The sequence below is a fragment of the Solanum lycopersicum genome, chromosome 9, assembly GCF_036512215.1.
Source record: "Solanum lycopersicum chromosome 9, SLM_r2.1".
NCBI lineage: Eukaryota > Viridiplantae > Streptophyta > Magnoliopsida > Solanales > Solanaceae > Solanum > Solanum lycopersicum.
The window spans coordinates 2,431,750-2,503,838 of record NC_090808.1 but is presented as its reverse complement, the minus strand read 5'-3'; the positions used below and the strand labels follow the sequence as shown (position 1 = coordinate 2,503,838).

At 33.9% G+C, this 72,089-nt stretch overlaps 4 protein-coding genes across 6 annotated transcripts; 2 read left to right on the top strand and 2 right to left on the bottom strand.

The window, feature by feature from the left end:
• The first annotated feature begins 1,736 nt into the window (after positions 1-1,736).
• On the top strand, positions 1,737-10,463 carry LOC101254125 (uncharacterized). The gene is made up of 21 exons (XM_004246551.5): positions 1,737-2,524; positions 3,446-3,517; positions 3,641-3,845; positions 3,936-4,044; positions 5,261-5,353; positions 5,468-5,560; positions 5,693-5,785; positions 5,880-5,972; positions 6,055-6,136; positions 6,254-6,313; positions 6,427-6,479; positions 6,599-6,765; positions 7,628-7,841; positions 7,923-7,980; positions 8,061-8,117; positions 8,285-8,530; positions 9,086-9,150; positions 9,242-9,298; positions 9,386-9,479; positions 9,837-9,977; positions 10,058-10,463. The coding sequence occupies exons 1-21, from the start codon at positions 1,925-1,927 to the stop codon at positions 10,208-10,210; spliced, it is 2,805 nt and encodes a 934-aa protein (XP_004246599.1). The 5' UTR covers positions 1,737-1,924; the 3' UTR covers positions 10,211-10,463.
• Positions 10,464-12,801: 2,338 nt separating this feature from the next.
• LOC101254417 (UDP-glycosyltransferase 73C3-like) lies at positions 12,802-18,303 on the top strand. The gene has a single exon (XM_004246552.5). It carries the CDS (start codon positions 16,595-16,597, stop codon positions 18,086-18,088), a length of 1,494 nt encoding a protein of 497 aa, XP_004246600.1. The 5' UTR covers positions 12,802-16,594; the 3' UTR covers positions 18,089-18,303.
• A 6,550-nt stretch (positions 18,304-24,853) lies between these two features.
• LOC138338257 (uncharacterized) lies at positions 24,854-25,948 on the bottom strand. The gene is made up of 3 exons (XM_069289046.1): positions 25,934-25,948; positions 25,804-25,813; positions 24,854-25,725 (listed from the first exon to the last, which is right to left on the bottom strand). The coding sequence occupies exons 1-3, from the start codon at positions 25,946-25,948 to the stop codon at positions 24,854-24,856; spliced, it is 897 nt and encodes a 298-aa protein (XP_069145147.1).
• A 4,930-nt stretch (positions 25,949-30,878) lies between these two features.
• Positions 30,879-68,343, bottom strand: LOC101255025 (protein SHOOT GRAVITROPISM 6). Of its 3 annotated transcripts, none has more exons than XM_010327654.4 (51): positions 68,169-68,343; positions 67,032-67,122; positions 66,895-66,949; positions 66,674-66,805; positions 65,547-65,618; positions 63,405-63,495; positions 63,215-63,310; positions 59,362-59,440; positions 59,202-59,265; positions 56,279-56,382; positions 55,951-56,059; positions 52,901-52,990; positions 51,663-51,740; positions 51,343-51,410; positions 51,163-51,262; positions 50,892-51,068; positions 49,038-49,127; positions 47,733-47,798; positions 47,463-47,561; positions 47,294-47,368; positions 45,801-45,860; positions 44,804-44,893; positions 44,241-44,362; positions 43,142-43,271; positions 42,932-43,011; positions 41,990-42,125; positions 41,386-41,467; positions 40,384-40,529; positions 40,194-40,274; positions 40,015-40,115; positions 39,165-39,403; positions 38,980-39,089; positions 38,733-38,861; positions 38,428-38,502; positions 38,219-38,352; positions 38,029-38,101; positions 37,715-37,846; positions 36,124-36,305; positions 35,922-36,044; positions 35,752-35,812; positions 35,562-35,657; positions 35,084-35,184; positions 34,866-34,971; positions 34,445-34,558; positions 34,291-34,365; positions 33,487-33,585; positions 32,619-32,690; positions 32,457-32,542; positions 32,288-32,381; positions 31,591-31,698; positions 30,879-31,359 (listed from the first exon to the last, which is right to left on the bottom strand). In XM_010327654.4, the coding sequence occupies exons 1-51, from the start codon at positions 68,206-68,208 to the stop codon at positions 31,177-31,179; spliced, it is 5,196 nt and encodes a 1,731-aa protein (XP_010325956.1). In that variant the 5' UTR covers positions 68,209-68,343; the 3' UTR covers positions 30,879-31,176. The 3 variants fall into 3 exon arrangements, with proteins under 3 accessions (XP_010325956.1, XP_019071242.1, XP_025888815.1); XM_019215697.3 differs by having other exon boundaries at positions 63,215-63,302; positions 68,169-68,312; XM_026033030.2 differs by lacking the exon at positions 49,038-49,127.
• Positions 68,344-72,089: the final 3,746 nt, after the last annotated feature.

The window sequence follows — 72,089 nt, the reverse complement described above, 5'->3', positions numbered from 1 at the left end:
CATTTGTGATTTGAGATTTTATGTATGAACGGTTGGCTGTTTGTTTGATTTTTCATTTGGTGTTCGATATCTCTTTGAGATTTGACTAGTATGAATTCACGATCAGAATTCTCATCAATTTGAGGTCTGATTAGTCTACATCCACATAAAAAGTCCACTTTGAAGTTAAAAACATGTCTTCTACTAAATGCGATTTCATTACCAACGCTCAAATTCAGTTCTTCTAATTAATGATTAAAAAATATTTATTATTTTGTCACAATCGTTCATGATGAAATGACCTATTTTATTAGAATATATAGTCCTTTTCTAATACACAAACATAAGAGTACTAACTCATCAAAAATGGTTGCACATATCTTATGCTAATTAAGCATGGTAGAGTACATAGTTTTTAAAGAAATAATTACAAATTCACTAATCACTATATTAAGAGCAAGGATCTTACAAAGTTTATTTCCTTAATCACAAGGCTACAAGTGGCAATATACTATACATAATAGGAAAAAAAAAATGATATCTACTTAGACTTAAAAATAAATTAAATTTCAAGCTAGTGCCAAAAAACATCTTTGCACATTCAAATTTTTCAAAGAATAAATATAATACTAATAATGAATAAGATAATACAATGTGGTCATTATTAAGCGATAAAGTATTAATTATTACTTCATGCCTTTTGGAACAATTGATTTGATGTTAATTACTTCAATAAACTAAATACCTACTTCATTAATCATTACTTTGAAAAGTAATTGTCTCACTTAATAACCAAATAACAATAAAATGTAACATAAGAAATGCCAAAAAGTTGAGTGAAAGTGAAAAATTAGTAAATCAAAATTTGACCATATTTTTTATAAAAAATAAAATTAAACTTGAGGTTATATTTCAGATTTGGTTATTTTTTAGCTCATTTCTCACTTTTGAAATTGTATTTAAATTCATTCAAGCATGAATATTATTGTAAATATTCTTTTTTATATTTCAACATGTCTATTTCTTTAATACTAACTTCATAACTTTCAAGTAAAGTAAAAAAATTATTTAAAATTTATTGTCAAATTCCTATTTACATAAATATCAAATGGGCTTACAAATTCACTTCTACATAAAAAATCAACCCCAAAATTGTTAAAAAAGAAAGAGGAGTGAGTATATAAGATTACTTTTGTGTAAACTAAAAATCTTCTAAAATTAAATAATTACGATATAAAATTTATAAATTATAGCAAATATTAGACGAGATTTTAATATTTTCTAAAATGACAATTTTTAAAAAACTATATACACATAATTTAAAATAATAAGTGACAAAACTTCAAATATAGAGTCACATTTTGTAAGCTCTTTAGGTAATGATGATTGATGAATCATATGAAATTTAATTAGAGAAAAAGATTAATATTGAGTGAGTAAGAGGGTAAAATTCCGGCGAATATGAAGCGCATTAATATAAATTATGCCCTGAAATAAAAGATAATTTATAATCTGTTTTATCTATGAACAAGGAAACTAAAAGTAAATGCTATCATGAAACTCACAGAAAGTTCAATCTTAGCTCACAATAGCATGCTTAACACATGCAAGTTAAACGAGAAACATGAGAAATGGTGACGCGTGAATAAGCGTAATAACTAGTCAATAATAATAATAATAATAATAAAATAAAAAAAATAAAATAACACGATAAAATATTTTCTTCAGCTTATTATTTTTTTTATTTGCCCATATATATATTTTTTCAGATTCTTAAATATGAATTTTCACATTTTTCACGCTCTCTGCCTCCTTTACCCCACCCCCCCTAATAACACCCCACCCAATGCTCCGTCTTCTTCTCACAAATTCCTCTGAAGGGTTTCAGTTTCACTCAAATTCTCCCTTTTTCTCAGATCCATAGCTAACTTTCTCTTGTTTTCCGATGACGGCACCGATGGCTGAGTCTCCGGTTATCAAAGCCGGAGCCGGAATTGGTACCGGTACTGGTGATCCGTGTTGCATTGAACAGGAATCGAACGGTTCGGTTCATGGCGTTAGGTGCAACGAAGTTGCTTCAATTAAGGATCGTTATAGGAATGGAGTTGTTGTGTATAGGAGGAACAAGAGGTTGAAGAGAGCGGCTAATGTTGATGGCGGTGAATCGACTGATTCCAAGTGTAATTCAGGTGTGATTAAGGATGATATCAAGGGTATTTCTGGCAATGTGGAGAGTGTGAAGGAAATGGTGGAGGTTGAAGTCAAAGAGGAGTCAACGTTGACAGTGAACTGTGCTACTGTTGCTGGGAGGAGGCTTACAAGGTCGGTTTTGAAGCTGAATGTGGAGCCTCTTGATATGTCGAATGAGAATTTGGAAGTGTTGGACGGGAAATTGATCACATGTAATGGTGCATCTCCTGCAGAAGAATCAGAGATGGAAATATCGAAGAAGATTTCGATTATAGGAAGGCCTACTACCGTTAAGGAGCTTTTTGAGACTGGTTTGCTCGAGGGCTATCCAGTTTTCTATAATGGTGGCAAGAGGGTAATGATTTTTTTTCCTTACACATCAACTCTTTCATGAAAATACCATTATACATTATTACGTAATTAACTATGCTATACTTCTGTTTGGAATGATATGATTTAGGTTCGATAGACCAGACTGGTTACATATAATTTTGACAGAGGTTTAATAGTAGATACATATTCATTGGCGGAAGAAAGGACTGGTAACCCGCCAATTCACAGCCGAGGAAATAACACTTCAGTTATTTCATCCTATTTTTGTCCAAGCCTAGATAGAATTACCTGGTCCCTGGACTGGTGGGAGGTAGCAGGTACCCCATGGAATTAGTCGAGTGAATACGTGTAAGCGAGCCAATACACTACTGTTATTAATGGCGGATCCACATTATAACTTGCGAATTCACTGACCGAGTAGCTTTTATTCAGACCATGTATATATATTAAGAAATTTACTAAATATTTAATTGTGAACCCAGTTTATATTGTAGGGTCCCTATATTGTATATTAACTTAAGTTATGGCCTATGACAATTATAAAACAAATAGGTCGGAAAACACTGTGTAGAAAGAAATTTTTGGCCAGTGGTCGGCCTGTTTTCTTGCTGGATAGTTATGGGAGAACCATTGAGCCAGTTTATAATATGCGATATGAATGTAGAAAACTATGTGTGTTGAGCATGCTCTGCTTATAGAGTTATAGCTTGAACATGACTGGGAGTCAAGCGAGTTGAAAACAGTGAAGACTATGGGCATGTTTCCTGGATTTATTATTGCACTTAGCTATATCATTTAGCTTGCTGTGCCGTTTCTCTTGTCAAAAAGCTTATCTAGCTTTTCTGATCAATTGTTCCTCATGTAGTTTGGACTGAAATCTAAATATGGTCATGAAATTGAGTATTTTTGTTTTATTCTGAAGGTTAAAGTTGTCTTAATTTAGGGAATTCCACTGAGAGGAACAGTCAAAGATATTGGAATTCTATGTTCTTGTGATCTGTGCAAGAGTATCAGGGTGAGTATATGTTATTTATGTTTCTCTTTTTTACTCTTTGTTGACACTGTTAGTTGTTTGGTACTTGACATTCCATTAACTCGCTGATGACTTTAAGTTTTACACCGTATCTGGTTCTTTTAGGTTGTTCCTCCTGGCAAATTTGAGATCCATGCATGTAAAACTTATAGACGTGCATCACAATATATCTGCCTGGAAAATGGAAAGAGTCTCCTTGATGTGGTCAAAGAATGTAGGAAAGGTTCTTTGAAGAACTTGGAAACAACAGTTCGAAGCTTCATTGGCCCGATTCCTGTGAAGGAAAATATCATATGTCTGAATTGCAATGGTGAGTTTTCTTATGTGAACTTGAATATGGTGACACATTTTCGCTTAAGTACAAGAAATGATCTTTTTCTTGATTTTTCATGGTGGCCAGGGTCTTTTGCTGCGACTTCAGTTGGAAAAATTGACCAAATTTGTGATTCTTGCATAATCTCTTTAAGATCAGAAGCTACTCCCTCTCAGTCAATAAAAGTTGAAGCTGGGTATGTATGATTATTTTTATACTTTTGGGTGCTTCGCTGGACTCTAATCTTCAAAATACTCCATCTGATTTATTTTTATGTGTCTTAAGTCTCTTAGTTTGACTGGCGTGAAGTGTTAAGAATGTAAAGGAACTTTCAAATCTTGTGGCCTTAAACTAAATAGCTTTGGCCCAGACACTGTATATGTATCAAGAAACTAAATAAATATATATGAATATTTGACGGTGAATAGGGATGGCAATGGGGTGGGTGCAGGACAATTTTTAAGCTATGGGGGCGAGGCGGGTTTAAGGCTATGTGGGGGCGGGGCGGGTTGATATATGAACAAGTCCTTAGTCAACTAAAAATTAATGATTTAATTCTTCCAGCTTGCATGCTTTGTTTTCTGTAAATATTTAAATATGGGATGTGGTTGTTTATCAGTAGTAACATTAAATTAAAGAGGTTAACTAAATGGTAAATGTCTAATTTTGTCAATCTTAACGTCTACATGTGTGCATAAGCACGTGTGGATTAATTGTTTTTAGCAATTAACAGTAGATGAAGACAGTGGCAGATCTTGTTAACCTTGGTTTAAGAGAAGAGTGAAGTTATTTTGTCTATGTGTAAGTATGGATTAGTATATGATCAATTTACAAATATTTAAATAGTTAAGCAAATAAAAAGACAAAAAAACTTATGCGGGGTGGGTTAAGCTCAATCCCTGCCCCATTTCCTTCCCTAACAGTGAACTAGTTATAATTGTATATTAACTTGAAGACGTCGTAGGAATCCATAAACCTCAAACCCATGTCTAAGCAAAAGGCTAAATTGTATAGGAAGAGCATGGTCTATAAAATCTATTTGGCATGACTGCTCTCAGTTGGCTTTTAGTATGTAATGCAACAATGCTTCTGATAAATGGAATCAAACTGGTGCTTGTCATGAACTTAAAACTATTTATCATTCTCTTGGAAAAGTGTCATGGATTTAATACTTTTAGTTGCATCAACTAAAGGACTCTTTGTCACAATTCATGTGTCCTTGTTATTGATATCTTTTTGAGAGTTGAACTTATGGTTTTTCCCTGTAAGCATTTAGTTGATTTCCTTTAAGGAATGGTCATGCGGCAATTTATATTTCTTTTTTGTTTGTATAGATGTGTTTGCATACTCAGAAGCTCTCAGTAGTCTCTGCTTTTGTTATGACATTGCTGATCTTGTTTTTGCAAAATTAGGATATCTAATCCTGTCCTGAACATAAATTCCTCTGAAGCTTCAACTGCATCAGATACTTCTCTAAAAAGGCGTAGAGGAAGAAAAAAGAAAAAGTTGGTATTTTTTCGATTGACTATTTCTGCTTGATTTTGCAAGCAATGAACTTTTTCAACATGGCTAAATGGTTTTGGAAACATGTAATAATGATGTTCTATTATTGCTTTAAGGCCTGTCGAAATATGTTCAAGGAAAAAGTCCCTTAGAATATCTTCAGCACATACAATCTCAGGAAGGAAGGATCAACTGAAGACACCAAACAAGTATGTTATGATACTCAATATTTCTCTGTTTGATATTTTCACTTTTGCTTTGTCTGCAACATCAAATTTTCTGTGTAAAAATGCTAAACTTTGCAATCTTTCTCTTACATGCTTTTATTTGGAACCATCAAGGTCATCCAATCCTGTTCTTTCTCCACACTCAAATGAAGCTGCCCCGATTTGCAACTCTTACAGAGATAAAATGCAGAGCAAGATCTCAAAAAAGTTGGTGAATATTTTGGCTAGTCAATTGCCACTAATTTTCTTTTATATGAAATATTACCTCTCACTTGTATGGTGCCTGTATTCTTTAATTCAGATTGTCAAAATCCATTGCAGCTTCAAATTCCTCAACAATTGGTTCTCTTGGTGTTTCAGTACACTCTAGGACCCAATGGAAAATTACAAAGAAGTTGGTACCATTCCTCTGACATTTGCTTATTCTGGATTTCATCTGTCAGCACATTTCTTATAGTCACTGTCATTGCATTTAGGGATCAGAAAATGCATTGGTTGGTTTTTGAGGAAGGTGGACTGCCCGATGGGACTGAAGTTGCTTATTATTCTCGTGGAAAGGTGCCGAGCATTCCCTTTTGTACCCTTTTCCTTAGTAGTTGAGACATATTATAAGTACTAGATGCTAAATATGGTTTGTTGTGACATATTTGTTATTTGGTCATTTATCATTGGCAGAAATTGCTTGTCGGTTATAAGCAGGGATCTGGTATAGTTTGTTCTTGCTGCAACTCTGAGGTACAATTCTTGTAGCTTGCATAATTCTTCCAAAAAATGAAACCCTTGGTTCTTTGTGTAGGGTTTCGTAACCGTAATGTAAGACATAATGATTGCTTTCCTGTCATGGTTAGGTTAGTCCATCACAATTTGAAGCTCATGCAGGTTGGGCGTCGCGCAAAAAACCGTCAGTGTCATTCTTCTGTTAGCTGTCTTTCAAGGGATCTTTATCCTCTTTAGCTAGCTTACCTAGTTCTTCTGACATATACCCATTTAGATGTTTAACATTGTCTCATGTCTCTGCAGCTATGGATACATTTACACTTCAAATGGAGTGTCTCTACATGAATTTGCTATGTCCCTATTGAGAGGTCGCAAGTCTTCTGTCAGAGACAGTGATGATCTGTGCATCATATGCGCAGATGGTGGAATACTGGTGCTTTGTGATGGATGTCCAAGGGCCTTCCATAAAGGTTAGAGTTGCAGGGCCTTCCTTGATATATCCACCCAATTTGTGCATGTTATTTTTCCTGTATGATGATTAAGACCATCAAATTCTATGTCATCACCCCATGCATTAGTTAGCTTTTTTTTTTTTTAATGGTTTAGAGGGGTGTGGGGATGGAGGAGGTCTGTAGTGCCAGTTTATGACAATTGCTCACAAATTTATGGTCTGGCATTAGAGCACCAAGTTAGACATTGGGACACAACCCTCTTACTCCCCCCACTATCCCCCCCACCCCTCACACAAAGGAGGATGGGGAGAGGAACTGGAAAGGCGTGAGTAAGATAGGCAAAGGAGATAAAGAAACGACATTATCATCTCTAGTTGTGGTGTTGGGAAGGTTTCATGACATCTCCTCACTAATTTGTGGTGTGGCATTAGAGCACCCAGATAGACAAATGGGACACAGACCCCCCAACCCCCACATTAGCAAAGGAGATAAATAAAATCTATTATTACAAGTATCTCAATTTTTTATAATGATGGTATCCGGGTAGCTGCTCCCCTCTCCACACTCAGCACATTGTAATTCTGCCCCTCAAGGCTTCGGTACACAACTGTCTGTTCATCTATAAAAATAAAAGAAACAAAAAAAAATAAGGCACCTATAGTTTTCTTATCCTATATATTTGCCTGTAATGACAAATAAACTGCATCTCCATTTAGGTGAGCAGCCATAGCTATTGATCAGTTCTGAGAAAATTTCAGACTTGCCTCTGTTTTTTTTTTCTTTCTTTCTTTCACCACTTAGAAATTCTGGTTGCTTTGTTATTAAAATTTCAAAATTCCATTTAGGTGGCATTAATGTGTGTTTTCAATTATCTATGCAGAGTGTGCATCATTATTGGCTGTTCCCCGTGGTAAATGGTATTGTAAGTATTGTGAAAACAAGTTTCAGAGGGAGAAGTTTGTGGAGCACAATGCTAATGCCATTGCTGCTGGGAGGATTTCTGGTATTGACCCAATAGAGCAAATAAGTAAGCGTTGCATGCGTACTGTGAAGAACCCAGAAGAGGCAGAAGTTATAGCATGTGCTTTATGCAGGTAGTTGTTCTGCTTTGTGAAGTTGTTCAAAGCCTAATGTCTTAGTTTTTGTAGTATGATGTGTATATTTTTTGTATACAGGTGTTATGATTTTAGCAAGTCTGGATTTGGTCCACGCACGGTTATCCTCTGTGACCAGGTATTTCCTCTACATTTTTTATAAAACCCTTATTCGACCAAGTTCTATTCTTAAAATGCTTTCCTACCTTTCATATCCAGTGTGAGAAGGAATATCATGTTGGCTGCTTGAAGAAACGAAAGATAGCAGATTTAAAGGTTAGTCCATTTGCTTATTTTAGGATTATTTCATGGAAGGTCTCCTTTTTTTTTGTCCAGACTTCCTGCTCCTTTATTTTGTTTAATTCCCTTTTTTCTCTTTCTTTTCCTTTTTAAAATTATTTACTTATGGATTCTCAAGTTAAAATTAATGCAACTTGCAACAGGAGTTGCCTAAAGGAAGATGGTTCTGCTGTGCGGATTGCAAGAGGATATATTCTGCACTGCAAAATTCACTGCACTCAGGAGAAGAGAGACTGTCAGAATCTTGCCTGGGTGCAGTAAGGATGAAGCTAAAGGAAAAACATATGGATTTTGTTGGTGATCTAGATGTGAGATGGAGACTTATCAGTGGCAAAGTTACTTCTCGTGAAACCAGAGTGTTATTAGCAGAAGCTGTTTCAATCTTCCATGTAAGCATTAGCCCTGAATTTATGTTGTCCAAACTTACGGTGAGCAGACTAAGGATATGATAACCACATTGACTGTGTGATGTTGCTTAAGACGGTTTAGTTACTTATCTAGATGGGATGGGTTTGTTATTGAGTAGTCAGTTTTATGCTCGTGCATCAGTTCTTTGAACTTTGGTATTGTGATTTTGTTGATGCTGCCTAATTAAGCTTAATTTTAAGAAATGAAAATCGGTGCTTCAAACAATTTGCTAATCATGCGAGACAGACTTGTCATGTCTATTTTTCATGGTAGCTTTTTTTCGTGGAATTTTACCTGTCATTTCCTTTTGTAGTCCGAGTTAATTTAATGTTCTCTTGATGTTATTTCATCATATTCTTTTCTTGTATGTTCCACTAGATGTTTGTGATTTTCTTATTCTGCGATGTTTAGGTGAATAGTTCGTTTTGGATTTTCTCTGTTTACTTGAAGGGTTCTAAAACTATTTCTAGATTGTATCTTTTATTTTCCAATGAAAAATGTGTGGAAAAGTTAGAATCATCATCACGACTTTTCAGGATTGCTTTGATCCTATTGTTGATTCGGCAACTGGACGTGATTTCATTCCATCTATGGTCTATGGGTAACTTTCTTTGTTATTATAGAGCTAACTGGATTTTTCATTTATCTTGCCATTGCATTGTTATCTATGATATTTGTTCTTCTCCTTGCAGAAGGAATATCAGGGGCCAAGACTTTGGGGGCATGTACTGTGCTATATTGACAGTAAAGTAAGAACTGCGTTGCTGTTTCATTTGAAACTTCTCATTTTAAAGCACATTTTCCATCACTTACGAGGTTATTTGGTTAACATGCAGTTCAATAGTAGTATCAGCAGGGATCCTCCGTATTTTTGGTCAGGATATGGCAGAGCTTCCTCTCGTGGCAACACGTATTGGTAGCCAGGGCCAGGTAAAGCTGTGTATAACTGTTCAGGAAATTGACCCCATTTGTTTTCTGTCAGATGACTTTCTCTCAGTTATTGCTGCTTCAAATACTAAGATTCATTTTAGATCTAAACTTGATGTCCCTTAACATCCACTCTAATCGTAATTCATATTTTGCCATGGCGGAAGCATTGATTGACAGCATAATGCATTTAACGTTTTCACGTTGGCCAGATGATTGTGAATTCTGATGATTCTTTAATGGGAAATCATTGTTCTTGCTTATTAGAAATCGTGAAATACATCTTATGAGTGATATATCTTGTTCTATCATTCTTGAAATGTACAAAAGTTGAGAATTGTATGCTTTGAATGTTAATAGGGTTACTTTCAGTTGCTCCTCTCCTGCATAGAGAAGTTGCTTGCATTTTTGAATGTTAGAAGATTTATACTTCCTTCTGCTGTTGAAGCAATGTCAATATGGACCGAGAAATTTGGATTCAAAGAGATACCACCAGATCTGGTATATCTGCATCTCTTCTTCAAATACAAAACGATTGCCCTTTTTTATTTCATCTTCTAAGCAACTGTTTTACATTGCAGCTAGTCAGCTACAAAAAAACCTGTTGGCAATTGATTACCTTCAAAGGAACATGTATGCTGGAAAAAATGGTCCCTAAATGTCGAATCATTCGACATGATGTAACTGAAGCTGAAACTGAAACTGAAACTGAAAGTGATGAACCAGATGAGTAGTAGGTAGCCAAAGATGATTTCTCCCCCATTTTGTAGAGCCATTTCTGATCACAAATGTATATTTGAGTCGTATTTTATCAAAGAGGGTGAATTAAACTTCACAAACTATGAATCTCAGAGTACCAATTTTTTTGTAAAGAAGGTTCTTATGACTCAAAAGTTATAGCTGGTTGCATGTTTATATGTCAGATTATAAATTTAGCCCACACAGTTTTGATATCTGAATGAATTTCCACCACTTCTCAATAACAAATTAGTGTTGCCATTACCTCTTTTCCTACACATTTTATTCAATATTTTCCTATTTATTCTTATTTTTTAGTGATACGTTGTTTTCTTTCATTTATTATGTACATATTGATTGCATGACATCCTTGATTCAACTATCAAGCTATTGTACGTTTATGCTAGATTAATTTGCAGAAACTCGTTAGCTTTTGTGCAACATATTTGATCTAGAAATCATCATTTGTTTGAACAATGTGCTCTTTTTTTGTTATGCCATATGTATACATGTATACTTAATTCCACCTACCTAATTCCAAACCCTACCTTTTGAAGTATTCAGCTTAAAAAGTGGTTTACGAAGCATCCCACAGTCACGTAGGGTCTATAAACTAAAGGTTGATTTCACAACTCAAACCTATAACCTATAGTTATAGTCGGAGTAAGCCTATGAGTTTTGAAATCTAAGAAAGACAATTTACTTAGAGATCAACCTAAATTCTGGGCTCTACAGGATGTTTTATTTATAGATGGGAACAAGAATGGCTACTAAATTAAGCAGGAAACACTCTGTACTATTTCATAAGATGAACACTCATTCAATATTGTTGATTGTGTCTTACACTCTAGTGAGTTCGAATTGTGATTTAAACCAAAATTGAAAGGTCTTAACGGATGTCCACGAAAATTAAACTCTAGTGAATTCGAAATGGATCCATTGCTAAGGTCTTAGAACACGTTCATGAAAATTTTTGATCATTTCGTTTTGAAAAGTCTAGGTCACAAAAATTGCATGGACTAATAGTACACGAAAATTGTGAAATATGTGTTTACCAACTTTGGAGCTTGTTTGAACTTGAAAATGTATGAGTTTTCCTTGCGGGATGAATGATCCATATGGATGTCCACGGAAAATTTCGGCCATCTCGTTTAGGGAATTTCGGATCACAAAAATTTAATGGACAATAGCACACGAAAATTGACAAAATCTACGTTTACCTGCTTTGGGGTTAATTTTAACTTTAAAATACGCTTGTTTTTCCGTCGGGACGAATTGAATTTATTGCTAAGGTCTTAATGGATGTTCATGAATAATTTCAGCCATTTCGTTTTGCAAATTCTGGGTCACAAAAATTTCATGGACTATGGCACACGAAAATTAACAAAATTTGTGTTTACCGGCTTTGGGCATCGTTTGAACTTGAAAATGCGTCCGTTTTCCTCAAGGGACGAACTGTGACCATTTCTAAGGTCTTAGTGGCCGTCTACAAAAAAGTTTGGCCAATTCATTTCGAAAATTTCGGATCACAAAAATTTCATAAACTATAACAAAGGACAATCGAAGAAATCTACTTTTACCTTTTTGAGGCTCGTTTGAACTTGAAAATGCGCTTATTTTCCATGAAGGATAAATTGGGTCCATTTCTAAGGTCTTAACGGATGTCTATGAAAAATTTTGGCCAATTCATTTCGAAAATTTCGGATCACAAAAATTTCATAGACTATAACAAAGGACAATCGAAAAAATCTACTTTTACCTTTTTGAGGCTTGTTTGAACTTGAAAATGCGCTTATTTTCCATGAAGGACAAATTGGGTCCATTTCTAAGGTCTTAACGGATGTCTATGAAAATTTTTGGCCATTTTGTTTCGGAAATTCTGGGTCACAAAATTCCATAGACGCAAAATCTACGTTTACTTGCTTTTAGGCTCGTTTAAATTTGAAAATGTGCCTATTTTCCCCGCGGAACGAACTGTTCCATTGCTAAGGACTTAACAGACTTCCACGAAAAATTTCAATCATTTCGTTTTGGGAATTTCGGGTCACAAAATTTCATGGACTATAGCACATAGAAATTGACAAAATTTGCGTTTACTTGATTTGGGGCTTGTTTGAACTTGAAAATACGCCTGTTTTTCCCTACGGGACGAACTGGGTCCATTGCTAAGGTCTTAACGAATGTCCATGAAAATTTTTTGGTCATTTTGTTTCAGAAATTTCGGGTCACAAAAATTTCATATACTATAGCACACGAAAAATCGACAAAATCTGCGTTTACCTGCTTTGGAGCTCGTTTAAACTTTAAAATGTGTTTGTTTTCCCCGCAGGACAAATTTGGTCCAGTTTTAAGGCCTTAAGGGATATCCATGAAAATTTTCGGCTATTTCATTTCAGGAATATAAGGTCACTAAAATTTCATGGACTATAGCACACGAAAATCAATAAAATCTGTGTTTACCTGCTTTGGGACTCGTTTAAACTTGAAAATGCGTCGATTTTTTATATATATATATATATGCTCAATGTTCGGGACATTGTGTTCGATACGTTTTCTTTGTTGATACAAGACACACCAGTTTGAATATGTCGTGGATATATTGCATCTCGATACATCAAATAAGAGTAATGTATCCGAAAATAAAAAAATAAAAAAAAATTTAAATATTTTTTTCAAATATTAGCAAATTTAATGAAATAAACGGTCTTTAGATATTTTTTTCATAAAATATAATATGAAATGAGACTCAGCCAAATATAAATTCATTTGAAAAGTCAAATTTGGTCAGCAGATCCAGCATACCAATTACTGAAATTCAGCATAGCTACCAAGGTCAAAAAGGGCAACTATTTTATATTGTATTTCGTTATTATTTTTTTTTATTTAACGTAATTTTTATATACATAAGCAATTACGATCGCAGTAAATTATAAGAAATTTAATTACATATGAAATGTATCTATAAAAAAAAGTAATTAGTATTGTTTTCTTACGAAATTAGAGTTAATTTTTTAAATGAATTTGGTATAAAAATTATATGCTGTGAGTTGTCAAAAAATATTATTATTTAATATATTAAATTGGTATATAAACTGACTATACTGTTAGTTAAAATTAACCAAAAAAATTAGATTATATATTTGTAATTACTTATATAAAATGGTAACTTCTTTTAAATTTATTGTGTGAATTATTATGTAATAAGGTATACCATTTCATTCCGTATGAAAATTCTATACAAACTATATACTTGTCTTATTTTAACGATTTTTGATAAATTATAATTTAGGTTCTTATAATATTTGACTATTAACTTTTAATTAATTAAAAATTGTGTTTTTGATCCCTATTTATAAGAAATACGTGATATTTAGATATATTTTTTTCAAGAACCATATTATTATCTTTGAATATGGAGTAACAATATAAAATTTTGCATGAAACATAGCAATTAACATGATTAATTAAAATTTAAATAATCTATCAAATTTACAAAGTCTCAATAGGAGGAATAAAAAGTACATGTATTAATCAATTAAATTTAAATGTACTTGACCAAAACCCCAATAGAATTACTCACATCCATTTAATTTCAATTTCAAATACAATTTTTTTCCAAATATCACTTAATTTATGTCTAAATATCTATGAAAATATCGCTTGTTATATGAATAAGAGGCGAATATAAATTGTTTGCTGAGGATGCGATCAAAAGCTAATATTTTCCATACAAATCTATATTTCTATGCAAAAATCACATAGAAATATATAATAATTTTTTAAAAAAAGTTTAATAGTGATATTTAAATGGTCGAATTTAATTAATTTTAATTCTAGATATTCTTTATCAATTAAATGACAAATAATTATGGTCAAAATTCAAAAAGGACCTCAATTATTTGATTCTCCATGTGACTCAAAAGGATAAGAAATCCTTGGGATTGGAATGCCAATATTTAATTCAAATTTACATAAACATCCTTTTTTAGGACATAATTTAAAATTATTTTTTAAAAGGTCCATGAACATTTTTTGGAATAACTATTTATTTAATGACCATTTTTTTTTTAAAAAAAATGAATTCTTGCACCATGATCTGAAAATTATTTTGAGTAAATCATTTTTTCTAAGAAAATATTAGAACGCGATCTAAAACTCGGTAGAAGTTAGAGAATATTCTAATGATTAAAGTTCTCGAGATTATATTAAATATTTTTAAAATATAGGTAATTACAAATTTGTAGTGTTAAGAATTAATTACATTATGTACTTACTTTTTTCAAATTATAAAATTCTCAAATTTTAATAATTTCGAATACATCATTCAACATTTTGATACATTGCGTAAGAATGTGAATCCAAAAATAAGAGATAATGAAATTTTTTGTGAATTTATAATAGTGAATTTTAGAGAAATTTAAGTACTTTTTTCTAAAATATGAAACAAAATTTTAAAAACAATTATATGAAAAGAGAAATTTAAGTGAATAAGCAAAATATAAATTACTGAAAATTCAGCATAGCTACCAAGGGTCAAAAAGGGCAACTATTATATATTATATTTCATATTTATTTTTTCATTAACGTAATTTTGTACACCAATTAAATAATATTTCTCAATTTCATGTAATTTACACATTTGTTTTATAGCGATTTACTCAAGCTTTATTAATTTATATACTAATTGAATATAAATTACGTTCATAAAATATCTTGATATATATGAGTATGATATGCGTTTTATATTTTTATATCGATATTACTAATACAATGGATTTCTACTTGTATATCAATTGCATATATGATACGAATTCATTTTTAAGTCTAGTTATATAACAACTATATATACGTTCGTGGTTAATTTTTTGAAAGTATAAAATTACATGCAATGAGTTATCAAAAAATTATTATTTTGTATGAAATAGATATATAAATTGATTTCAATAATATTAGTTAAAAGTTAAATTTATCGTGTGAATTATTATGCAACAAGGTATACACATTTTATTCCTAAAGAAAATGATGAAAGGAAGAACCAATTAAACCACCACTTTTAAAATTAAAAAATAATAATAATAATAATAACAACAATAAAAATAGTGACCAAACTATATTGGAGAAAATCAAGGGATAGATATATCATGCTAATTATAAAACACTATATTTAAGGGGAAAAAGTTGTAAGCAAATTGGTATTATTTTAATTCATTTTCTCTTTATTTTTTTTTACATATAATTAAAAATCTAATGCTATATATCGAAATCTAAAAAGTCTTAAATTTTCTCTAACACTATGTTTGGATCGTTGTTATCCATTCTATTGTATTGTATTTTTTCTATATCTACAATGTTTGTTTTGATTGTTATTTAAAATGTATTTTACTGTATTGTTAAATGTTCCGTAACAATAAAAACCCCTATTTTATGGAACAACCAATTTGGTGTGTTCCGCTGTTACTTAATTTCTTTTTTCAATTATATTTTTACATAATATTTTAAAATACTATTTTACCCTTTACCTTAATTATTTAAATCTAGTCAAACCTCTTACCCTAGAATAATTAAGAATATTTAAGTAAATTTATAAATTATAATAAGATACGATACAATTAAACGAAACAATTAAAATGTTACCGTACACAATACAATACATTATGAAACAATGGGTAACAATAATCCAAACAAAGTTTCGAAAAATAAATCTTCTAATATATAAATTTAAATTTAATTAAATTTTAATATGTATTAATATATGGAAAAAAAGTGATAACGTGATAAAAAAACACAAAGTGATATCAATAAAAAAATCAAAAACAAAAAAAAGGTAAATAGACTTTTGAGGATAATACTTAATTAACAACCGTCTATTAGTACTTCTTTTTCTTTTTAGAAAAAAAAAATACACTTCCGTTATTATTGATAAATTATAATTTTAGGTCATTATAATATTTGACTATATCTTTCAACTAACTAAAAATTGTGTTTTTCATCCCTACATTTTTATTTTTATTTTTTGATCCCTACATAAAAAAAATAAAATTAATATTTAGACTAATTTTTTTTCAAGAACTACATTATCTTCACATTATATAAAGTAACAATACTCAATTAAGCATAAATAATTTATGAAGTTTCATATATTGGAGGTATAAAATGCCCAAGGACCAATTTATTTTTTATTTTTTTAAATAATATTTAAGGGACTAAAAGTGTTAATTTTCTTTGTTTGAATTCTCACTTCCCTATTTTTTTGCCATAAAATTAGTCACATCCATTTAATGTGATCTAACCATCACATATCTAAATATCAAATACAATTTTCTTCATTTATAAATTTCACCATTTTAACAATTTCCTCACAATTTTTTTTTTCTCAAACAATGGCTTCTTCTTCTTCTTCTTCCCTATGTAAAGAGCTTCATTTTCTATTGATACCTTTAATGTCACAAAGTCATATTATACCAATAATAGACTTTGCTAAATTACTAGCCCTACATAGAGTCAAAATATCAATCATCACAACACCTCTCAATGCCCAAAAATACAAATCTATAGTCACACATGCCCTAAAATCCAATCTAAATATTCAACTAATACCTATTCATTTTCCAACCCAAGAATTTGGATTGCCTCAAGGATGTGAAAATATGGACTCACTTAATTCACTAGAAATGTTTCAAAATTTCCTTTTGGCTAGTGAAATGATGCAAGAACCACTAGAGAAATTGATTCAAGATCATATGGAACCAAAGCCAAGTTGTATCATTTCTACTAGTCCTCTCACTTGGACTCAACAACTTGCTAATAAGTTCAACATTCCTAGGTATATATTTCAAACTATTTCTTGTTTCACCCTCTATTGTTCTCATATGTTAAATGAAACAAACACACAAGACACCCTTGTGTTGGATGATGATACATTCTTGATACCTAATATACCACACAAGATTGAGTTTACAAAGGCTCAATTGCCTCAATCTACTCAAGATATGAAGAGTCTTGTTGACAAAATGAAGAAGTTTCAAGATTTGGCTAGAGGTACTTTGATTAATACTTTTGAGGAGTTGGAACCTTGGTATGTTGAGTCATACAAGAAAGTTGTGAACAAAGTGTTTTGTGTTGGTCCAGTATCATTATGTAATAAAGGAATGGATGAAATGGTTGATAGAGGCAACAAGGGTTCAATTGATGATGAACATGATGATTGTTTGAATTGGCTTGATTCTATGAAGCCAAAATCAGTCATTTATGCTTGTTTTGGTAGCCTTTGTCACATTTCATTATTGCAAATGAAGGAAATTGGATTAGGGTTAGAGTCATCAAATGTACCTTTCATTTGGATAATTAGAGGGCTAAACTTTACATTAGAAGTTGAAAAATGGCTAAGAGATGAAAATTTTGAAGATAGGGTTAGAGGAAGAGGGATGATTATTAGAGGTTGGGCCCCACAAGTCCTAATATTATCTCATCCTTCCGTCGGAGGATTCTTAACACACTGTGGATGGAACTCAGCACTAGAAGGGATCTCTCGTGGCGTGCCAATGACTACTTTTCCTATGTTTGCCGAACAATTTTACAATGAGAAGTTTATCGTAAATATCTTGAAGACTGGAGTTGGAGTTGGTGTTGAAGTGAGTACTACCTCTTGGAATGAAGAGAAGAGTGGAGTATTGGTTAGCAAAGATGAAGTCAAAAGAGCAATAAATCAATTAATGGATCAAGGATTAGAGGGTGAAGAAAGAAGAAAAATAGCAAAGGATTTGTCACATATTTCAAAGAAGGCTATACAAGAAGAAGGTTCTTCATACTTGAATATCAAATTATTGATTGAAGATGTCATGCATGTACTCAAAAATAAAGAGGAAATTGAATAGATTTTGAAGAGTTCTTACACAATCATTCACATTAATTTTATAATAAATTATTAAAGTTATCAATGTATTTCCACAATAGAAAATGAAGTTGTTTAGATAGGGAAGAAGCCATTGCTAATTTGAAAAAGAAAAAAAAAAACTTAAAAGTGTAGATGGAAATAAGAGTTATAGTTCTAGCTTGTATAGAGGTGAAATTTATAAAGAAATTTATTGAACAGCCATCCAATTATTTTTTTTAAAAAAAATAGTCGATCGAATTAATAATTTATTGATTATTAATATTTTCTGATCGAATAATCAAATATATAATTATCATTCAAGATTATTGTATTAGAGCGTCATCCATTAAAGAAAAGGAGGAAATTCGATACAATATATTTTTTATATATATGATGTTTAAAAAAAAATTAAGAATATATTGTACGCAGTTTTATAATAAACTTACGTCTAATAGTCATTGAGTGATAACCCTAGGGAAAGTTGTATTGATATATGTGACATTAATATGACAACAAAATACACGAGTCAAATTTTAAGGTCATAACAACTTTATGCTAAATTAGGAAAAGAGATTAAAATAAAGAACAAAAGTAGTTAAATATTGACCTCAAAAGGCACTAAAAAAAATAAATTCGGAGCCTAAAGGGTATAAAATATTAATAAAAATTTTAAAACGATATATAAAATTTTATATTAACCAAAACGTCAAAATCACTGGAACAACAATGATTTACTCCATCGAAAAAAGCAAAATCGCTGCTACTGCAGCAATTTTGCAAAGTGTAGTTTTTTTTTAAAAAAAATTCAAATCGCTACCTTGGCAACGATTTTCAATTTTTTTAGGCAGCGATTTTCTAAAAAAAAAATTATATCGCTGCCTAGTTAGCGATTTGAATATTTTTTTTAAAAAAAAATCACATTGTGTAGCGATTTTGCTTTTTCCGATGGAGTACATCGTTGTTGTTCCAGCAATTTTGTCGTTTTGGTTAATATAAAACATTTTAAAATTTTTATTAATATTTTATATCCTTTAGGCTCCGGACTCACTAAAAATGGTCTTGCAACATAGATTTTTTCTAACCTAATCAAGTAACAACTTTTAACTTTTACTTACCTAATCATTTTGTTTTGTGCTAATGTAAGTCAAAAGGAAATTAAATACTTCAAAAAAAATTAAAACAAGTAGTAAATGACAAAAAGAAATACACAAAACTAAAAGAGATGTGGTGGGGAAAATATTATAGATTATAGTGATTTTTTAAAGATAGTCCTTTAAGATTGGGATTTGAATTATTATAATATTTATTTTTAACATGAAACACTACTATTTATTTATTTTTTTCCCCAACAACTCACAAACAAAACAAATTAAAATAATTAAGAGGGATTTTTTTTATTCTTTGCCAAAATGTACATCAAACTAATCTTTGAAAATAGGTACTTGTCGTGAAACGGTGTTGTTATAGGTTGCCATTGATTGCTACTTTTAATTTTAATATTTAGCACGTTCCCAATAACATTAATTACCTCGCAATATTGTCGATCTGGTTCCCGTAAAACAAAAAAGATCACATAAATAATGTATTTAAGGTTCACTAATAAAAAAAACATTGTGTTCGATCGAATATTTTCATGTAAAATAAAACAAATAACGCGTAGATATTACCTGTTTTCATACTAGGGGAGATAAAATCAGAGCCGTAATGTTGATTTGTACTTTAGGTTATCACATTTCTTCTTATTAGAATTATGACCAATAAAAGTGCTATAACTTGTAAACGTTGCATCATATTGAAGCCCAATAACTTGATCCAAATAGAACTTAATGGGCCTTTTACATGGATCTACATAATTGGGCTGAGTATCAAATATGAAGAGAAACTTACATAAATATACTATAATTAAAAAAAATTATAGTATATTTATACATATGTTGTCATGTGTGTTTGTATTTTATATCACGAAAAAGAAAGCATTGACCTGTTGCTATTTGTATTTGTTGCATTGTGTTTTTGTTTAGTGCTTGTGTATATTTGACTATTTGTATTTGTATATTATCGCGTATTTGTATCTATATTTTTATATTACATGTATATATATATATTCATTTGTTACCATCTGTATTTATATTTTGTATCACTAAAAGAGATTTGTATAGTAAACAATAATCACTTATATGTATATCATTGACGGTTTACATCTGTATTATTTATCACTAATTGTTATTATTTGTATTTATATTAAGAGATAAAGAATGTGACAAAATCAGCATGTAAGCTGAGAAAATCTCATTCCTCCATTAATGGAGGTTGAGCCATTAACAGCAGCAAACGAAGAAGAAGGAGAAGAAGTTTCTTTAGAATCTATTTTTTTTTATCTTGATCAATGCAATGTGTGTGTATATATACACAACAATGAACAACAAACTAACAAATTTAACAAACTATCAAAAATGTAGAAAATGTGACTTCTAACTAACTTTAACTAACTACAACTAACTTTAACTAACTAGCTAATTAGTAACTAACTAATTACTTAAGCTAATTAACTAACTAGGCAAGTTTCATCACCCCTCCTCAAGTTGGAAGTAAGCTGTTTACAGACAACTTGTTCAACAAACTAGTATGTTTGACCCCAGTTAGAGCTTTAGTAAAGACATCAGCTAGCTAAGAATCTGTTGGAATGTATTGGAGTATACTCAGTCCTTCTTGTAGTTTTGTCCTGACGAAATGGCAATCAACTTCTATGTGCTTGGTTCGTTCATGAAATACTGAATTCCTAGGAATGTGTACTGCTGCTTGGCTGTCACAAAATACATGTATTGGCAAGGACACTGTCATTGAGAGTTCACCAAGTAACCTTTCCAGCCACACTACTTCTCCTACCACTTGTCGTATAGCTCTGTATTCTGCTTCTGCTGATGATAGTGACACTGTGGGTTGCTTCTTAGATTTCCAGCTGATAGGACTATCTCCCATGAGAACCAAATAACCACTCACAGACTTCCTTGAATCAGGACAAGAGGCCCAATCTGAATCACAATAGGCACTAATGGTGACATCAGGCTTATTATTGATAAAAACTCCCAAAGTAGGATCATGTTGTAGATACCTGAGGACATGATAAGCTGCCTTTAGATGAGGCTCTCTAGGGGATTGCATGAATTGGCTAAGATGCTGGACACTATATGCTATATCCATCCTTGTATTAGCAAGAAAATTAAGCTTTCCCACTAGCTTTCTGTATTGAGTAGGATCTGATAGTAGTTTACCTTCTGTGAGCCTCAGTTTTTCAGTAGGATCCAAAGGTGAAGTGGTAGACTTGTAATGCACAGAATCAAACTCCTTCAAAAGATCAAGGGTGAACTTTCTTTGTGAAATGAGAACACCATCCTGCTTGTACAATATCTCTAATCCAAGAAAATAGTGTAATCTTCCTAAATCCTTTATTCTGAATTTCTCATGCAAGAAGAACTTCAAGGACTCAATCTCCTTTATATCAGTGCCAGTTAAGATGATATCATCAACATATACAGCTACAAACACCAAAGATTTGCCATTTTTCTTGTAAAACAGTGAGTAATCACTGTCTGAATGAATGTAACCTTTTGAACAAAGGCTGGTGGCTAGCTTTTCATACCATTGTCTACTAGCCTGTTTTAAGCCATATAAAGACTTCTTTAACTTGCAAACCATGTCATTACTATCCACTACTAGTCCTGGGGGTAAAGCCATATACACCTCTTCATTCAAGTCACCATGTAGGAAGGCATTATTAACATCCAACTGATACAAGTTCCAACCTTTCTTAACTGCTAATGAAATGAGTGTTCTGACTGTAGTCATTTTTACCACAGGTGAGAAAGTTTCATTGTAGTCTATCCCAGCTTGTTGAGTGTATCCCTTCACCACTAATCTAGCCTTGTACCTCTCTATGCTCCCATCTGCCTTATGCTTGATCTTATACACCCATTTACATCCAATAGCATTCTTTTCCTTTGGCATCTTAACTAGTTCCCAAGTGTTATTTGCATGTAATGCATCGAATTCTTGTCTCATTGCTGCTTGCCAGGCTGGATTCAGGATTGCCTCTTCATAAGATGTGGGTTCAATATCATGTGAAACATTATGAATTACCTGCTGACTCTCAGAACAAAGTGTGGAGAAACAGACATGGTTAGGGTGATTTGTGAATGAGGTTAGTGACTGTTGAGAATCAGTAGTATTATTTATAGGTGAAGAGGATTGTAGTTTAGGTAATGAATAGGTGTAGTCTTTTAAATATCTTGGAGGATGACAAGATCTTGTTGTTCTTCTAGGTGTAAGGGATGCACTATCAAGGACAGGCACATTTGATTCTATAGGGGTTGTTGTGTATTCATTTGTAGGTGTAACAACAGGTAGATTTGGTTCAAGAGAAGATATTGTAGGCTCAGTTGTAGGTGTATTTTCAGATGTAGAATCTTGATCAAAAATGACTTCATCCAGTGTGTGGTAATTCAACATTTCATCATTAATAGAAGTAGTTGTTTTACTAGACATGCAAGGCAACTTATCAGAATAATGAACAACTAGATGCAATACAGAATTAAAACTGGAACCAGTAGGAGCAATAACAAAAGGAAGAACAGTTTCATAGAAAAGAACATCTCTAGACACATGAATTCTCTTGGTAGCCAAATTTAGAACCTTGTACCATTTTGTATTAAAAGGATATCCAATAAAGATATGAGGCACAGCCCTTGGTTCAAATTTGTCCTTATGAGTCTTTAAAGTAGTTGGAAAACAAAGGCATCCAAAATTTCTAAGATGTGAATAGACTGGTTTCTTTTGATATAACAATTCATATGGAGATTTTCCTTGAAGTAGTTTAGTAGGCAATCTATTAATCAAGTATGTGGCAGTTAGTACACATTCTCCCCAATATCTCATAGGCAATTTTGATTGAAATAATAGTGCTCTTGCTGTCTCAAGAAGGTATTTGTGTTTCCTTTCTACAACTCCATTTTGTTGTGGTGTGTAAGGACATGTTTTCTGATGTATTATGCCTTTCTCTTGGAAGAAACATGTTGCCTCAGAACTTGAGAATTCTAAACCATTATCAGACCTGATGGTTTTCAATCTAGTATGAAATTGATTTTCTATTAAGGATATGAAAGCTTTTATAGTATGTACAACATTACTTTTACACCTAAGAAGCTGTGTCCAAGTAGCTCTACTGTAGTCATCTACCATAGTTAAGAAGTAGTGATAACCATCATGTGTTTGTACATTATAAGGTCCCCATAAATCAACATGCAATAGTTCAAATATTGAACTAGTTGCAGTCACACTTTCTGGAAATGGCATTCTAGTTTGTCTAGCCATTGGACAAATTGTGCATGTGAAAGGCTGCTTGTTGGAAAATTTTAATGGGACAGTAGATATATTTTTCATCTTTACAAAGGGTACATGTCCTAATCTAGCATGCCACAAGAATTCATTGTCTTGACTGACAGAAAGATTAGTAGCTGAACTTGAGAAATGATCACTAGAACAGGCTTCTTTATTGACAGTATGAGAAGGCTTTATACATGGTAATGAAGACCTTTTACAGTAGTTAAGAAGAGAAACAGATTGAGATCTTTGATAAGAAGCAGGATCATCATTTGCAGATACAATGTGACACTTTGGACAAAAGAAATACAAACCATTCTTTGCCTTATCAAGTGCCAGAGGGCTCTTCAGAGAAAGGCCCTGCAGTAAGCAAGAACCATTGTTAAAACTGACTACTCCTTTGAGCTGATTAGCTAAACAATAAACTGATATTAAGTTGAACTTGAAGCTAGGTATGTACAACACTTTATACAGAATTAATGTTGAATTCAAACACACATCACCAATTTCAGTCACTTTAACTTTGTATCCATTTGGTAAGGTGATTAGAAAAAGATAGGGTAGAGTCTTAAGGTTTGTGAGATTGTCTTTTGTGAAGGTCATATGATGAGATGCCCCTGAATCAATGATCCAAGAGCCAGCAGTCAATTTATTGCACTTACATGACAAATCACCTATCTTACTTAGTGAAGAGTGGCAAGCAAGTATACCTGCTAGGCTTGCAGCTCCACTTGACACATTATTTGAGTAATCAAATTCATTCCCCACATGCAAGGTTCCAAGTAGATTGAGTAATTGTTCATATTGACCCTTTGACAAATTCACTGGTACTTGTTTTCCCTGCTCAAAATTCTCTTCACATTGACCACTATCACCTTCAGAAGTGTGTACATTTGCTGCAGATCCTTTGCCTCTTCCTCTTGGATTTCTTGTGTTAGTAGCGTGGGGAAAGATGTGTCAGGAATGTAGCTGTGCTGTCAGATTATGCTGCTCTGGACACTGCTCCAGATCCAGAGGAAGTTCGGGACTGTGAAAGATCTACCCGTGCACGCATTTCTCGGCCAGAAGAGAGAGAGAAGCGTCTAAAATTTCACCAGAGTGTTCGTGATTTAGTTGTCGGAAGTGGTGAAATAGTAAGATTACCATTCCTTGACGTCTTTTTTTATTCTTTTACGTCTTCTTGTTTTTCTCCCACTGTGTAACTAATGTGTTTTCTGTTATCACATCTTTTAGATAATTGATGATATGAGGTTCACAGTATCTCATGTTGCCGAACCAGTTGAAAGGGGAATTGCTAGAATAAATAAGACTTTCCATCAGATATCAGAAAACGTAAAACGGTATGAAGAGAGGATTGGAGCTTGTAGCACCTGTCTTTGACATGTCCAGATCATTTGCAATATTCACAAAACATGTTTGATCTATTTCCAGTATTAGAACTCCCTCTAAAAGCATTATTGTTGTTGTAAGCAATGCTGTTATAGTTCCCATTCCCCCTATTTGTATTCCCTCTGTAAGAACTAGAATTAGTTGCATTATTAGTTGCATTATTTTGAGATGACACAGAGGCATTCAGTGAGGTAGACTCCAAAACCATATGGTTTATAGGCTTCATTTTCCTTTGCTTTTCTTCCTGTGATAGAATAGCAAATGCTTGTGCCATTGTAGGCAAAATGGACATCATAAGAATGTTCCCTCGCACAGCAGTGTACACTTCATTTAGCCCCATTAGAAAGTGTATGAGCCTTCTATCTTGCTCAGCCTTATGCATTTTCACCTTTCCTCCACAAGTACACACACAGCTACACTGTGAGTTCACATCAATTGTACTCATCTCCTCCCATAGTTTCTTCATTTTTGTATAGTAACCAGTGACATCTAAAGTACCTTGTACCAAATCATTTAGTTCCTTCTGCAATTGATACAATTTGCATCCATTAGTCTGATCATATCGATCCTCCAATTCCTCCCACAATTCCTTAGCATTATTCACATACTGTAGACTATCTCGCAACTCTGGGGAGAGGGAATTTAGGATCCAAGATGTCACCATATCATCACATCTTTCCCACTGCATGAATAAAGGATCTGTAAAGCTTGGCTTCACTATCTTGCCGTTAATGAATCCAGTTTTGTTCTTGACAGACAAGGCTCTAAGAACTGCTCGTTTCCATGATCTATAGCTAGTTCCATCAAACACCACAGGAAGCAAAGTAGAAGCAGCATTCTCAGATGGATGTAGATAGAAAGGACTATTGAAATCTGGTCATTTCAAAGAGTTGTTGTTGTTCGCATCAGTTGAAGTGTCACCCATGGAAGCTATACAGAAATAGAGTGTACCAAATGGAAGCTAATGAATTAACAGAAGCAGGCAAAGAAAAACAAAGAGATCTAACCAGAAAATCGACTTGAACAAGAGATATCAGTGATTTTGATTAACAACTAGATCAAGAGACCTAGTGTGAGCAACCTGCTCTGATACCATGACAAAATCAGCATGTAAGCTGAGAAAATCTCATTCCTCCATTAATGGAGGTTGAGCCATTAACAGCAGCAAACGAAGAAGAAGGAGAAGAAGTTTCTTTAGAATCTATTTTTTTTATCTTGATCAATGCAATGTGTGTGTATATATACACAACAATGAACAACAAACTAACAAATTTAACAAACTATCAAAAATGTAGAAAATGTGACTTCTAACTAACTTTAACTAACTACAACTAACTTTAACTAACTAGCTAATTAGTAACTAACTAATTACTTAAGCTAATTAACTAACTAGGCAAGTTGCATCAGAACGAGGGGAGAGAGAGAGAAACTAAAGAGAAAATACTATAAAATTCTAATTAATAGCTACGAGCTATAAATTTTTCAAACTATAATAATATATCATAAATATATATCACATATTTATCTTAATGTACAATTATTCTTTGAAATATCCTAAGAATTAACTTATATTTATATTATAATATAAATTACAAAAATATTTATTTTTCTTTCCTATGTAAAACACCTATGACAATTGACAGCCATCCTCTATGTAATCATAAGTTAAATAAGATACGATATATTAACATTTTATTTCGAATATAATTTTACCTAGGAGAATATAAATATCGAAAATTAGAATAGAAATAAGTAAATATTCAAGAGTTTTTTCCAAAAAAATCAATATTGCTATTATTACTTTAATTCTACTATTATATTCTTTAGTTTTAGTATTACATATTATTTTCTTGCTTCAATTACCACACTATATGTTATAATTATTGTTTCGTTCTCTTTTTTATTTTTAGCATGTCTTTTTCATTATTATATGTCTTTTTGAAACTTAATTTATTGATTATGTTTTATCTAAGCCAAATTTTTTAATCAAAAATAATTTCTTTCATAAATCATAAAGTCTGAATAAAACTACATGCATATACACAAGTAACCATCTTCCTCAAAGTTTACATGTAAAATTACATTAAATATATTATTATTATTATCGTTTAGTTCAAAAAGTTAACGTAGAAACGACGTATAAGAAAATTATTATTTTTCATTAGCACAATGTACGTTAACATTACTATTGGTGGAATTACAAAAATGTGAATCCAAAGCAAGAATATTTCAGAAAGAAAATGAAAAACTAATATGTTTTTATTTCTTAAAACTATTTATATGTATTTTTCTCTTAGAACAAGGTACATTTAGGCCACCGTCCAAAGAAACTTTATTATTAATTATAACAAAAAAAAAACGTTTATATTACCATAAATTTTCATTTATTATTCCCTCTTATACCATATTTTTCAACAATCTATTTTTGTCAATTTAAAAAAGAATAATATTTTTTATATTTAATAATAATTTAATTTTAAAATTTTAATTGTAGCCCAAATGAATTCATTGATAAGTATATAAATATCTATAATTCGTTTTAAATCATAAATTTTAAACGTTTTTTTTATTCTTTAATACGGAGGGGATAGTGTATATTATATTTACATCACAAACACTTATAAGTTAGAAAAATATAAATTATATTATCTATCCTTCTGTTCTTTTTTAGTTGTTGTATTATAAGTTTTTTAAAAAAATTAATTTAATTAATATTTAAAGTTAAATTAGATTATATTAATATTTAATTCGATAATTCAAACTAAAAATTTATATATTCAACAAATATGTTAAAAGTATATGATGAAAAATATATCGTAAATATTTTTTATCGTTTGACTCTAAAAAAAATTATACCACCTAAAAACGAATTAAGTGAAAAGAAATATACCAAAACTTGTTTTCTTATTATAATAAATATATAATTTCTCCTTTCTCTTTCACATTGATATTAATAAATATAATTATTGAAATGCATGTGGCAATAATTACTCCAATTTTTATGGAATTAATTAATTAAAAGAGTAGATCTCAAGAAAGATTTTTGATGATACTAAGTGATGAATCATTTTTTAATTATTATTTAATCATTTCTTTAGGTTGGAATTGAAAAAAATGCGCATGGAATCTAGTATTGCCAACTCTTAGATAATTATATTAAAAATAATTCTCATATTAATTGTTTATTTTATTAAATTAAAAAATATTAATTATTTTTTTCTATATTACCCATGCGTAAAGTTTTATACGGAGGTATTCACGTTTGTTTGTAAAATTTATAAGTTTTTTAGGAGGTAAATAAGTAAAATTAATTTATTATTTATTATTTCTTAAACACCGTATAAAATGAAAAGTGACCAATTAATATGGAATAAAGAGAAATTACATTATCAGACTTTAATATACAAAAATTTTATCAAAACACTATATATTCTATTCCACAAAATTATTATAATCTAGATTTCAAAACCTACACACAATTGGGATAATTTTACCCTTTTATCATAGGGTATCACCTTATTTTCTCGAAATATCATTTATGTATATATAGTTCAATTTTAAGCATAGATTGCTTATACATATACATTTATGGTATCAAACTTAAACTCATATACGAGTCTTTAACTTTTTTTCTGAATTTTCGATTTTCATATTTCCCAAAACTCTTAACGTGTATGGTTCTTGGACAAAGTTTCATGCACGTTATAAATGTTAAACTTAAAAATATAAATCAATACTTAAATAAACACATAATTAAATAATCAAACCCTAACACCAACTTGTACTCAATCCTCTAACTATATAAACCCTAAGGTATCAAATCATTTTTCACACTCACAAAAAGCATTATAATTTCATTTTCACATATCTCCAAGTTTTTTTTTAAAAAAATGACAAAAATTGCGTGCATCGCGGTTTTGTGCATGATGGCGCTAGTCGCACCCCATGCACAAGCCGTTATAACATGCTTAGATGTCAGTCTCCATGTGGCCGTTTGTGTGCCCTACCTTACAAACAAAGGGCCATTAGGAGGCTGTTGTGACGGAGTCAAGAGTTTAAACTTATTAGCCACCACCACTAAAGATCGACAAATAATATGTAATTGTCTAAAAGCGAACGCTAATATTATCGCTGGAATCGATTGGATCAAGGCCCGTAGTCTACCGGCCACGTGTAATGTCAATATTCCATACCTTATCAGCGCTCAATTGGATTGCGCCAAGTACGTACTTCTTTCTTTGAACGTAAATGATATGTTGATACTCTCAAATTATTTTAAATGGTATATTGATATCCTCCATCATATATATTTTTGGGACATTGGTGCCCCGCCGTCTAAAAACTAGAGCATATATGTCACTCAGACTAAATAGACATGTGTGGCGCAATCTTATCCATCGATCCGATATTTAATAAATATCAAATCTGTGGATAAGATTATGACATGTGTATGTATATGTTGTAGTTTTTAGACGGCAGGGCACCAACGTCACAAAAATATGACAAAATGGTATCTGTATACCATTTACGATAGTCAGGGATATATTTATCATTTTTCCCTATTATCGTAAAGAATGGTTGATTGTTATACCGCTAAACGATAAAACTTTGTTGATATTATAAACTTCCCTTGAATGACAGATTATGTCAATGTTTTTGTGTTCCATTTTTATATCAAACTTATTTCTTTATTAGTTTATTTAATTTTACTTTTAAACTTTATATTTTACCTTTAATGACATGAATTTTTTCGAATTTGTGATACAGGGTTCAATAATAAGGACGATGGACGATAGGATCAAATTTTACAACCGCACAAATTGTGCAACAATAATAAAGAGAACAATAAGTGATGGGATTATGTTTGATCTTTTTTCTTATTTATGTATCTGTTTTGTGTTTTGTATTTGTTACGTTGTTGTGTCTTTTATTGTGTAATAAAAGAAGCGGTTATATTATAATTTCGATCCTATTTAAATATAATTTTTAGTTTTTATTTTATTTTTGAATTTAACTTATATATACAGATGATTGCACGTTGCAATTTACTCTATCCATTGCAACCTTTTAGAAGGTGGTCAACTAATTAATTGTTTTTTTTTTGAAGGAAAAAAAACTTGGTTTGAGCCTCGACTAATTTGAATTAATGTTGACAAATTTCATTATAAGAGATTAAACGCTCTTTACAAAAGGGTGACTCTTCATATCTAGGGCTCGCTCCATAATAAACGTTAATATGGCTCTCCATACTTGGACGGGCCCCACATGCATGGTGATCAGTACTTATTGCATTTTCATTTAATGGTGGTCGTTTTTTTCAGTATCACAATATAAGAATTTAAGATTTTAAGTATTAATCGTATGTGTTAGTTCAATGATTTTTCAAAAGTTAGTCGATCGACTCCGTTGACCTCCAAACTTGGTCAAGTCGAGCCTCAGAGGCTTAAAGACCAGTAGTAGCTGCATTTTTTGAGCTTTTTGGTGTCTATGAATTCAAAGATCGTAAGCATTTTTCATGTGTGTTATAGTTCATTGACCAGAAACTATATCAATATAATAAAAAAGATTTATCGTAAAATACTAATCAAAATTTGACTCTAAAAATGAAAATTATGACAATTAATAATGAATGGAGAACGGACAATTTCGGTTGCAAAACAAATCTTGTTCTTCTGGTGAATTCAATTATATGGATCTGATCTTATGTATTGTGTCCCTTTTTGAGCAATAAATAAAATGTTGTATTTCATTACAAATATGAAGATTTTCTCTATTTTTTATTATGTGTATTAATCCATGAGATTTTTTAGAACATAACTTATCGAGACACAAACATTCGATACTAAAAAATGAACGTAAAATTGCTCGAAAGCTAGGAGCGATTTATATTATTTGTGTATAAGTAGGGTTACACGGAAGCTAACTATCGAGAAATTGAACTATCCGTGCACATACTTCATAAAATATATATACATACATACATACACGCGGAACACACGAAAATCTATTAGTGCTCAAGCATCCAATAGAAAAAGAATAGGACATATTACTGCTACTTATGAATCATATACTTGAATTTTACGATACAAACAGAAATAAAATGTTAAAACATAAGATATGAGAGAAAATCACTTTACAAACACACGAGCCCTATGTTACATGAGATATATAATAAGAAGCTAAACCTTTTATACAGCACTAATAATGTACACAAAAAGAATGGAATCCTTGCAGAAATAAACACATTATAATTTGGATCTGTACAATGTAGATCGATATCAGAGCGATTGAGAGTATCGCGTGTAAGTTTATACTAATCGTGAATCATAATCTCCTGGCAGATTCTGGTTCATGGCCCCTATGTGATGAATCAGCTCGATCAAGTCGAATGTCTTTCCATGAGCTTGCGTTTGATGATTTGAGCAACAAGCCTAGAGCTGAAGAACAAGTTGCTCTAACGATTGCATCTGTTGAACGACTCATTTTGCCAACAAGCATCCCGAAAACCTAGAAGAGAGCGGATCACAAGAAGATTTAGATCATTTAGGGAGACTTTGGAGCGTTGTTTTGTTTTAGTGTAACCTATAGGTCATGAGTTCGAGCCATGGAAATATCCACTAATGGTTGCATTAGGGATTAGGCTATCCACGTCACACCTCTTGGGGTGCGGCCCTTTTCTGGACCCTGCTAACGCCCCTTTAACTAAAATCAGACAGGCAAAGAGTGTTGTGGAAATACCTGATTGTAGTAATGGGATGATATGTGTTTATCATCGGAGAGAGAAAGCACGCTGCTGCATAAATAAACCGCATTTGCCTGGACAACTGGCCAAGGAGCATCAAATGCCTGTACACCAGAAAGTTTTACCAAGTTGTTTTTGGAGTGTGGAAAAAGCTGTAGAGAGCACTTCATCGAACAGATTTTTCATTTAGAAGAAACTACAAAATGTGTTTCGTCAAGCGATTTTCAGCTATACCATAAATAGTTAATTGGGAACTAAAAGCAAAAAAACGCTAAATCATCCACATAGATCAAGGAAGAAGGGTGGGATAGCTCCCATTGATTTGAGCATCTTACGGCCAGTCAAGCGAGCTAGAAATCTCAATACAGTGTGTTCCCCTGTTGAACATTGATTTAATTGTGGACAAACCTGTCGTGGAAGTATGCCTACTACTACTTTCTGAAGATTCGGAAATTCAAGCACTTGAAAATTTTATAACACCAAAATTTGACAGCTATTTTAGTATGAATATGATTCTATGAAACCCACCAGCTTCTTAGGGGAACTGCGTTTACTTTTGAATGGTAGGAAATTCATAACTTTTTTTTCTCGTACCAATTTCATCATAGCGCTGAATTTAATGGCATTTCAATACAAAGACATGCATACCTTCAAAGTTTCTCCAAATGCAAGATTAGAAAAAAGAATACGGACCTGTATTATTGATGCCATGTACCTATCTACTCGGGCAGCAAGATTTTGAGTTAGTTGCCTTGCAAGTTCTCGAAGAAAGTCTTCATAGTCGCCTCTAAAAATTGAAGGCAACTCAATATCATTACTCATGAATAACCATTAAGGACTGATCAAGTCAATGGGTTCATACCGATGGTCCGAACTAAACCAGTGACTGTTGAAAACAGCAGTTATTCCATCAATTTCCATCAAGGGAGCAATGGATTTCAAAGTGTTCTGGCGTGTTGAAGAGTTAACTCATAAAGCCATCCTGAACAATATAAGAAAAAAAAATCTGGCAGATTAAACTTACTCGGCAAGCTTGTCTCACACTAAGATCATCCTCATGTAGATGTAAAACCATCCGTGGGAAAGCAGCATGAGCCTGACGAGTAGAAAAGGTGAAGATTATTTATTGATAAAGTTCAATACAAGACAGAAATAGATTAGATATTGATTAACCAAATCGAAAAGCGAGAATTAATGAACTCTACTCCTCGTACAACAGAAATGGAGACCAAAATAGATCACATCCCATTAGAAATCCATATGTGACAACGAAGATGTGGGATAGAAAAGGTATATCTACTGCTCGTTTTTACCCAAGCAAGTAAAGTATGATGATAAGTAGAAGAAAAGTATGAGGTCCTTCAAATACAAAGAGCAGATCAAGAATTGGGGAGCGTAAAACAGAATATTCACTGCCAACAGAGGCCTTAGGGAACTTAAGTAATTAACAGACCCATTAACAGCAAAGTTAAGTCTAGATTATGCTCCTCTTTCAGAGATTCTAACCGAAGGCATTAAACTGAAGGTTTTAAAATTAAAGAAGATGCACCATAAATATAAACAAACCCATTTCGGAATTTCATGATTTAGTAAATATACATGAGGGGCAACTATTAGAGAAAAGTGACCTACATTGTCAATCAAATAAATATTGATCATTTAATGAAGAAGAAACAATTGAATATGTAACGTCCTTTACATACGCTCATTCGAAATGAGAAAGCCAATACAACCAAAACATCCTCGTTTGAGACCATTTTTGAATTGTGATGTTGGATATGAAACCTTATGATGCAATTAAAAGGACATCTAAAACTACAAATGTGCTAATGAGAAAAAGAAACCAAATCAATTTTAGGTGGTGACGGATGGTTTAATGAGAGAGATGATACCTGCTCAAGAAAAGAGTCTTGCTGAGGCCCAGATCCGTAAGTGCTCAGTGCTCCAAATGCCGCATAAGCATTGGCTCGTATCTTCTCATTCATGCACTCCTTTTATGAGGCAAGAAAATAATGTTATACGCTATGGCCATCTCAACATGCACTTGTTAATATTTCTATAATCCACAGTTTAGAAGATAATGATGTTACAATGTGCTTCTTTCCCAACAGATAAATCACACATCAATATGCACTAATTTTCAGAGACAAAATATAAAACCTACCATTAAATTACTTCAGTTCTTTTAAAAAACAGACTACAATTATGGCAACCTATGTCGTTCGAATGCTCCAATGATGTTGCTGCACCCGTGTCGGATCCTCCAAATGTACTACTTTTGGAGGATACGACATACACTCGCCGGCATTTTTGAAGAGTCTGAGCAACATAGGTGGCAACACTAGCACAGTACAATATATGGGTGTCACTCATATATTTAACAACTTGAACATACAGTTAAGGGGTGTAATATAAAATTAAAGTACAACTTGTATCAAGAGACATGTCTTGAAGGTTGACAAACAATGCAAAATATTATGTCAAGGCAAAAGACATCACCCTAGGATGTCCAAACAGAGTTGTGTTACCGTCCTGATACAAAAGTCTTTTAACACAATGCCACCCTGTTGTCAGCTCTAAGTAAATAGTTTAGAATGTGATATAATTGCACTAGTACAGCAATTGAACCAATTTGAAGCTATTACTACAAAATCTAAAGTTGAAGAAAGTTACATTTGGATAGTAGATCAACTTACTTGGAGATTCCGAAGACGTATAGAAAGGTTCAGGAGAACAGGTTCAACTGCATCCCTGGATGAGGACTCGAGAACCTACACCGTAGAATGTCAGCAGAAAACATTCATGTGAAGGTAGATTATAAGATACTTACAAAGACCGAGCAAGCTTTACCATCAGCAAACATGATACTGCGGTTAACTGAACCGACTCATCTGAGTCATCGAGCAAAGCTAATATCACCCCTAGGATTTGAGTAGTATACTGGAGAACATGGATAGATGGCATCTGCAAGACCAGTAGGCAACAATTACGGCTGCGTTCACAACTTTACTAATTTCTCATTCTTTCAGAGAAGAAATTAGTATGCACCTAGCCACAAAGGAAAGGGAAAACAAAGGGAAGAATTGTTTTATAACTAAAGCAGTAATTACGAAATGATGCAATGATATTATTTAACCAAGGAAATCAAACTAAACCAGAGGCACTCCTAATGATAAAATCAGGAAAGCAAAAACTAGGAAATTCCTCAAGTAAACATTCCTCCTCCTTAGAAGAAAAGAAAAAGAAAAGAATACTATATGACCAGGAATACCTGGACAAGCCCTCTTAAACAGAGGCGCCTAACAGTAGGAGAATCATCCGATACATGCCGGCAAAGTGCTTGCACCATCTGTTCTAATAGCGGACCAAATCCATCACTACAAAAAGTTGCATCCACAATCTTAGGAAGCTTCAGACATGAATATGATTTGAGACCATCAACAAAAAATCACTAAATAATACAGAGAGAAGGTCAGAAGTCTCAAATACCTGTGGCGCAAGAACTCTGACAAAGCTGCAGCAGCTGATTCCCGTTGAAATCTTAAAGATCGATCCAGCGCATTGCTCAATATCAAACAAATGGATGGAACCTGAGAAAATATTCCTATTGAAATTTGCTAACTCTCACACAAATTTAATCAAGGAACTAAATATCTACACGTACACTTGGCAGAAAAAAAATTTATTCCAATCTTCTGGAGCTTTTGGGTGAAAAAGGAATGGCACAGGAGAACAAAGATAGGAAAGAAAGGGTAGATAAATATTGAAATATGGGTGTTCTATCAATTTAGTAAGGTCTCTTTCAGTAAGTATCATTTCAGCAAGTTCTACAAGTTTGGAATAAAGTTGGTCGTTCGACTCAAGTCCATAATCTTGACAAAGGTACGAGCAGATAGAGACAAAAAGATAGAAGTATCAAATAATGAAAGAATGAAGCAGGAGGCGTGTTTGTACAGAATCATCCAACCTCTTTTGGTCTTTTTATGGAAATACAGCCAGCCAGATCTCTTATAAGGTTGATCCACTTCTCATTTTCATTTTGCTCTCCATCTCGTGCAAGAATCTGATCGTAGAAGAAAATTATATCATCAAAACCATATTTAAAAAGGTAAATTATTTAAGAAGATTTCCAGGAAGCTAGTCTGAAAAATCCTCACCTTCCCCATTTCCAGATCACCAACACATTCACAGAATGCTTGAAATGCAGCCAGTAATGCACTAAGATGGTAGAAAATAGGTGAGGTAACTGTAAATTGCTATACCAAATAACGTTCTTCTGAAAGTATTTTGATAACCAGGTATGAAAGTGGGTACACTGGCACATTACCGGAGTGGTTCTAGTTCACCAGTACTAGCTAAGCCATGACAGCTTCCCAGTTGAAGAGTTAGTGTTGCAAGAACGGAAGCATAACTTTGTTCAACTGCTTTTTTACCAACTTTACCACCACCCCTGATGAATTGAGAAAAATGGTAGGGTGACAAATTCAACGAGAAAGAAAAGGGAAAAACAATGCAATTGGAAACAATACCTGAAAAAAGCAGTCAGAGCAACAATAGCTGCTCTTGCAATATTATCTTCTAAAGTAGTATCAACTGCATGGCTAGAACTTTCATCATGACCCCAATCCCCACCAAGAGTAGGAATCTGATTGATGACAGACATAACATGATCCAGAAACAAGTATGAAAGTACTGAATGCTGTGAGAACACCTATTCAAGACAAGTAGAAATTTGGCAATCAATGGCCAATCAACCCAGGTAAACGGAACTAGAGAATCGACAAATAAGTTTGTTTTATAGCATATAATAAAGTTGATCTTTTTAAGGAACATTTAATAAAGTTTCATGTAAAGCATGATGCAAAAATTTAGGTTTTAGGGTATCTGGGCATAACCAAAATTTAGGTATTAGGCGTGTCATTAGTGTCACCAACAAAAGGTTTGACACTACATAACTGAGGAACTCAGATTTCCCCAATGATATATAAGCTAGGAATAGAAGAATTTTGAAGCAACATAAGCCAGGAAGAGTGCATCTTAAAACACTCTACAAAAATACATTTCTGAAGTGAGTTCCAGAATGTGGATTCCCTCCAAAAGTATTTCACCTAAGCTAACACTTCAAATGTTCTATCAATCTTAGACGGTACTAAGATTTATAACCAGATAAAAGAGAGAAGGGCCATATAAATACATATGGATTAATTTTGACCCTTGTTCACAACCTTTAGCGGCCGGAATTCCTCAGGACTAGCCATGTCAATTATACTCTTACCATAATAATCTAACCATATAACTACCATTAAAAATGGTGATGAACATACATTTGGCTAAAGTAACTTAAAATCTTTTAATAATTGTCAAACAACATAAGCTTTTCTAAATGAAATAAGGTAGCAACATAAGATGTTATATTTATTTATCTCATATTCGCAGTACAATAAAATGCTTCCTTGTATTGTCTCACCAGATTAAACATGACATTCTGAATCTAAATGTCTCTTTTCTTTTGGATGTTCTCTGGATGAAGAATTAGTACAATTTTGGAGGTTCACTGAGTGAACTAACTTCAAGCCATGTAAAGATCTTTAGAACTTTTTAAAAACTCTCAAAATCAGATTATTTCCCAGCTCTTACACTGAATTTCAAAAACTGATCACCTATTTGCCCATGACAAGAAGTAGTTCAAGGACTACCTGAATGTCAATTCTACAAACTCCTGTGTGAATCATTACAACCAATCAACAAGTGCCTCAACCTAAACTGGTTACAGGGATATGCTAAAGCCTGGAAATTGATCCTCCTTTTATACATGAGAACCAACTTAAAAACCAGCCTCCGTACCTGATTTAACGAATTGCAGTTTTCTTAATCATCAATACGCGTTTATCTTGTAACTAGTCTTTCATAATCATTTTTAAATTACTTATATTTGTTTAGTATTTCCTCCTTTTTTTCATGCCCTTCACTTATAATTCCTCCAATTTGCTATTAGTTCCATTCTTGATTGTTGATGCTTCAACTATTTTCCATCTTGCATTGCAGGTTAATTATTCAACACACCTACGCAGATCTGACATACGATAAAAATGCCAGCAGACAACAGATTAAGATACTCACATGGAAGGCATCCTGAATTGGCCACCCACCCCGTAGTCTAGATATATCTTTTCTGGCTATGTCCTTTCTTGCAGCAACTAAAACTTCATTAAACACAATTCTTGAGCTTGTGTTCTCCGCAAAGGAACATATCTTCTCGCAGTTAAAGAAAAGATCAATGAAGAATAACACACTATAACACTACAAAAGGCAATCAAGGAGTTCTCCACATAGCGCGGTGATTGATAAGAGAACAGGAAAACAATCTTAATCTAGCCATAATGTGTGAAAATAAATATATTCTGCTTCACTGAAAGAAATTGCACTAAAGATACAGCACCAAGAGCTTCCTGACGTAAATACTTCTCGTTCACATGAATTACGGCTGAGAGTAACGATTGTGTTGTTCTGTTAGCATAAAAATGTAAAACAAAGTTAAACAGAAACCTTATCAATCCATGGAAGAAAAGCTGAATAGCCACTTTCTTATCAACGTTAGTTTGAGATTGTTTCGGCGGAGAATACCTTGCAATATCTGTCTCATTCAGCTCATTACCTCTCTTCATAACAAACTCATTAACTGCTTGGATAGCACCTTCAGAAGATTGCTTGACCTTGTCACATATAGCACCTGAGCAACCATGAAGAGCTGCAGCAAGCTGTAAATAGTGGAATAACATGAGGATGTGGAGAACGCGTAACTGGGCAGCATTTTATAACAAGCTAAATAATACCTCATCCTTTGTCAGCAAGATGCAAACGGATGAAACAACCCTGTTAAACACCTCTGATGGGTCAATTGAAGCATCCTGAAAATATTAACTCATGTTCAGGAGCAAAAAGGTTTAGACACTGAAGATGCAAAGAGAAGTAGATATACTAAGGTATTAAAGCTCGTCCTCGTTTAATACTAAGGTATCACAATGATCTTTCCTTTTACTGTTTTTTCTATTTTTGAGAATGTCCTTTTACATTCTTTCAGCAAGCAAAGATTTCCAAAGAAAGGAAAGGGGAAAAAGGAGCATTCAGGAAAACTCACACTTCGTAGGATAGATATAACATCTTCAAGGGAAGACAAAGCACTATAGGATAACTCAATGTCATTGCTGAAACTAGAGTTAACAGGCCTTGGAAGCGATAGAGATATACTGAAATACAGATGAAGGATCTGCCAGGAGAACCATCAAAATTTATTAGATGCAAAGAAATGAAGAAAAGAAGGGGAGAAATTCTGCATGCCAATCACATAAGCCAGCTTAAATTCATCAGAATGTATTGAAGCTTGCCTGAACAGAAACTTTCCGAACTTCAGAATTTGTATCTACACATCGTGGAAGATACATCATTGTACGATCTCCCAAGCGCAAAGCATCGCGGCTTGGTAAAGCAAATGCAGCTGGTATCAAGGAAAAAGTATCAGGTAAGTACAAAAAACCTAGAATAAAATCTATGCAAAAGAAAAGGCACTTACAAGGTAAATTAGATAAGGTGTGATGCATAGCACGGTCGGTTTTCTCTCTGTGAGTGCAAGTTCCTCGACAGCCTAGTGCACAGTATCCACTGATGCAGATCATCCGAAACTTGAAAAGTAGCTCATGAGCTGCAAGACACCCTCTTTTCCTCTGGTAGTCCAATGAAGAGGAAACATACTGATCCACCTTTCTCAATATTTGCAATAATTGCTCTGCTCGACTTCTTCCATCCTCTCCACTAATTATGACATAGCAGCAGAAACACCACTCAAGAAAAGAAAGAAATCATAATACATGGCCTATGGTTTACTAGACTGCAATTTATGCATACATTTATTATGATTAAGTACATTGTGCCTAATCAAATGGAATTACACTCATAAGGTACTGTTACCCAGTATTCTATCGAGCATATGTGTGTGTACCCACATGAATGTTTTTGTCTCTGGCAGAGACAACAAAACAGGTATACGTACAATATGCACGGTTCAATTTTTTGTGTTTTGGGTTTATTTCTCGTCTTCGGCAGAGACAACAAAACAGATTTACGTACAATGTGCAAGGTTCACTTTTTTGTTCTTTAGAAATAATCCCGTAACTTTTTTATTTGTCAATGCACTGGCTAAATTAGACTTCAAAGTCATTTTTATAGCTTTCGTAATATGTCGTAAGCGTAATTTCTGGGGTTAATTGCACTAAAGCTAGTTCTATTAATTGGATATGCAACATAAATGAGTCTGATTGGCTGAGATATTGTCTTCAAAAGAAATACAGTTGCTGCTACACATTAAGAATATATCTTAAGTCAAAATATAACAATAGATGTGACTTAACCAGAGAGTGAAATACCTTGTAATAAGTATTGTACATAAAAGAGTAATCAGGTTGCCAATAAGGGGGTCAATAACATCAGCAGGCTCATTCGGCAAACCGAAAAATCCAATAGTGGCCTGCCAAGTGAAGATAAGGTGTTAAGAGGACAGATAAATCAAGACCATCTCACTGATGAAGGAGGTCAACACTATCACCTTCATAACAAGGTTTCTTGTTTCAGTAGTCAATTTTGGCTCTACGGAAACCAGAGTAGTGCAGGCACTTAAAGCAAGCGACTGCAGTGCAAAAAACAAGAGGAATATAGAGTACTTAAGAACATAAAAGTGGTGTAATTCTGATGAAGTATAGTGAAATGGAATTGAGCAGGAGAAATCATTGGCGAACCTGAGTGCGCAGATGCTCAATGTTGGATTCAGAAAATCCATCTTCCTCATCTGTGCCCATTAACGTTAATATATAGTCAAGTAACTGGTCTCTTCTTTTCAGTGGGAACGATATACCACTTTCAGCTGCATTTATAACTGCCTGACCTAAACACAATGATAACACACATAAAACCCCTTTAGTTTAATCAACAGTACACTCACTTTTTACTTGCATCATATTGTATATGAAAACGATTGTAGGCACGATAATAGTAGCAGCAAGAGAAACTACACTTTTATCCCGAACTAGCTGGGAGTAAGATATTATTGCCCTGTTGAACAAATTTTGAGAACACGTGAGAGGCAAAGTGACAAAATTTGCAAAGCAATGTGAAATGCCAAGGAATCATGGAGAGGAGGGAAAAATGCCACTACACCATCATTTGACCTTCTTGAATAAGATTTCACAAACTTCCCGACAAAAGAAGGGAAGTTCTCAGATGTTATAGATGTAACAGACTCTCCACAACAACAATGCCTCGGCTTCAAACAAGTCCAAGTTTCTCCATCTAAATTTATCTCAAGCTAACATTATAGAAAAAAATAAATACGAAAAAGTTTTTTATTGGCAAACTCTTAGAGAGGGCTAAAATACTTCCTTGAAAGCATAAGAGTTAAAGTATATGTACTGTGATGCATATGCTAACTAATTGGTATCACATATATTTTACAACTTTTTCTGAGAAATTAAAAATTTAATAGAAGATGGAGGAAATAAAATCTGTAATAACAGAACTCAAAACATAGTTCCAATATTTTATTTCTCAACATTTCCAACACAAATTTATTTTAGTATCATACCCAATATTATTGAACTTTGGCCAAGATGATCCAGTATTTATTCGTTTTCCAATTTTTACAACCATATTCATTGCATGCCAGCAAGTATATATGAGAAATTCAAAAGCTGCTGATGTGGAAACTTATTCCATTAGCGGAGTAAATCACTATCCATACAAACCTAATAAATCAATTGCTGTGATGACAGCCTGCTTTGCTGTAGGGTGGCGTACATGAAGAAGTCGTGACAGCATATTGACCCCCTGTAAGTAATACAGCAGCCATATAGTTCAAACAATTATGATAAGAATAAGGCTTTGTAATAGATAGAACCTAAAAGAAAATTCATATTCTGATAAAGGATGAAAATAAAGGACTGCTAACCAGTGTTATCAAAGGCGCACTTTAAGCGCGCTTAAGCTTTGAAGCGAAGCTCAAAACGTGTTGAGCGCTTCGCCTCACTTTATGAGCGCTTTAGTGTCGACATCAAGTTTCTAAGGCAAACATTTCCTTGCCAATAAGCCTCTTATGAAGAAGTGAAGTTAAATAATTGATATTTTACTTTATCATAATTTTTTTCATTTTCTTTAGTCATAAATTTGTCATTTATGTTTATAATTATTAGTTTAGGACTAAAGCTATATATTTTATTCTTTCTCCCTTTGCGCCTTTTTTTGTTCAAGCCCACGCTTTATTTGCGCTTTGCGCTTAAAGCACCACAGACCTTAGAGCTTTTTTGCGCTTTTCGCTTTTGATAACACTGCTGCGAACAACATATTGCTTACCACTAGTGCATCTATTCTGGCTTCAATAACAGTTGAGGGAGCATATTTTGCAGCATATCCATACATTAGCGCCAAAGCAGCATGTATATCATCAGATTCTTCCATTTTAGCTTTATCCGAGAAAAATGATAGAAATCTGCAACAGTAAAATCTTCTCATGCTCAAGATATGATACCGAGAAAATAAGAATTGTAGTACACAGTTGCCACAAGCTCTTTCCTGTCAAAGTGACTGTTACAATCTATTACTACCAAATTAACGCTAAATGAGTTGTTACTCTGTAAGACTATTGCATGACACAGCGGGACATGTTCCAACTTCGATTTAGATGGACATGTCAGTTCATTTATTTTGATTTCATTGTTATTGACTTATTGTAGTTGGTAACATCTTGAACCAGAGACTCGAAGCATCTGGCATAAATCATGAACCAGTTTCTATTAAGAATAGGTAGATCAGCAATAGGGGGGAATCAAGTGTTTAGTGATCCTACTTTTGCCAGAGAAATTTTGTTTTATCAAAGGTGAGATAAAAGCATATACAGAACAATGAATAAACATAACAGCATAGAATGAATCACTAAAGAATAAACAACATATGCAACACTGTTTTAGTTGAAGTTATTAATTAAGATATTTGTATCATCATAACTTTGATAATTAGACTGAGACAAACTCATAATTAAGTCTCATAAGATCAATTACATTTTCCATTTCACAAATTATACCCACACAGTTGGGAAGTTCCAAATGATAAAGGTTACGAAATTCCATCCTTCAAGTAGATGAATTTAGTTACCAAGTCTAAAGTAAAACTTGTTAACAGGGAATTCCCCCACCAGAATTAATAAAATAATTACTTCATCAGAATAACTTAGTCAAAAGAAACTTCAGATGACAAGAGGATGCTGGGAACTAAATTTGTTCCAGGTTCAGACATCACCTTTGGAAGATACTTTGCCCAACATTGTCCAAGATATCTTTCAGCTTATCCAGAACTGTGTCTAGGTGTGATGCAGCCACCTAAGCAACATTGATTCAGCATGTCGTAAGCAACATAACTCCAACGACTCAAAGTTTTACAATCAAATTTCCTATCAAATTTACGAACGAGGAAAATCAATAGTTTAATTTCAAACTAATTAGTAATTACCAAGCCCATGGCTTTTGCTAAGCCAAGTCTATTCGTTGGAATCGTAATATTGGCTTGTTTATACATCAGATCAATCTTAGCGCGAACATAAGCTCTGGTATGAACCTTCTGCAGCAAAATTCCGAGACACCTGACAAGAAATGACGAGCTTTCAAGAAAATCTTTCCCGTCTTACAAAAGGTTGGAAATTCCGGTTAAGCATCAAACGGTCAAATCACTTAATTCTGTTCAACCGCAGAGGCAGGAATCTTGTTCTGACAATTGAGCGTAAGAATAACTTAACAGTGGGAAGAGAGGAAGTTTAACTTGCATATCTTAATGACTGTTGCTGTAAAAAGAGCAGTCTGCGGTACCTCAACCATAAAATTGACAATTTCTCTTCTAGAGATGTTTCCTTTTTTTTTCTTCCTCGGCGCTGAATAAAGGAACATATTTCTCAAAGAGGCTCAGATAGTTTCATGGCCTCAAAACTAGAAGTCCTTATTCAGTATAGAGTGACGACAAGGGACCTTTTTTTCTTAATAGGATAAGAAATATACTGAGAGTAGGGAGCTTCTGGAAGGTGAGCTGGAAATACCAAAACCCTCCCAAAAAAATATGAAGAAAAAATGTTTGGATGAGCCTGCAATTAGTCATGAAGACAACCACATCCTAGTTTGAACAAAATCAACGAGTAGAATATACTAAAATTGTTTCAAGGGAAAACTTCCTTTTTTTACACGGGTAATGTTGCATTCCTTTTTTCACCCTGGTAATTTTTCTCATCAATAAAATTGTTTATTCCCAGGAAATAAGTGTGGTGTCGGGAGGTATTTAGAATTGTTTAGAATTTTGTCAAAAACAAATAAGCCTACGGAAATCTAATCATTATACTTTTAAGATAAGAAACAAAATAGAAGAGCTCAAAAGATAGTAGTAATTCAGCTTTTATGACATTTTATATATTGGATTGACTAACTTACATTAAGAAAAAATGATACAGTTCCTTTAATTAAATATGCACCAAACCAGTCATACAAATAAGCAAATTAAAGCAAAAATAGTATTAAGGAATTTGCAGTTCAGGTGCATTTATCAAATTGAAGATAGCTGACATTACCGATGAAGCAATGCAGAGTGCTCGTCATCAGGTTTATAAAGTTCATAATGCTTTTCAAATGCATTTCCAAGTGAAATAACCCAGTCAACATCCTGAATTACATCCAAAGACTCTGCAATAAACTGTCAATATGAGGAGTTTAGGTCCAACACATATTAAGGGTGAAACTTTACTTCATGTTGGTAAAAGTTAAGACATCAGATGCACCATCTTAGTACTGATTATTACTGAGATTACCCATTTTGCAGCTCCAAATAGGTTAATAGATGAGATGCATTAAGAATTTCTCATGGAATTAGGAGAAGAGAAGTAATCGTTTCAAAAAGAGATGACATATTTTAAGAGATTGAGAAATGTTTGTTGGTCTGAGTAGTGAAAAATATTCATTGCTGTAAGTACTTCTTTCAAGATTTTTCTCAGCGGCAATGTGATCTTTTATATAAAGCAAAATCATATTTATAAGGATCAAAAGATGCCCTACTCATGATCTGCATAGTCTTGAATAATAACTCAATCAACAAATTTCAATGTATCAAACAAGGGGATGAAGTTACTATCCTTACATTGATAATCATGTCATCCCAAGACTCTTGATATGACGGATCCTGCTTTAAGTCTTCTGTATCACTGACGTAGGCCTTCATCTTCGGAATCTAGAGCTTAGCAAACAAGATAACCCATTAAGACACACAGAAATTTGTTTCCGTATAACATACAAAAGCAAAGTATCCAATATTTATTTGGAATAAAGAAAATTCTCATTTCTCATCCTATGTCGAGTCCCCTGATACTACATATTCTCAAGTTCGGATCTGCATTTTAATCTCCCAAACATAGTTTTTCTTCGTCATTTTCTACCTTCCCTTTGCCAATGCCCTAACCCTCTAGTAGCTCCTTGCGACATCTTCCCCTTTCAAGCACCCATGTTACACCTTTCCCTAAACAAACTCTGTACTGTTCTCTTACCCCTCCACTGACCGTTTTATTAGCAAATTCCTTCTCATGTCCATGAAGAGGTTATGGGGGTTGTAAGAGGTGGAGGGAAGTGCAATATGATGGTGGATAGGGGCTCAGAACAGAGAGTGAAGCGACAATGTGAAATAGGCAAAGGCAGAGAAAGCATGTAAGAAAGGACGTGTGTAAAAGGCCCTCAACTTTGCCAATTATAACAGAGGAATAAGTCAAAGGGCAAATACTAAAAGAGGGTAGAAAGACTAGAAAAAAGAGATAACTTAGTCACAATGCGGTAGCAGAAAATTCAAATTATGAAGTATTACTTTTCAAAGTTCCAATATGAATACAATCAAACCATGGAATATATAATATAACCCATAATTTACCTTGAAAAATTACTAGGCACCTCAATAATGTAGCCAACAGTTAATGAAATGATACAGAAATAATTCAACTTTAGCTAATTAGTAAAATAACTAGGCCTTTGACATCAATCCTCAATTGTCTGGTTGTTTGTATAGTATAAATTCAATGCATAAAACCACCAAAAAAAAAAAATTGCTTAAGTGTGTGTAAGCTCGTTAACATATTGCATATATGTTATACCTCATCTTGCCAAAACATGTTAATGTTCTTGGGAAAGAGTGGTGCCAGATAACACAAGACCTGCAAAACAAAAGCAAAACAAGTGCCAAAACAATAAATTAAACTATTATTAGATTTCAGAATCATTTGACACCCATATACAAACAGAGGACCCTTTCTGATAAACTAATGCAGAAACGAGAGGAACATCACTCTGTCGGAATAAATTGAAGTCAGTATTACTTGGTGTTAAAATAAAAGACCACACCCAGATAGCCTAAGAATCAGTGACATATAACGGGATAAATTTAGAGAAGGTAATGAAGAAGTCATAGAAACTACTCCGAATGCTGAAGACTGTAATCTTGTAGAAGTCTTCTCCCCTGCCTGCCTTACACCATGTGCATTTCCTGGAGAAATTTAAAGGGATGCCCAGTGTACTAAGCTCCCGCGCATCTCCCGCTATGCGCAGGGTCAAAGGAGCGGCCGTATCACAAGGGTCAAAACTATATAGTGTTTTAAATATATACATATATGATAACTATATAATGTTTCTACAGTTCAAATTGTTTGAGCGAATGTCTTGTATGTGATGACAGAAGATAAAGAGGGGGAGAAAAGAACTTCTAGGAGGAAAAGATATTTATGATCCACCCAGAATTCATAATAACAAAAATATCTCTCATGTAGACTGCTTCAAGAACCTGTGAGTTATCATAAAAACATAAGAGCCTGGATAAGTCTACTTTGACTCTCTCAAGCAGTTCATCGTACCTAAGACTACCTAGTTTGGAATCTAAATCACAATGTTATGTGTAAATGTTTTAACCTTCCAAAGTAGCCAACACATTCCACATCTCACTTACTCTATTCATTCCAAAAACTACCAAGAACTTCTTTTAGAGCAGCAGCTAACCAGTAGATAAGAAAACACAGGTACATAGAAATTTCATCTTGATGTCAACAAGACAGAACATTGTTGTGTGTGTGAGTGGTGGTGGTTTGGGGGGGGGGGGGGAGGGGGGGGGATAGGTCCAAAGTTCAGGATGAAGCACATTCAACGTGTAGATAAATTTGTTCTACATGTGGAACGTGCTTCATCCTGAACTTCTGGAAAATGCATAGGAAAGAAAGCTCATTGGACTAGCTTTCACTAAGGCATCATAATCAGTTTTCCATCAACTATTTGAATGTTGATAGACAGGCATATCAGACATACAGACAGACATGACAAAGAACGACCTTCCCATAAATTCTGTACGAAATCGTGCCCATAAATTCAATTATTTTGCCTCTCTTTGCTTCTGAGGCAGTTTCAAAGAAGAGAATTAGTAGAAATCGAAAGGTTTTTACCCAATCAACCATACTAAAGACCGTAGAATAGCCATTCGTGAGGAGGGTGTGTTAAAAGAGAAAATTGAAGTTGATAAAAGTCTGCTCTCTCTAACTGCTTAAATGAGATGATTACACATCTCAACAAGTATTATAGTCTAAGATGCTGGACAAGGACTTACAGTTAGAATCTGGGTTGCCAGCTGTTCCCTAGCCAGAGGATTATGGAGAAGAACAATTAGGCGTGCAAAAAGCTCCTAAAACACCAAAAAATGAGGTAAAGTAGTTGTATACTTCTCTAAACAAGGCAATATGATTTCTCTGCTGCTCTGTGAAACTAAAGTTGATTACCTCAGGATGAGGAATATCAGCACGAGCTTTACATTCCAACACCGATGCACCACTTTGAGAAGATCTACGCCTGCACAATTCTGATATGCATCTGCAGACCTACAAAGAAGGCACTTGAAGGAGTTATGGTATAAGAAGTAGATGTGAAACCCCATTACTGAATGGCAGATAAAACATGCAAGCTTGACATAAAGAAGTTTTCAACAATTAAAAACAGATAGTGAACCTTGTCAAAAAATGAAAGCCAAAAGGAGACAAAATATCTCATACCGTGGCAACTGCACCAGTGTAAACTCGTGGTATAATCAGCTTTAACAAAAACGGCCACAAAACATGCTACAATTCGCACAAATTGGATTCAGTTATTCCAGAAATCATATATTACTAAAAGCATGAACAAAAAAAGTTGAAAGTTGAATTACAGTTTTACCCCTTCTATAAATTAAATTGTTATAAAATATTTAAATATTTGATTGTATAAATTTAATTAAAAGATTAATGACTTTTAGACTTCTAAAGATTGATTTCTAATTAAATATCCAATTAATTAATATTTATCATCTATAATCTATATGTATATAATAATTATAATTTATTTTTAAAAAAAAAAGTATTTACTAAATTACTATATTTTTCCTCTTTCTCATAACTTTTTCCTTAACCCCTCTCATGAATAATATAATTTATGTGGATAAAGTATTATCCTTTATGATAAATAACGAATTTAATAATATAAAGGGTGCAAATCTGCAAAATGGAGACACACGTTGATAATGTCCTCTCGATTATTATTAAAGAATGACTCTATCTTCACAAATTTAAATTCATTAACGCTTAATTACGTGATAAGACTTTTAGTTGTTCTTTCTACATGGTTTGCTAATTTTAACTTCTTATTTCATATTCTTCATTTATTTATTATTATTTGTTAATTACTTATTCAACTTTATACTCTTAATATTCATAACTCTCATCTTTTCATATTCATAACCTCCAAATATTTAAACTAAAACTTTAATATATCTTTTGATATTCCTTCTATTCTATCTATATAAATTCAACTTTTTTAATCTCATGAAACCCCTACCAAGATTATTAGGCTATCATTTTCATTCTATAGTTAAAGTAGATGAAGAAACCTCTTGAATTTTGATAGAAGATGAAAGGAGTCGATAAGAACTCAGAGAATTATGTACTAATTTTGTACTTATTTTTTCATCTATACATACATCAGTCTTATAAGAACAATGTTTACATTGGATCTTTCTTAAATCTGTTTCTTTTTGTCCTTTTTTTTTTAATCACCATCAGACTTCTTAATTTAGTTTTTTTATGAATGTTTTATTGCGTAAGTCTTTATTCTTATTTTGTAATTGTTACATTATATTATTCATTAATTTACATATATATTTCCATAAATTTTTTATCATTATAACATATCTATAAAAATTCACATAGAATACACGTGCGAAGCACGTCCTCAGAAACTAGTAATAATAATATGCATAAAGAGGTGGAGGAGGTGAACACAGAGTACTAAACTGAAACTGCTTAAAGGGAGAAGTACTCTCATACCTCCATCTCAGGAACAGTAACAGTTATTAGAAGAAGACCCTTTTCACAGATTGCCCTCAATTCAGACAGTGTAACAGCATCCATCTTCATCTGATATAATTCGAGTATCATATAGTTTAGTGCTAATTATGGTATATGTGGATAGTGTAAATATGAGAATATTCAAATATGGTATGATTAAATAGTCTAGATATGAGAATATTCCCGCAGTTAGGAGATTGGGTAGTATTTTATTAGTTTCTTTCCTTATTTATATTATCCTTATTTATGTTATCTGTAACAGGTATTTAATCCCCTCAACTTGAGGGAACGGTTAATTAATTCACTTCCTAATATCTCTTCTTCTATTACTTCTTCTTCTAATTTATCATGGTAGCAAAGCCACTGATTTTTTAGCACTCTGTCTGAATGTTGTTCTATTACAGTAACAGAAACTGAACGAAAAAAAGAAAAAAAACGGAGGGATCGGTCAACTGGTTGCTAAATCAATCATATCAGAAAACTATTCGAGTGTCATCTCTCTCTTTCCCCAGTACTTCCTATGAAACAAAAAATGGCTCATAATGGAGATGATAATGAAGGTATTGCTCAACTCAAACAACACCTCTCAAGTCGCTTTCAGACTAAGGATTTGGGCAAGCTGAAATATTTTCTAGGCATTGAAGTGGCACAGTCTAGTCATGGTATTGCTATTACTCAAAGGAAATATGCCTTAGACATTTTAGAAAACACTAGTATGTCGGATTGCAAGCATGTGGATAGTCCATTGGATCCAAATATAAAGGTTATTCCAAGACAAGAGGAGCTTCTAAAAGATCCTAGCAGATACCGGAGACTTGTTGGCAAGCTCAACTATCTTACGATCACACGACCAGACATCTCATTCGTTGTTAGTGGAGTAACCCAGTTTTCGCAATCACCTTGTGATAGTCACTTGAATGTAGTGATTCGCATCTTGTGATATACCAAAAGCTCTCCAGAACAAGGTTTATTTGGATGAAGATAAAGGGATACACCAATATTGTTGGATATTCTGATGCAGATCGAGCAGGATTTCTTTTTGACAGGCCGTCCACTTTAGGTTATTGTGTTCTAATTGAAGGCAATCTAATATCTTGGAAAAGTAAAAAGCAAGTTGTCATAACTAGATCAAGCAGAGGCAGAATATCAAGCTATAGCACTAGCTACGAGTGAGCTAGTATGGTTGAGACAACTACTCCAAGAGTTGACGATGGGAGGAGTTGAAAATTACAATTGGTGGATAGTCAAAATCACTCCAAGGATCCAGAATCGGCTATATTTGTGGCAAACAAGGAGCATATGACTTGTACCTCCAACTTGAGGGGTAATGTTAATTATGGTATATTTGGACAGTGTACATATGGGAATATTGAAATATAGTATGATTAAATAGTCTAGATATGAGAATATTCTCTAATCCCTTTAACTAGATAGTAAGAGATTGTGTAGTATTTTATTAGTTTCTTTCCTAATTTATGTTATCTGTAACAGCTATTTAATCCGCTCAGCTTGAGGGAATGACCAATTAATTTAATTCCCAATATCTATTCTTTTCTTCTTCTAATTTCCCATTTGGCATATAAAAAATGGCATTCTGATAGAAATTCTGACACGCTACTTATATGCAGGAGTCAACTCAAGTTGAAGTTCCCCATAGAACAGGAACCACCTCATGTAACCACAAAAACAATGATGGGAACCACCTCTCCCTCTCCCACCCAAAAGCCAAAGGAAGCACTCTGCTTTTTATCACACACAGAGAAAAGGGCAAGCAACTCAACACAACCATGAATATGAGATGAAATTGGTGGAAATATTGAAAAAGAGGCATACCTCCACTTTCTTGTACACAAAAGGGTAATAACCACCAGGTGACGAATTCAATTCCCTGGATCTCTCAGTATCATCTCTGTGCAGACCAAACATTGCAGAATGGCGAACAAGATATTCAATGAACATCTCTCCAGAAGAACCAACCAAGTAACAGTGGGAAGCCATAACCACAATTAGCTGCAAGCAAGCAACACAATCACATATAATCTAGAAGTAATTAAGTGTTTGCATAACTTGGTCACTACAGGAAAAACTTTCAACTCTTAAATACCTCTGCAAGGGCCTTACAGACCCCTAAATTAAGCTCATCCAATAACAGCTTCACAACTTCAATTAGTAAAGGCCTCTTACTATGCCAAGCCTCGGACAATCTACAAAAGTAGTCCAGGAAAGTCACATGGGGAGAGAAAAGATAAACATGACATTAACAAATTGACGTGGAAAAAAAAACCTGGGTAATAAATGCTTTAATACAGAAAGTGCACCAACAGCCAGGGGTTCTTCTTTCATCTTGCATTTCTGACAGCAATAAAGAGTAAATACATACCATTTAATGGAACAATCTCACAACTATATTTGACATTTCATATTTTTTAAAAAGAGGGATGAATTCTGGAGTTCAAAAACAAAATGGAGGAAAATGGAAAAAGGCTGGGTGATTCCCTATTGCAAGCTTTTGATTCATTTCTGATTGCCTCCTTGATAGGTGATACACTGAGCAAAATATCATTAAGTTCTTGCATTGGAATGCATGAAGGAGAGAATACCCACATTAAGAAGGAAGACAAACAAATCTTCCGGGTACACCAAACCAACTGTTAGGAAACAATGCTGAACTTCATTATAAGTCTGCCATTCACACAAAATAAAGAACTATATATTAGTCAAATATAACATGTGAAGATACATAGAACAATTTTGAAAGATGAAGCAGATGTTGATAGAAGGGCACAAAAAAAATCAAGGTAATGTTAATATGACCAAAAACACATGAAAGAAGGAAAACAACCATATACTACCTTCAGAGAATCTACTAATTTAAAGAATGGTATTTAGTGCTGTTAGCCTCTCCATTTTCTAAAGAGTTAAATATCCTTATCAGGACTGCCATAAAGCTATCATTGCTTGCACGATAACTCACTTTAGATGTCTACCAAGACTCGCAAAAAGCTGCTTCCTTTTTAACAGTTCTTACCACTTTAATATCAACAAAACTTCTTCCTTCCAAACTGGGAGCAAATAAAAGCAGACATCTTCTTTAAAGGGACGGCATGTAAGTACCAAAACTATCTATACCGACATGTGGATGAACAAACTAAGGCCACGCGCAACCTGGGAGTGGAAGGAGTATCACTAGATATTTTAATGTAAAATCTTTCTACCATGTTCTATAGAAGAAATTCAAAGGCATCTCTCACATAGCTATCTGTGCATAATGGCACAGCAAAAGTTGTCTTTTCTATGTGGGCAGCTGCTAGTAGTGCAATTCTACTCTTGAAAATCTTAGGAAGAGAGGAAAAATATATGTTTGTTGGTGCTTCAAGCATAGTTGGAGAAGGGGTCATACAAGTCGCACATCTACAGTGGCTTTCTTCAAAATTGTTTTATCTGATCTGATGTGTGCCAACTGGAAGATGCTGACAAGTAGCGTGATCTCCTTAGAAGTTGGTGAGGAAGAAACAGGAGGCCAATCCGTTTAGGTTACAGAGGATCCTTCCATGCGCCATTTTTTGGACAATATGGCCAGAAGCAAATACAGAAGTGCACAGAAAATATCTCTTTGTATAGAAGATTAAATGGGATTCCTAGAATCTAATTCATTTAAGTAAGCTTGTATACCCGTGTGTTTCTCTTGGGTTAATCTAAGTAGTGAAAGAATAAAAACAACCTAAGGCCTCAAATACAGAACTTAGGCCTGAACAGCTCCAAGCAAGAAATGACCATCAACTGGTTAATCAATGAAATGCACTCTTAAAAGAAAAAAGAAAAAATAAATCAATAAACAAGACCTTCAGCCCAACTGAGAAATCTGAATGCTCTTTTTTGTCACTGCTTCTACAAACCACAGGAAGAAGAGTTGACAATGTGATACTAAGGTCCTGCACACATCGAAGATAGTTAGCTACCTGTCTAAAGCAGAATGAAACTATAAATGCAACAGTTAGCAATGAAATGATTGTATATGACATCAGCTACACATTACTCTAATTGGTGAAACCTTAATGGCTCTTGAGATAACTCAGGGGTTAGCTCAATTTGGAAAATGTTGAAGGACATGTGTCTTAGGTCACAAGGTTGAGCCTTGTGCCAAACGAACTAAGTTCAGCATTCAAGTGGGGCGCAAAGAGGTGGGCCAATCATCCCCAAGTTTTAAAGGCTGCTGTTGGCCCAATGGATAGGCTCCAGACAGATATTTAGTCATCGGAAAAAATTACAAGTGATGTCCCAACAGAAATACAATTTGAGGCAAGAAAATAATATCTAGAAGAACCTAGAATAGACCATCAAGTTATCATTGCTAAAGTGAGTAGGTTCAACAAAATTGTTTGGTCAAAGGAGTAAGTACTCTATAAAGAACAGGGATGGTTACTCCTATGTGTATAACCCAAAGAGTTTACAATGATTACAGCCCAATAACTTTTTACATCTATATTAGCCAATGTATGTTCAATACATTCAAATTCATGAAGTCAAATCTCTATGACTCTATCAATGTAATTTTTAATTTTTTCCTCGAACTACTTACAACCCTTTTCACTTTTTATTTTTCAAATCAGCTGTAGCACATGAAGTATAAGAGTGTATATGCATTTTTATACATTATATATATTACATTAATTACATATTCATCTTTATACCTTATTAATATTATACATTACGTATACAATATATAAGTGATGTATTTGCTTTGTATAATCATCTAGAAGCAGTGTATAACTATGTTTAAACAATAAATTCACACTATTCTGGGGAATTTGAATAAAGGATGAGTATATGTCAGGGAGAAAGCGGAAGTAAGACAATATAGAGTATTTATTTTATTAGAACTATTGCTGTCATTTTACATATCTATTAATGCATGTTCAAGTTGGGAACAAATTAATATGGACAACTATCCCACAACTTAGACCTATTATCCAAAGTTGAAAATAAAAAAAACATAACCCATTTGTTAAAAAAAATATAAAGGGGAGAAAGTTGAAGACATAAATAAAATAATAACCGTTTTTGGGTTCTTCAATCAGAAGTTACAATCCAATTTCTTATTTAAAGAAGAGGGCATGTCTTTTCTAAAAGAAAAAATAGTGCATTGCTAATTACTAATTTAATAGCCACTTGTGCTAAATTAGGTAAGGAATTGATATTACGCTAAAAGGAGTTAGTAAGATGACCAAATGGTCAGTCATCTTAATTTTCCCTAAAGAATATTTGTCTGCACTTTGTCAAAGATATACTCCTTGGAGTAAATTCTTACGCCTTCTTTTTTAAGACTACCTTCAATTTAATTTTAATTTTGTATAATGATGGTGTTCCCTCGACTATCATCGCGTACCTATCATCTCCCACCAACACAGGTACAGATATATGTTTTTTTTTTACGACAAGGGAAACCCGCAACCGCTACTCTTTTGGGTGCACACGGGGTAAAACCCCGCTCCTATGCAATAGCTCGCAAACCACATAGGAGAGATAACCCGCGACGAGCTCGACCCAGAAGGCACACCCCTTGCTTTAGCTGGCAAGGGGTTTCGAACTTGAGACCTCCAACATGAAAGTCCCAAGCTCAAACCACTGGCCACCTTGAAGGGTACAGGTACGGATAACTCTAGCCGTGAGGCTTAGGAAAATAGAAAGAAATCAATTAGCTTTTTATCTCCTCTATGATTTCAACCCTAGCCTGCCTCCAAGGTTCCCTTCGATGAGCAAAAGGCCTAAATGGTGAATAGGTAAGGTGTTTAACAAGCTGCGTCACATTGACTTGGATATCAAACATCGCTATATTTTTTGAGAAGTTATATTTTAGCAATCATCATTCATCAATAGTAGGACCATGGCCTAAAGTTCCTCTAAAGGAATTCAGGAGTTCCGAGTAACATGGTTACCTTGTGTATATCATTCATCTTGCAGCAAAACGATACAAATGCTTATATTTAAGAGTGCACGCATGTTAATTATCTTTTTCCAAACAATTTCTCCCAAAAATATCTTTTTCCAAACAACAAAATGCATGCAGATATGTTCCTAGATCAACCTAGGCTGCTTGTCCATTCTCCTTCGTGACCAGCTCCAGTGCTTCCATTAGAGTGCTAGGTATCATCCAGTTTGACAACACAAGTATATCTCTATGCTTCAAAGTAACATATATATTTTGATCTTTTTAATACAGCCATGACTATTTTGATATATCCAGATATAACATGAATATCCAGGTACCGCCACTTTGACCCAAGTTGCTCAAGAGAGAGAGTTTGGAACTGACAGGAAACTAGTGATAATGAGGGAATTCCTCTCTGTTCATCAGAATTTGAAGGATGACTCCTTTAACAAATTTGACTACCCTTTATATGCAAGAAAGAATGGAAAAGGGGGGATTTCAAGGTTGAATCAGAATTAGGTGATACATGCCATTGGAATAAGAGATGTAACAGGAGGCCACCTGAACTGCAGTCATGACAAGTCACCAGCTGGTGAAGTGCGAAGTGAATGTGTTGCCAAAGCAAACAATTGGACAGTGTATCATGGTCCAAATAGTGACCGTCTTTTTCTTTCTTTTTTTATAAAGTAAGATTTCCTTGTTGCATGGTACTAAGGTAGTACAGCCGAAAATTACAAAAAGTGCCAATAGTGACTGTCTGTTGCAGGGGAACACTATAAATCATGACCAGTCACAATGACTTCACCAAGATGCTATAAATAACTGATCCCAATTTGTCTTTCCAAAACAAAACAAATAATCACTAGATATTAGAAGTAATAGGAGAAGAATTAGCAGAATAGCAAGTTATCCTACAGAATTGAGCAGTCGTACAAAATTAGTGGGCATACATGTGTTTCCTACCTCAAAATCAAGTAATGGTGGACCATTTTCCGACAGTAATGAGGCGTTTAATAGATTATGGAGGCTACAAGTTGCCACAAAGGCTACATCATCTTGATCCCTCTTGTACCTGAAAATCGAAAGATATCGTTGTTACCGAGCGCATATGCCCAAACAGACACAACAAACAATTTTTCCCACTGAAAGTGTATCACTAGCATTTCTAAGTTTTTTTATTTAAAAGAAAAAAAGTAGTGCAAGCAAGGAGCCAGTCATTTGACATCAGAAGTATTTGTGTCAGTTGAAATTATGTATTTCTAGAATCATAGCAGTCCAGTGTATGTCTTACAGTTCCAATATAGTTGGAATAAGTCTTGGCAAAGCTGCCTTCAGCTGTGTCCTAGTAATAAGACCAACCATCTGCCCTAATGCTTCCACAGAAGATAAGCGAACCTGAGAAGAAATAGCATGTCAGGAAACAAAACTTCCTCTCCCCCTGCCTATTCAAAATGAGCAACAGATGAAATGGAACGGAAAGAAAACAAAAGGTTTGTAATCTATTCAACATACTAATAGGTGAAAATATCTATAAATTATGAGTTGATTCAAAGCACCCTTATCAATCATCAAATCAACTAGTTCGAATGTGATCTTACATCAAGGCTGTGATCAGTATGGAGGAAAACATTTTCCAACTTCTCCATGTTCATTTGGTCAAAATATCGGCATACATTTTCTTTAGAGAAACAAGTTCCTTAAAAGTGAGAAAATTACCTCCCTACTGATAGGAAAACAAGTTCCACAAGTGGCGTTCCACATCGATTGGGTACTCTCCACCATCCAATACATTTCATCTTTACCCCACCCCCATAGCCCTCGTCCCCACCACCCTACATCCCTACCCTCTCACTCTCACCCTTACCTCCCGTAGTATTTGTCTAGATCATATACAAATGCTTTTAGGATAATATTTTTCGCTTACGTACTGAACACAAGAAAATAAGTAAGAAACCCACTTATTTTCCCAAAAAAAAATTCCAAGCCATGGAAATGTGGAAGGACAAATGAAAGCATAGACTAACATCAGGCAAACCACCTCCAATACCTCATGGCCTCTGAACTTTGTCCCGTGAGTCTACAGCACTAGGTGAAATTGGCCACTCATAAGTCAACTTGTTATATTACCTTACCAGAAAAAGATCCCGACACCCAGGAATAATGTATATGCCCTTCACAATTGCTGGATTGTGACCATCTCATCTTTAAGTTTAAGTCGGTAGAGAGAACATAATTGTATTTACTTAATTATATTTTCAGCACTCTCCCTCACATGCCAGCCTGATCCATTTTTTCATGGCCAAACACTTTTTGATAATAGGTGGAGGTGAGATTTGATCCAAAGACATTTGTCCTTGATACCATGTTGAAGTGTGTGACCATCTCATCTAAAAGATTAAGTTGTTAGAGAGAGCATACTTTTATTTACTTAATTATATTATCAGCACCAACGCCCTTCACCCATTCTCCCCCTTACTTCACCCTCTTTCTCCCTCATTCCTCTTATTTTATTTCATACACCACGGTGTTCTCATTATCTTCCACCTACTCTCTCGTACCGTCCCTCTTACCATCACCGCGCTTGCTGTCCTAGCTCTATGCTTAATGTTTGTAATCAACTTTATGATTTTATCCTCAAAACCCTCATGGAAACCCCTAAGAATTACCTGACACGAGAGCTTATCCACCGAGTCATTCTCTTCTTTTTTTTTATAAAGGTACCATTACTTCTATATATCCACAGGTATACTACACCAACAGGTATAGTTCCCCAACAAAAGTAACTTACATCTTGTGGTTCACGTTATCCTTACAAAAATTCTAAAACATCAAAAACGTCTTGTGTTTGAGCTAATAGTTTTTACTCACACCAAAAATAAAATAGGCCTAAGCAATTCATCATAAAAACTTGTAAGTTGCTTTGTACTCCTACAAAACACCTCTTGTTTCTCTCAATCCAGACTGACCACCATATACAAGCCGGGACAATCTTCCATCTCTCCTCCTTCTTACTTACCATGCCATCCTTGTTCCAGCATCTCAGGACACCTGCTATGTTTCCAGATTTCACCCATCTGATTCCTTTTAGGCATATAAACATCCTCCATAGTTGGTCTGTCCACTAGCAATGCAAAAATAGATGGTTGATTGTCACAGTTTGTTCCCCGCATAGAACTCGCCCCGAGACTAATTGATGACCCTTTTTGCTTGGGTTTTCCTGTGTCAAGACCTAAGTTGCTCGGACTCTCCAAAAATGATGCCACACTCGTGTCGGATCCTTCAAAAATACACTATTTTAGAGGATCCGGCACACACCCGTCAACAATTTGAAAGAGTCTGAGCAACATAGGTCAAGACTGCCTCTTTTGCCAAAAACCAGGTGAAACAATTAACTTTGTAACGAATGTTTGGTTTCCAAGACCAATCTTCATCCTTCACTACTCCTGAATTCAGCTCCTTGTATTCTGAGTTGACAGAGAACTTTCCATTCTTGATTTGCTCCATTTCTAGTATGTCCTCTCCTCCATTGAGGTTATTGAAAAACAACTCATTTTGTTGTCCGTTTCTCTTATGTACGCCTCCAAAGCTTGAAAAATTTCCACGGTCCCTTCTCCATGGTTGACAACTCTACATTGTCCCTTCTTCATGGTTGACAACTCTACACTGTCCCTTCTCCCCCAATCTTTCTAAGCAATCTTCACATTGGTCCTCCTTCCCTCTTCTCTAGCATTCTCGCCCTTCTAAAACTGCTATAATACCTCAATGAGACCTTTCTCCCTTCAATAACATTACTCGTGTCATGCGGGCTACCATGTTACAATTTGGAAGGGAAAGGTGGAACTATGAGACAACATTTACTTTTAATGAAGTAACATTGTCATTGATTTTTTTTTTGGTTGATACTTGCAAAAAGTTAGCACAGAGGTTTTTGATAAATTCTGGGGACATTGTTTCTAAACTCGTGTATATAACTATATCTAACGGGAGATTCAGCAAAGAATTCATGTAGTTTTCCTTAAACAAAAGAAATTGACCTCGTCAAAGGTACTCTCCAATGGAAGCAAGTTGATCATAAAACTTGATAACCATTCACGAGGGAACATAGGTAGACTCGTAAGAAAAATAGAAATGAAAAAATAAAAATATGGATGAAGACAGTTTACATATAAAGATGACATCTTAAAATAGTTCTAAAAAGAGCAAAATAGGCATACCTTCAGATCCCGTGAAATTGCCCAAACTCTCAATAATAGTTCAAATGCGGAATTCAAGAAAGACCTGCACAGTTGACGCACTCATATTCACCATGAACAACTAAAATGAAAATCCTTGGAAGAAAATCAGAACTAAACAGAAGCAGCAAATTGGTCTCACATGATATCAGCATCTACAACTGAAGACAGAGGGAAGTCTACACTGCACTGCCAGCAAGATTGGCACCAACATTTGAATGCTGGAAAAAATAAAAACATAAGTCCTTTCAATGAAAACAAAGAAAACACTTGAGCATGAAGTGTAACATAAACTACTAGAACAACTTTTCTCATGAATAAACGACTTCGTGATTTGTATCACTCTTAACCAATCATGTGCACTGATGATATAACTTTGCAATGAATAGAAGGTTCACTTCTACCAGAATTTCAAATGTGTGAAAGAAAAATTCTCATTGCTTTTATTCAGAAGAAAATTAGGGGTGGTTTCAACAACACTGTGCCATTACTTTCCACTTGCTTGGTGAGTAAATAATTCTTAGAATGGAAGCGAAGTGGCGTAGATGTATTGACAGATCAGGTTGTTACAATAGATACCACTTTACCCCTCATTCGTCCCCACACGACTACCCGGACGGAAAGAAGACAAACCGGTTATCGAGGTTTACCACACGATTTCACATGTCAAGAATGTACTCTCCTACGCAAGTGATAATGCTACCACGTCCCACGTACCCAAGCATACCAGAATAGGAAATTGGAACACACAAATCTACTAAAAAAGTTTCCCCGCACATATTACTGGACCCCTTTATAGCAGCACTATTGCCGCTATAGCGGCTCGATGCGGATCAAGAAAAAGGAGAGGAATGGGTTCTCATGTCCATTTCTCCCTCTTCCAACTCTTAAACCTCTCTCAGATTCCTCCCAGACAGTGTGTCTGAAAGCGACGAAATTAAGGTAAATATGTGTACTCTTCTCTCCTTACTTCATTTATGCTTAAAAACGATTGCATGCTACGAATTGAGCAGAGTAGAATAGGTTTTGGTTTCTTAAAATAATTGCTTGATTGTCAAACTTACCGAAGCATGGGGTTTCCCCTTATGTTCACAACGCTACTACAACGTTCTGGGCGTGAGGATCACAAAAAATAGGGCGAAAAACAGGTCTGAAATGGTGGGGAAGTTGAAGGCGCGTTCTTGATGAAAAACTTAGATTCGGGAGTGATTTAGGACTCGAAATGACTAGATTTTGCATATTGAAGTAGAAGAGCACTTAAGGAACACTGACCTGTAGAAAAACTTGTCGAAAACAGATTTTTGGGCCAAGGGGCGCCATGGAAAACCCCCTAGAGTTCTGGAAGATGAAGGCCAATATAGCGACCAATAATTTCTCTACAGCGGGTGTTGCTATAGCGGGCAACCACCCACTATGGCACCTTCCGCTAGTTGCTCCAAGACCATATTTTTATCATTGCATGCACTCCTAGGATGATTATATGTTTTTCTAACACATGCTTCCAAATATACATGTTAACAAGGACAGAATTAAGGGACCAGACTACACCTATGAGAGATTTCTCAATGCTGTGAGCCATGAGCAGTACAAGGAGATGCGACGAATGGGCTTTTGTCTAGAGAGGGACTTTAATATGAGGTGAGTGGCTGAATAGGCTCCCGCCTTCTACAGCTGAATTCAAGAGTTCGGTTGGGGTCCCTTGTTGGTAACTCCTCCTTTTTCACAGTGCAGGTGGGTGTTGGAGTTCTATGCTCATCTAGTTACGGTCCAATGGGATTCCCCCAACTTACCGTCTACATTCGAGGGGTGGACATCCCTATGGATGCACGGTTTGTGAATTTAGTATTGGGAATGTCAAAGATTCATCATGAGCCCCACACAGCCAAGCTGAGGGAGACTGACATGACATGGCTGCGGAATACACTAGTGGAAGAGAAATACTGGGAAGAGGTGAGTCAGTTCACTTCAAAGGGCCTTATCAACCACTACTATTCACCTGAAGGCTGGAGATGGTTAACACTAATTGGCCAAAGGGTTCACCCATCGGGTAACCTTACCTATATGACCTATCCTCGAGCCTTGGTGGTAGTCTACATCATAGGTGGGATCCCCGTGAATATGGGTGAGATGATCATGGCAATGTGAATGGATTTATACCACGGCAGCAAAAAGTCCCCGTTCCTTCTTGGCCTAGTGTATGTACTATGCATGCAAGTAGTAGTGCCCTTAGATGACACAAATTATGAGGTGGAGAATGACTAAGCGTTCAACCCCTTACTGGAGAGGAAAGAGCCTTCCTCAGCGCCTAAGAAGAGGAAGGTTTCCCCCTCGTCCATCTTCCTCTTCTTAGGCGCTCGGAAAGGTTCCTTCCTCACCCGTAAGGGGTTGAACGCGCATCATGTTCAACCTCATAGTTCGTGTCATCTAAGGGAACCCATGCTTGCCTTCATAGTACAGACACTGAGCCATGAAGGAAAGGAGAGTTCTTGCTGCCGCAGTAGAAATCTTTCCCCTCTACCACAATTTGATCCCTCCACTTTCATCGAGATCCCAACTATGATACCACGACGGCCCGGGAATAGGTCACATCGATAAGGTTCCCCGATGGGCAAATTCTCCAACCAACTAATATCAACCACCTCCGAGCATCACGCAAATAGTAGTGGCTGGTACGGCCATCTGTGGTGAACCAATCGACCTCTTCCCAGTATCTCTCTCTTCCACCACTGTATTCCACAACTATGCCATATTCGTCTCCCTCAGCTTGGCCAGGTAGGGATCATGAGGAACCTTCGGCACTCGGTGCTAAATTTACGAACTGGGCATTCAAAGAGATGTCTACCCCTTGGAAACAGATGGTGGGATTGGGGGAATCCCATAGGACCAGATGAGCATATAACTCCAACACCACCTGTATTTTAAAAAAGAAGAGTTACCACCAAGGGACCCAACCAAACTTTTGAATCCGGTTGTAGAAGGTGAAAGCTTATTCAGCCATTCCCTTCATCTTAATAGCCCTCTCTAAACAGAAGCCTACCCGCCATATCTCCTTGTACCACTCATGGCTCGCAAAATCGAGAAATTTCTCGGAGGGGTAGTTTAGGCCCTCGATTCTATCCATTGTTAACCTGCATATTCAGAAGCGTGGATTCAGAAACCATGGAATCATTTTAGGAGTGCACGCAATAAGAATTGTCTGGTCTTGGAGCAGCTAAGAGGCTATATTTACGCACTCCCGCTATAGCAGCCAAGGTGGCGCTATAGCAGGAGAGGGATACTACGGTGCTTGTGCAAATCGTTTTAGCCAAAGGCGTCATAGCGGGTCATTCATCAGTAAACTTCAACAGAGCAATTCCCAAGAAAACTCTCCTTAATGTTGGCTTCACATGTCACTTATTCCTACAAGAGAACAATTTTCTATAAATTTTCCTCGCTCGCACCCTCCTAAATTTGGTAGTCTCCTCTTACTAAAATCAAAAGAAACCAAAAAGAACTCCCTGATCCTCTTGATAGCTCATAAGTTTTATGTGCCATCAGATTAAAGAGATAGTTGTTATCCCCTTTTGCAACTAACCTTCCTTCATCAAGAGCCATATTAAACTCCAGTTTGATGCCCTTTCCCCGTTGCTATTCCCCATTGTCTCACTCCTTCATAGGCTTCACCTCCTCAAAGCACATAGGTGTTATCTCATAGCTATAAGAATCTCAGACAATTGCAATTAGGAGAACGTGTAGAGAGAAGACAACTCTTTCTCCCTCCCCTTGGTACCCTCATCAGCCCATACTGTTACATCTCTTCAGGAATCACCAACTAAGCAAATTTTACCAGCTTCTTAACAAAAATATAAGATCCTAACCGGCTGGAATATTCAGAAGTCACAGCTTCCAATAGCAAATGCTCCTACTTCTTCTTTTAGGAGAATGACATGCTAATTTAAAGCAAGAGAAAGCTTTTCATGAAATGTTGGAGCATATAAAGTTTTGGGATCTATTACCATTTGCAAAAATTGGCCGGTGGATGTCCCTCACATTTCCAAGAATGGGCACTACTCGTGCCAGTATACCCTTTAGGTGAGGAGTAAACTGCAAAGCTTCAAATATCATAGATGTAGATCAGATAAGTGAATTGGGTCATAATGTTAAAAGTGACTCACAAAAGTATTTGCAAGCAAATAAAAAACTAACCATCAGCTGATGCAAAATCTGCAAGAATTTGAACCATGGCTGGAAGAGCTGAATTTGACCCTGAAAGATGGAGGAATATTTCTTCCATCATCTGCCACAGACAATCGAAGAATTAAACTAGAACAAAAAAAGTTCAGAATATCAAAAAACAAGAATAAAGAAAGGGTAAAGACAAACAATTATTTGTCAGAAAACTGTGCCACAGAAGTAAACATAGCACAAAAGAAGGTGACAATCTGCTTTTTTGTACTTCTCTGGGTGAGACGAATAAGTTTAACAAAAAGAAGCATTTCCTCTGAGATAAACATTAAGGATTACGACAGAATGTACAAACTATGATAGATTGCCAAGGTAATGCACCAGCTAGAAAGAAAATTCATAATGCACCAGCTGGAAAAGAATTTCATCTGATCTCATCGATTGTAAAGCTGTTCAATGTTCTAAAGATCATAAAGGAACAACAAGCAAAACTCCAACGCATTAACGACGCTGATAGATTTAGGATTTTCAGACTGTATGAGATGTGTGAATTGAAAAACAGTTCTGCTGATGATTTTTTAGTATGGTCACAGCCTCCCCATTCATTAACATCTAGTCAAAGTCAACCCATAGTATCACTTTAAGAGCAAACTAGTTCAACTGTCAAATAAAGCCACTTTTTGTGGAGTCGCTACAGCAATAGTCATCAGCTACTTATCAGCACAAACCAACTTCCCCCATTCAGGTTCATGGAAAGCTGGTTTTCTAATCAAGTAAAGAGCCTTATTGTTGATTTCCAGCATCAAGACTATTGCTGGAAAGTAAATACGGAGCAGCTACTTCACATGTTGAAACGACCATGGCTTGTTTTTTTTTCTTTTTTCTTTTTTGAGAATGATAACTTTAACGACCATGGCTTCAAAATCATTTTATTTTATTTTTTATTATGACTACTACATCATTAACTGAAGCTATGCAGCCCCAAAAGGAAATTAAGGGTTCTTTTCTATCCTCAAAAATTCTTGCACTACTTCCATTCCATATGGACCACCATATAATCGCAGGAGTATAATTCCAAACTTTGACAGAGACTTTCCCCAGCCCTATTTTGTACTAGCAGCGCAGTAAATCAAGAGTCGACCAGTGCATGATCCAACTGAGTCCCAAAATGCTAAAGAGGTTCGTGGAATGCCTGTAGCTGTCCATGTTATACACTTCTGCTCATTTTCAGTTAGATTGGTTCATCCCATTCCTGTTTCCATCCAACTATAATAGTGAGATCCATTTTTTCGTTAGAGTTGTTCTAAACTCTATTTTAATGACTTCAATTCCCTTCAAAATAAGTTTTCTTCTCCAATCCAAAAATTTGTTTAAAACATTATCCAGTCCCATTTCTAACCCTCTAATTTAGTATGTTGTAGAAATTCATCCCCCAACCCACTAATTCCCTTCCAAACTCTCTTCCAAAACATCCTACCAAAACCTTAAGGAAATATACATTCTATAATCTCATGTGTGCCGGTTTATACCCAATCAGGCACCGTCATGTTGCAAAAACAGATAAATAAATAAATAAAAGTGTCCCATCGCTAACAGATAAACCTTTAGATGCAGTGGTTTCACGACTCCCCGAGTATTAAATTGCATAGAGGTACTAAATTCTTGTTTCACCACCATCTGTCAGCACATACTTTTTCACAGGTTTGGCTCAATACAAAGAACCAGGTCGGAAAATGATATGCTAAGTTGCAGATCTAAAAAGAATCTGATAAAACCTCTCTTTAACACTATAAATTTTTAAATGAACTGATGCACAAATGCAATAGAGTTAATATGAAAATCATTGAGTAGTTGAAGAGTTCCACAGCACCTTATAGTAGTCAAGACTGAAAATTCCTCAGCTTACTGCTGGCAAGCTATAACAAAATCAACTCTAGTACTCTACCACAAGGCTCTTAATTTCTCAAAATATGGCTTCGATAGATATTATGATAGTCGTAGAAAAAAGAAACATGAATAATAAAATACATGTTCATAAGATTACATTCCCTCTTCTAAAATCCATTCATAAGGAAACAAAAGAAGATAGGAACTAGAAAGCACAGAGAGCATTCCCTCAGCTAAAAATTTAGTTTCTAAGAAAAAAGAAAAAAAAACACTCACCAGATCTGGCATATGTGAACCAATTGATACAAGTACACCAGCTGCAGCTCTTTGCCAGTCAGCGTTAAGTTCCTATCATGAGATCAAACTAACAGTTAAGAGTAATATGAACACTACCAGCATTGCACGGGACATGAAAGAAGTAAATTTGACATCCTGTATAGAAATAAAAAGTACAACTCCCACACCAAACAACATCGACAGAGAACAGCCTCCAACACCAATCAGAATCATGGTGGATAAATCCACAACAAGGAATCAGGAAACTAGTAGTTATGATCATCACAAGTCAAGCCAATCCTTGGGAACGGACGAGAGAGAACAACCGAAGTGCAAAACATTACATTTTTGATATTCCAATAATGAGACTCTAAATCGGAACTCTAAACTGCTACATGTTGATTCCTAGTTCATGACAAATAGATGCAGGGGTCCAACAGCAAGTTCATTCAAACCCACCGCCACGCGCCGAGCCAGGTGGAGGCAAGGGGGTTCATCCGAATCCCCTTTGGGGAAAAATTACACAATGTATACATGCTTCAAATTATTTTTTACATATATATAGTAGATGTTGAATCCCCTTGGAATCTTTGTGTGTTTACTTCTGTTTACTTCTTTATATATTTGAAACCTTAGTGGAAGTTCTGGCTTCCCTCCACTGCCCACTGCTTTCTCCTCAACCTCTATATAAGTAGTCGACAATATTTCAAAAATACATAGATATGCTACTTTGCACCCATGTCACAGAAACACTTAAAATGATGGATCCGCATTTGATTAGTGAGCATTGTGACGTAGCTCCTTCCTGAACTGTTAAATCAAATTGTAGCATAAATTTTGGTACTCCCTCCGCTTCTCAATTTATTTGGTTGGTTTGACTTGACATGGAGTTTAAGAAAATAAAAAGGACTTTTGAATCTTGTGATCTTAAATTAAAGAATTAAAGATATGTAGAATGTATCAAAATATCCTTTAATCATGTATTCTTACCGATGCAGCTTGGAAAGTTGGAATTAAAGAGTTGACAAAAAAGGAAAAAGGTGTCCTTTTTGAAACGGACTAAAAAGGAAGAGAAGTGATACAAACAAATTAGAACAGAGGGAACAACATAATGGAGTGTCCTCTACCTTGGTTGAGATCACCTCAGAAGTAGCAATTTTGGCCAACTTTGCCAGATAATTATGATCAACATCTCCTTTATCCAGAGCTTGAATTGCCACTGACATCACTTGAAACAAACCAGCTATATTCCCAAACCTCTGAAATCCATAAAATCCCCAATTAAGAAAACTACACTACCCAATTGTTCACATACAATATAAAAATGTAAGTAATGAACAAACAGTACCCGTCTTCCACCTCTTGATACTGTTAGGCAACAATCAAGAACCAGAAGTGGATTTCTGAAAGAAAAAGAATAAAATAAATTCAATGTGACCCAGAAAAAAAAAGACTTGGAAAGATATAGTTCGGAAATGTACATACAAGAAAGTTATCTCCTTTAGAGCAGCCATTGATGCTTCTCGTACAATAAGTGAATCATCCGCCAATGAGGACACCAGAACTTGAACTGCCTCTATATGCCACAGCCCCAACAACCCAAAAGAACAAATAAATTAATCCAAAACCAAAAACATTGAATTTTCAACTTGAACTGCCTCTACATAGCACAACCCAAAAGAAAATAAATCAATCCTAAACCAAAAAGTTAGAATTTTTAACTTGAATTGCCTCTACATAGAACAGCCCCATCAACCCAAAAGAACAAATAAACTATTACTACAACAGCATACCCTGTGAAATCCCACTAAGTGGGGTTTGGAGAGGGTAGAGTTTATGCAGACCTTACCACTACCTCATAGGGGTCTGGAGAGTATAGAGTTTACGCAGACCACTACCTCATAGGTAGAGACCACTACCTCATAGGGGTCTGGAGAGAACAGAGTTTACGCAGACCACTACCTCATAGGTAGAGAGGTTGTTTCCAAAAGACCCTCGACTCAAGTGCAGTAAACCAAAAGTAGATGAAGAAGAAAACAATGAACAAAGGATAGCCATTAATAAAAAAAATTAGTGTAAAGTGGACAAAGAAGATACAATAACAGCACCCAAATAGTGCCATAATGGAAACGAAAGATACAATAACAGCACCCAAATAGTGCCATAATGGAAACACAATAGACAACAAATGAATTATTCCAAAATCAAAAAGATCAAATCTTTAACTTGAACAATTCTCTATAGGCTATAGCACAACCTAACAACACAAAAAGAACAACTAAACTAATCCAAAACCAAAAGGATTGAATTTTCAATTTTAACTGCCTCTATATTGCACAACCCCATCAACCCAAAAAACAAAAAACATAACTTAATCCAAACCAAAAAGATTGAATCTTTAACTTGAACTCCCCTCTATATAGCACAACCTCATCAACCCAAAAGAACAAATTTAATTTTTAACTTGAACTGTCTCAATATAGCACAATTCCAACAACCCAAAAGAACAAACAAACCAAAAAGATTTAATTTTTAACTTGAATTGCCTCTATATAACACAATCACATACAAGTTAATCAAATCTCAAAAAGAAAAGATTTCTTAATCTGAAAAAGGGGTTACCGGCGGCAGGAACAGAGTTGCCGGAGCTAGAAGACGCCATGAATTTAGGAAGGGGATAACAGAGATCGCCAAAACAGAGGGAAAAAAATCCCCAAACAGAGAGCTGTAGAAGAAAAAAAAAAGGTACAATGCCAATGAAGCAACAGATTGTACCAAAATTTGTTGAATTATTTGTATAATAAAAATTGCCAGGTGTTTTGCTAATGTATTATGTTAGTTGAAAGTTTGGCATGTGGCACTCAAGAAGGAATGTTTGTGTAATAGCTCACAAATTATATTCGTTATGAGTTAATCGAGTTCGATCGAAAAAATACGTAAAAGGTTTTGAATATAAAAAAATTCTATTTGAAAGATTCATGTTCAATCAATTTAGCTATCTCTGTGGATAATTTATTTGTTATTTATAATGTATCGTAATATATAAGAAAAAAAGGTTAAAGATACATTCTAATTTTTGTTTATTAGGTGCCGTTAAAATAAAAGTTAATTATAATCTCACCGTTATCAATTTTATCATTTATATCGCTTGATTAATGAAAATTCCCAAATCAATTAAAATTAACCCCATTTTGATAAAAATTATCTATGTTCTATTTTAAATTCATGCTCGACCCATCTAAGAATTTTTTTAAAATAAATTAAAAGAATTATCTATTTCCTATTACTTTTTTTTCACACTTTTATATTCTAATATACAATGACATTATATATATAGATATAATAGACTCAATATGTGCATATAATGAACATTCAATATATAATATATATGCCATAAGAGTAAGGCACAACCAATATTTGATTAATGTCATAAAGGAAATTAACCTACTGTCATATTAACTCAAATATTTGTTGGCTTCATTTTTTAAAATTTAATACAATATCAATAAGGCTAGACTAATATAGAGTAATAATAGCGTAAATATTTTTAATGATCATTCAACTATGAATAATTATTTAGTAAAATCATTCAATTTTTATTTTATCAATAAAATTACTCAACTTAAAATTTTGTTGTTAACAAACACTCAACTAAGGTTTTTTTTTATAAAATCACTCAATTAAATTTATTATAATTATTTTAATATTACAAAATAAATAAAATATTTTATATCATACAAATATGAACTCTACAAATAAAATTAAATTTAAAAAAATCATTTTTTTTATTCCACTCAGTCACTCACCGACTCATAACTATAAAAAAAAATGAAAGGAGAGTATTTTTTTTTTATTTTAGAATAATCGCATAAAAGAAAAAGAAGAAAAACAAAGACTAAAAAATCATATATAGAGAGGATTAAGATTTGAGGCAATGCAACGCATTACTAGAATTATACTTTATTTTGGTGATAGATAAATGTGAAAAAATAATAAAATAGTAACAAAGCGAATAAAACGATGAATAAAAATTATGTGTATAGAATATATTACGTGAAAAAAATAACGATAATAAAATAGTAAGATGAACAAAGCAAATAAAGTAACATATAAAAATTACGTGCGTAGAATAGATTGCGTAAAAGAAATAACAATAAGATTTATCGTAAAATTATATTATATATTTAAGATTAAAAAAAAATTAACTTTTTACGTGTATAAAGTAAATATTAAACATATAATTAGTCCATTGGGCTGGACTTTGAAATTACTTGGGCCAACCATCGAATAAGCTAATCATGTGTTTTCCAGCCCAATGTTTATAGTGTAGTAAAGGGACGTTTGGCTATCGGTCAGGAGATAATTTATTCATGTATTAAATTATGCATAACTTGTATTATATTTTATAACTTACTCTAATTATAATATTACTAATTTTATCAAATTTTAGAGCTTCCAGATACGTCCAGATACATATATCACTGGATACATGAGGCTAAAATTAGTTATGTATGTATCTAAATGAATTCACATGTAATTTTTGATATATAGATAAATATTGTTTGTCTCTCTCCCATCTCGCTTGCCACTCTCCTAATATATCTAGTTTTCCTGATACATGTGAATCACATCAGATACGACATGTACATGTATCTAGTGTGATTTGAATGTATATGTGATATATATGACTATCTTGCTCGCGTCTTTTCATATTTTAATGTATCTGATAACAAAAATACATACATCTTACTGTATGTTTCTCAATATAATATAATTCTCTTAATAGTGATACGATATCTAATTATTTGAAAATATATGTACTTATGTAATTAGTATACATAAATACTATAACATCTTTTCTATGTGTAGAATTCGACACATCAAAATATATATTGTTCATCAGCAATTTAAAATCTCATATTATTAATACATACATAAATATTACAAATTATAAGAAAATTTATATATTATTTTATATCGAATAGAAGATAAAATAACTAGCACGTGAAAAATTAAAATCCTTATTTCTTTTTCATTTTAAATCTCAAGTTATTATTATTATTATTATTATTATTATTATTATTATTATTATTTATTTTTATTTACTTTTAGAATTTCACTAAATGGCAGACATATCACATGGATCAGACAGAGAAAAACCTAAACACAACTTTTTTGTTTTAGATGTGATGTGAACTCTGCATATAAATCACATAAAAAAAAAAGTTTATTTTGTTTGTCCGATTTTAATTTAATGTAAACTTTTAAAAAATAATATTTTATAAATATATGTAAATTAAATTAAATTATTTTTTAAAAATTTATAATTATAAATTATTCATATGAAAAAATCTAAAAATTAAGAGATATAAAAAAAGAAATAATATTTGTTTAAATAGAATAAAAAGAATAAGACAGATAAATCAAAGAGTGTTATTACATTCTTATACTAATCATTAATACAATTGAAGACAACTCTAAAGATTATTTTCATTTTTCTCTAAAATATAGGTCAAAAATAATAAATAAACTTTTAATAAGTGGCTCAATTTTGTTTCAACTATTTCATGAGTTTTCAACATCATTGTTTTTACTAAAGAGATATGTCCCATTAATTCTTTTCCAATGATGATGTTCTCTTACCACACAAATCCAATGTATATGTTTGGTTAATGATAAGACTTATTAATCATTTTTATATTTTTCAAATTTAATAGCTCGGGATGAATGTTAGGTCTGAAATTTATAGATTTTGAATATATTTGTGATTCTTTTTTCCTGTAAATATATATAGAGTTTGTTTGTATAAATTTATTATAAGTATCGTCGAGAATCTCAATTTTCGAGCTTTTTTTTGGTTATTATTATTTTAGCTTAAATAAATTTTTTTTAAATTTTATTCAAACACTATGAAATAATCTAGAATTTATTTTCATTTAAGAACATTTTAAAAATAAATTCAGTACAAATATACTTATAATCTGAATCAAAATTACTAACTTTTTATTAAATTCATACTTCGCTTTCTAGCAATTTGACTTTCTGAATCAAAATACTTATAATTCGAATCAAAATTACTAAATTCTAATTGGTTAATGAAAATTGGAGTTATAGTTAGGTAGATTGTACCTAGGAAAAAATAATTGTATGGAGTTATAGTTAGGTAGATTGTACCTAGGAAAAAATAATTGTATGGATTTGTCATGTTCATATTATTTATTAAAACATATGGGACAATTTACAAGGACGTGTTAATTGATAATGACACTACGTGTTTTTTTTTCATAAAAAATAAAATAATTGTTATTAGGAAAACATAGTAATATACAACTTTCAACTTCAGTTGAAATAAATATTTGAATTTTTTATGAGTGAAAATTATTATGCAATTTAAAATAGTAGTATCTCCTCAAACAAAATTATACTTCTTTTTTATTCTAATTATTCAAAATTCAAAATTTATTAACTTGATTTAATTTATTCAGTATGATAAATGATAATTCATATCGGATAGACACATTAAAAAAATAAAATAATTTTTAA

Excerpts from the sequence above, each read along its gene's own strand:
- LOC101254125 (XM_004246551.5), top strand. The coding sequence starts at position 1,925 with ATGACGGCACCGATGGCTGAGTCTCCGGTTATCAAAGCCGGAGCCGGA. Across the intron at positions 6,480-6,598 it reads TGGGCGTCGCGCAAAAAACC|CTATGGATACATTTACACTT; the intron begins GTCAGTGTCATT and ends ATGTCTCTGCAG. Across the intron at positions 8,118-8,284 it reads GAAAGATAGCAGATTTAAAG|GAGTTGCCTAAAGGAAGATG; the intron begins GTTAGTCCATTT and ends AACTTGCAACAG.
- LOC101254417 (XM_004246552.5), top strand. The coding sequence starts at position 16,595 with ATGGCTTCTTCTTCTTCTTCTTCCCTATGTAAAGAGCTTCATTTTCTA.
- LOC101255025 (XM_010327654.4), bottom strand. The coding sequence starts at position 68,208 with ATGGCGTCTTCTAGCTCCGGCAACTCTGTTCCTGCCGCCG. Across the intron at positions 41,468-41,989 it reads CCAGAATAGATGCACTAGTG|GGGGTCAATATGCTGTCACG; the intron begins GTAAGCAATATG and ends TATTACTTACAG. Across the intron at positions 32,691-33,486 it reads AAGACTCTTTTCTTGAGCAG|GCTCATGCTGCTTTCCCACG; the intron begins GTATCATCTCTC and ends TCTACTCGTCAG.